Here is a 59,830-nt window from a genome sequence, read left to right as displayed (position 1 = left end):
TTGTCCTTTTTCTAATTAAACTTTCAGCAAAACGAGAGACTCACTTGAAATCCCACAGGCCACAATATGGAGTGTGGACTGGTAGCTGGAGAGGTGCCAGTTTCACCTCCTGTGCACTGCCAAGGTGCCCTTGAGCAAGGCAACCTTAACGTGGCCCGCCCACCCTCCACCATCTCTCCATGTTGCATGTCCACAAGTGCATTTCAGCCTGTGTGTGTAAGAATTAAAAAAAGAGTGAAAAAAAGAATTTCCCCAATAGGGGATTAATAGAGTATATTTCATCTTCTCTATCATCTGTATTACTGACCTGTATTTGACTGTTTAACCTGGTCTTTATTTTGCACTGCACATACCACTTAGCTAATTGTTTATACTGTACATTATATATACTGCTTTATTGTTGAGCATGGACGTTTTTTCTTTACCTTGGGATCAGCCTGTGTGATAAAATGGAAATGATTTATTGCTCATACATTTTTCAACTATTGCACCTTCCGTAAATTGGGCGTTTCTCGACCAGCCAAGGGCGTGCTCGTACTCTGCGAGTTTGTTCGATTCATACTGCAAAGGAAACGCGCGAGCGGGGTCAATGGTTTAAATTAACCGAATTTCACCCATATATGATTATATAACAAATTACATAGACTGAAATACATTTTAACTTTTTTCGTAATGACATGAGTTGTACTTAATATACACAATTTATAAAACAGTTTAAACTCCGTTAGTCCGGGCCACAGAATAATATACTACCATTAAACGACGCCGTGAATTGGCACGCTCTGTAGCCAATAGAAACTCGAGCCCTGTTTTGAGCGATGGTATTTCAACCAATAGCGTTGCTGTGACAGTTTGAGTGACACAAGCTGTAGCTGTAGTGGGGGAAGGGGTCGCTGAAGTTGACGGAACCGCCATCTTGAAAAGTGCCCTCCGATGATCTACCTTTTCGCGCCTGTCAGAATCAGTTTTAAACGCTTTATTTTCCTTACAGGAGTTTCGTGTTACCTCTGTTTTCGTTTTGTCAAGTCCTGGGACTAATGGCAAGATAAGCTACATGCTGGAGACTCGCCGTTTGCCGTTGTCTGTCGGTAGGTACACTTGCCATTTCATGCACTTGGTTGGTGCTGAAGAGACGATTAGCCAGCAGTCTTCAGATAGCCGGCTAACGTTAGCTGGCTAGCAAGAAGCATACTTGGCCATCTTAACACTATGCTGTCAGACACTCTTGGTGTACCTCTAGCTAGGACCGGGGTAACGTTAACATTGCATAGCAGTGTTCGTAGGAACCGTGAAGCCATAGCGATACTTAGTTGGCCAACTTACCTATTAACGCTAGTCTCATAGCTAACTGATGCCGGTTAACTTGACGTAAGTTAAGTTAGTTCCCAAAGCTAAGTTGATTTTAGGTGGCCAGTTTAGCTAACAATAGCTAACGATAGCTAGTGACGTTAGCCAGTTTGCCCGAGCCGGTGTGTTTCTGTTGCGTTAGTGGTGGTCTGTTTTGGGCCCTGGTATGTAAATGGACTGAGGTTACTGCAAACGTAGTGTTTCGACAGCAAATCGCAAATTACATTAGTCAGTGTTAGCTGATAATAGCTTGAATAATCAGGTGTTTGTCGGGCATTTTAACCGAATTGAACGTTAATGCTATTTCTGACGTTGCTCGGTGGTACTAACTGTATGTTACTGTACAGGGCCGTCATGGGTTTTTCATGATCGTTGACTTTGCGTGCGATTGGTGGGTAGCTGGAAAGTAGTGTAACCTATGATCACAATGTGCCATTACCAGTGCAGTCTCAGACAAACTGCGTCTTCTACAGGCTCAGTCTGTTGTAACGTTATAGGCTGCAGCAGCTCCGTTGATTTAAAGCTGCAGTCGGTAACTTTTATAAAAAATGTCCGAGAAAGATGATGGTGGAGTCACATTTCCAGGTCGTCAAATAGTGACGCTTTGGCTTGGTGGCTTTAAAATCATTGATGGATGAATGTAATACACAGGTTCCTGGGTATGAGACTGAGCAATAAACGATCTTTCTCGGCTCTATAGGATTGTTTTTATTTAAATGCGGTTGATTTATGCCAGAGGAACCTGATTTTGTTTTATATATTATCTGTCTCATGGATATAGTGAAAGTTTCAGCAAACATGACAAAAAGTTATCTACTGCATCTTTAAGTAAGAACAGTGCTTTTGTCTATTTACTTGGGCATGCACAAACTACATAGGTTGGGGACAAATGAATCTAAATTTGAAAGTTTCTAGTTAGTAGGGATGCACGATAGGGATATTTTATTCAGCCTATACAATAACCTATAATGACTTGCTTCTCATGGCCGACACCGATAAGATAACCGATAATTTTACATTTTTGTATTTTAACCTTCATAACCTGTAGTTTATGTACACCTGATGTTAAGAAAGGCGTGTGTTATTGGCTGATGGATGCATTCAGTCAGGCACTGTGAAGCTATAAAAGCTTTAAAAGTTTGTTTTCCTGAGGTCCTGCTGGTTTCCCTAATGTATTTTTTTGCTTTTGGCCTTTGGTATGTGTCTGACTGTCATGCTGTTTTATTCAAAGTCTAATTAAGCTTTTACCGTGATACAGGGATGAACTGTATTGCTTCACTTTGAGTCTGAAGACTTTGTGCAATTATGGATGTATTTTACAGTTGCAATAATTTGCCAGTGGTGGACAACCGTCGCTGTTAATGAAAATAAAAAGTAACACAACCTACAGCTTAAACAAGACAAATGTACTTGTACATTCTAGCATTCAAAGTGGCTTTGAGCTCTCAGTGGATAGACTAATCTGTTTATTGAACAGTCTCTTGGTACCATCTCACTCTTCTTCAATAAAAGTTGGAATGTGGTTTATGCCATGCATCGACCAGTATGGGTATTTTAGTGGCTGGTGTCGATATTTATGGTTATCTTATCCTGTAACATGTTATTATATAGATGCAATATTTATTGATTAATGAAATATAGCAAAATGCGTTATGTTGTGGATTTCAGAATGTCACTGAATGTGAGCAGGGTACAGTATGTCAGAAGAACAGGGGGTAATAAATATAAATAGGGATGTATGATATGGATATTCAGTCATTAACTATATTAATAATTACCTGATTCTCATGACCGATACCGATAAAATAACAGATAATTAATATTTTGTATTTAAAAAACAAAAAACAAAACCTGTAGTTTATGCACACTTTATGGCATTAAACAGCAGTTCTGACTCTTAAAATGTTCCCTTTCTTTTTTTTTAGTAAAGTTCATCAACAAACTTCACAAAATAGCTTTGGCTTTAATAAAACATAAAAGCAAGATTTTAGCAAGAGAAGATATTATTATTATTATTATTATTATTATTATTATTATCCAAACTAAGTGTTTCAAACTACTTCCCCAAAACTCACTAACATGCTGGGAGCGCTAACATCCACACTGACAGGGCCAACTGCAGATGTGTCTGCAGACATTTATCCACCTTGTGAACGCAGGTATATTCCACTTTCCCACTTATGTCCACAGCAGATTACAGATGTTTTCAGATGTATCTCAGTTTCAATTGTAGTCAGTTTGTATTGAGGAAATGGAAATTAGTTTTAAGCACTATTTTTTTTTTTTTTTTTAAGGTAAAGTTGGTGGGTTGTTTTGGTGTTTACTGATCATTGCCAGTAGAGGTTGTACATGATCATGATCCTTAAAGGGACACTTTATTTTACAATCAATATTTTTCACCATATCCATTTTTAAATGTGTTTTTTTTTATTGAGTTTTTAAAATATGAATAATATTAACAACAATGGCAATATAGGAAATTGCACAAATGTACATAGTTAAGATGAGCAAACGAACTAGATACATCTGTACATTCACCATATCCTTAAGTTAGCTGTGATGCAGCTGAGTCACTGAATGTATTTTAGGAGATGCTTAAAGCTGTCTCTCTCTTTCAGTCCCTCTCTATCACAGTGAGAAATATATGAGCTGAAAAAAATGTTATGTTGTTTTGAATTGTATTTGCTGATGTAAACATACGGTGCAGTCTCCATAGTATTAAGACAGTGGCACACATTTTGTTGTGTTTCCATTAAGTGAAGTTATGTTTTGAACATTATCTGGCCAGTAGGATCATGGTGTTTGATTGATAGATAGATAGATAGATAGATAGATACTTTATTCATCCCCAAGGGGAAATTCAGTTTCCAGCAGTATCCACAGACTGATAGCAATAATAACAACAACAGGAGGCAAAATGCAAAAGAACCAATAAAATAAATAGCAAAATAACGAGCATTGTGTAAGTGTCCATGTTCAAATCCAGTGCTTGAAAGGCTAAGGTGCATAAGTAGGTGGTCACAAAATGCAGGGTGGTTGTAGCTGTGGTTCTTGTTGCTGATAATACCTGCTACTTATTAGAACTAGGCTTGTTTCACATTGTTAACAGCCCTGTTTTAAAACAGCGCAGGGGTGCTCGGCTGCGCTGTTTAAGGTACCAGCGAAACAATGGAATTCGATCCAGGACGTTCAGTTTGAGTAACAGATTATGTGTTTTAAAGGCTTAACAGATGCTAGAACACTGCACAATTTGTAATACTTACAAACAGGCTTTTACAACTCTGGAAAGTTATCACAGCAGCAGCTATTCTATCTTTCATTGCATCGATCATCCGTGCTGCGTTGATTGATTTGGTTCATTTCAAATGAATGAAAGGGCTGTGTTTTTTCCCCCCACATTGCTCAAATTAGGTTTGTGCCAATTGGCAAATGGATCGTATATCGACAATTGAAAGGATGATCAACGATTTTTTCCACCCACTCTAATATTAAAGCGATTTTAACTAAGGTGCTAAGATGTTACAAAATAATCTGTAGAATCTGCGCCCCAGAAATGTTTCTGGCCCATTAATCAGCACAAGTGATAAGGAAATTGTTTTATCCTTCATTACAAACTAGTTTCCATCTCCTTAAGGGCAGTTAACATTAGGGATATCATTTATATTGTGATATTAAAGGACCAGTGTGGATTTAGGAGGATCTATTGTCAGAAATGGAAAATAATATTCATAGGTATGTTTTCATTAGTGTATAATCAGCTGAAAATAACAATATTTGTGTTTTCATTACCTTTTAGAATGAGCCATTTTATAACTGATAAGTCTAGTTGGAGCCTACGGAGCCTGGCATGTTAAACCGCCATGTTTCTAGGTTGGCCCAGAACGGACAAACCAAACACTGGTTCTAGATAGGGATTTTCACAGCCACTCTAGTTTCTCTTTTGTGCTTGGATGAGTCAGGGGGTTTGGTTGGTTACAATCTCAGTGCTAGATGCCACTCAATAACACACGGGTCCTTTATAGATGAGGAATAAGAACAGAATGATGTGATGTTGTCGCACCAAGTACAGACACATAGACATTTAAAATGGAGCCTTTTAGCAGAGACATTGCTAATAAATAGATTTTTTTTTTTTTATTTGTGAAAATACAGTGTTTCTTCTAGGATTTTTTTTTTAGCAGTGGCGGTAGGGCCGTCCGAACCCCGCGTCTCGTCCCGCCCCCCCGTCCCATCACGCCGGCAAACGTTTTACGTATGAAACAGAAGTGACACTTCGCTGCGATACAAACAAATGTATTTACCGTTTTAATGTTTCCAGATGTTTGATATCAGGACGTTGAGACAAGTTGAACGTTGTCCAATTAAAACGGACCCACCGCGGTGACGTGTTTGGTGGAGCTGTTAGTTTAATAGTCGACTTGGAAGAAAGCGAACGTTTTGACAATAAGCTACATCAACACAACAGTATGTGGAGTTAAACTGGACAGCCCCAATAACCTCTGAATAGTTCTACTTGTTGTTAAATTGCAATGTGAGCGGCAACCAACGGGGGTGCATTATGTCGGCAGGATCATTTAAAAGGCAACCGTGACTACATTGTGCGCGTGCCCCATTTCTGATAACATGGCGGCAGAAATTTAACAGCGGCGGGCCGCCGCTCCAAAATCAACACAGAGGAAACACTGAAATAAACTAGTGGTCTGGATGTCCTTCACTGGCACATATATTTTACATAGCTTGCAAATAGGCTGTGTAATATCCGTAGGCTCACCTTTGGTATCTGTGTAAAATCCATAATATCCCCAAAGACAAGATGTTGTGTATTTCTTTATTTACCATAATTTGGTTGCTGTATCTTGTAACAATACTAGAATACTAGATTCATGATGTGAATGAGCTTCATCTCTGAATGTGGTGTTTATGATAAGTACTGGGTATTTGCAGGACAGACAGATAGAAACCGCTAGTACTGTACACATGTATGTGATTTATGCCTTTTTGCAATTACAACTAATAATCAAAGTTGCTATAATATTCACATGAAAAGCAGTGGAATATTCCTTTTAACAACATGTGTCCATCTGCCTCACAGGTGTATGCTGTTGAACTGCTGTATGTGTGCCGTTTGTGAGTCTGTCCATCACCGCTGTCTGCCTGCCTGTCTGTCCGTCCGGCTAGCCTGGAATGGGCCACAACTCCCAAAGACTAGAACACACTTCTTTATAACCTGAGCTCCGCCGTCTGGACTCCAACATACTCACAAGTAGGAAGAAGATAGATCACCTCTGAAATGATCCCTCAGTTACTCATAGTCCCCTATTAATGATCTCTAATGACACGTTGTTTGTATGTGAAATTTTTTTAGAGCCAACATGTTTTGGAAATTTGACCTCCACACCACATCCCACATTGACACGTTGTTAGAGAAGGAGGATGTGACGCTGACGGAGGTGATGGATGAGGACGACGTCCTACAGGAGTGCAAGGCCCAGAACCACAAACTGGTTGACTTCCTGCTGAGACCGCAATGCATGGAGGACCTGGTCACCTTCATCACACAGGAACCCAGTACTGATGTTGAGGAGAAGGTTAAATACAAGTAAGAGAAAATTGTGCAAAGGATAAGGGGGATCAGAATGAAGGGGCTGCTTTGTTTTCTTTCAAGAGAGATTTGCTGTTTGGCAAACCCATTTAGACACCTCTTTAACTCCCTACTCTCTCTGTGTTGGATTATTTGCATGTATTGCACATATTAATGTAGCCATTATGGGTGCATATGCTGTAAATGGTTGTGCAAGCTTGCACAAAACTGAGTAAAACTGAGGGCATTTGCCTGGAGGACAGGATTTCTTGCACTTAAATGATACAGTATGAAGCCTTTCATTTATGGACTTCTCATGGATCACTGCAGTGCACAATAAAACCATTTTGTCAATCACAGAATGTTTAAAAGCATTATGTTGGAAATAGTGGCCATTTTAGCCTGTGCCACAAAAGCCCCTGTTGTCTTTTGTTATTTTTTTGACCAAATAGTTCCAGGAACTAAATAGGAAAGTAAAAGCCCATCTGGCACATTCCTGTTTGCATTTCCACCACATCTGAAGACCACAATGCATTTTGTATAACTCCCAGTTTTTGCAAAAAGGCAAAACTGTGTCTAAAGACAGTGTGGGCAAATTTCACTAATAACAGATTAAAAAGACATTGCAATCTGAACACACAAGGAAACAATAACACAAGTCATTGTGTTGTCCACCTCGTTTAAATATTTACATTAATGAAATTCACTTAATGTAAGGGTAATGGTAATTTTACCTTGCATATCATCATAACTTCATTCAAAGTGGACAGAAACAAAATAAAATCTTTGTGGGCTGCACAATTAAACACAAATCTTAGAAGAAATATGCAAATCGCAAGAGCTGCAATGTTTTGATAAAGGTAAAATATGAGACAAACAGCATTATAATGAAGTACTGTAGTGCTGCAGTGATCCCTTGGCCTATGGATTTAAGGAAAAATCTGTTTGGTACAGACCCCCCTCCCAAATTTCACATCATGATTTTAATAGTTGTTTTTTGTTTATGTAACAATTAAATTTGTGATGCAAAAATGATCATTCCCTAAGTAATTGTGAATCCAAATGCACTGTCTCAAAATAATCGCAATATGATCTTTTTACTATATTGTGCAGCACTAATATTATCTAATATACATAACTTTTAATATTGATCCTAGTGTTTGTGTGAAGACAAAGTCAGAAACAAATGAAATGCATCATTAAAAATTAGTTTGAAGTCATTTGCCAATAAAGACAGGCATTTATATAAATTCACAAGAAAATCTCACGCTTCAGAGACCCGAGCTGCTCCAGTAAAAATAGACCCGGTGTTTAAAGAAAGTGGAGTGAGCAGTGTATGAGACACGGCAGCTGAAATAGCAGCAGATTGTTTTTCCCCAGGCTGCAGGTTTTCAGATAGACCCAGTGATCTGTGATTGTTAATCGGCTAATACTGCTTTCGTTGATCGGCCCAAAAAGCCCTGATTGGAGCACCCTTACAGTGTTGTAACTAACGTATTGAAAAAAAATCTAAGGAACCACCTTTGTTCTTTCAGGTATCCCAACATATCATGTGAGCTGCTTACATCAGATGTGAGCCAGATCAACGACAGACTGGGAGAAGATGAAAAACTGCTTATGAAACTGTATGGCTTCCTCCAGAATGAGCCGCCTCTCAACCCGCTCCTGGCCAGCTTCTTCTCCAAGGTCCTGTCCATTCTTATAGGACGCAAGCCTGAACAGGTAAGTCAGTGACAAGACGGTGTTCAATCTGATAACAGGATACAAGTTGTCATCTGATAACGATATAATAATCACTAGTAATCAGATCACATCTGAATGTTTTCTTTTCTGACACACTACAGTTTGTCTTTGCTGATTTTTAAGACGTGTCTCTGTGTGTTTGTAGATAGTGGATTTTCTGCGGAAGCGGGAGGACTTTGTAGACTTGATGATCAAACACATCGGGACATCTGCCATCATGGACCTGCTTCTCAGAATGCTCACCTGCATTGAACCACAGCAGCTACGACAGGATGTTCTCAATGTGGGTAGCAGGACAACACTTTCCTAACACAAAATCATCTGTCCCATCTATTTACTAACACCCAGTTTAAATTGGACCATCACCACCCACAAGAACTGACTAACAAATTCAGTCTTGTCACTGTGAGCTGATTTTCAAACTGGAAAAACAATAGCAACTATTCAGAGTTGAAGACGTTTTCAAAAATGTTGAGAACTAGACGTTTGCGTTACAGAATCATGCTTCACTTTGTATCTACAGTAGTGTAGATATTTTCGATAAATAAAATATTTAAAATATGATGGTGATAAATTTGTCATAACAGAGGACCTAAATAGTTTATGTGTGATGGTAACAATAACTTGTGACTAACTTAGCATCTCTATATGCAGTGGTTATAGTGATAACTGCTAACATGTACTTAACCATAACATTACCATAATTAATAATAGGAAATAGTGAGTTAACCTAATGTTATTTAAGCTGTGATATATGGATTAATATAGGCTAATGTTTCCTGTACTTCAACGTCTGATTTCTTTGATGGTTAACTTTATATTTGAGTCCATAACGTCTTACAAGGCGTTTCACAAATACACCTCCTTTGCGTAGGTCTGCGCTCTTTAAATGCTGTAATAACCTCCTATATAAATAAATCACTGACAAACATGCACATGCTCTGATTATAATCATATAGCCTGTAGATCTTTTTAGCTGATATTTTGTATGCTTTATTTTAGCAGCTTGCAAATTATTAACGTTATCTGTGAAAGTTGCATGAATGAAATCTCATAGCAAAAGCTGAGATTGCATTATTTAGGCTAGCAGCACTATGTGAGCCAGAAAATTAAAAACAAGTTATTTTATACACAGACTCTTCCCACTTGCTACATGAAGGTGATTATGAATTGGTAAATGTGTCTCTTACTTCAAATTGAAGGTCTTGTTCTCTTGGTTTTTTCTTCTGATATTTTGAGCTGTCCTGACTCTCTGCTCTTTGTCCTCTTCCAGTGGCTGAATGAGGAGAAGGTGATTCAGAGACTGGTGGACATGGTACAACCTTCTCAAGATGAGGATGTGAGTTTCACACACAGTTTCTTCCATCACAAGCATTTGAAATTACTCTGTGGGCTCTTGATGAACCAGGGATTGTTCTGTTTGATTTTCATATCATTTTTTAAAACATTAATATGTATTCAATTAGTTGTTAGAGATCAATAATACATTTAAAGTCCAGTTCACCCAAATTTCGAAAAATCAGAAAGCCACTGTGCCCTGTAGATGGATCCCATTTTATTTTATTAACAATTTGAATTACTAGTTTATTATTGTATAATAAATATGTTCAGGAATATTAGGACTTTGGTTGAATACACAAAGTTTCAAGTGAGTCAGACCACAGATTAATAATTTTCTTATTTGTCCTTTCCTAACACAGAGACACTCCAATGCTTCCCAGTCGCTGTGTGAGATCATCAGACTGAGCAGAGACCAGATGTTCCAGGTCCAGGGCTGCTCAGAGCCCGACCCACTTTTGGCCACACTTGAAAAGTATGCATGTGTTCATCTACAAGAACTCTTATAGTCAGTACTGTACTGGGCGGCTGTGGTGGTGCAGAGGCAGAGCGGGTCGTCCTCTAATCTGTTGGTTCGATCCTCGGCTCCTCCTGCCACATGTCGAAATATCGCTGAGCAAAAATCCCAAATTGCTCCAGATGCTGTGAATGTGTGTGAATGAGTTAGTTTCTGTTTGATGAGCTTTGCCATCACTGAGTGAATGTGTGTGAAAGGGTGAATGTGGCATGTAGTGTAAAAGCGCTTTGAGTGGTTGGAAGACAAGTACAGGTCCATTACCAGTCTTAAACAATGTTAAGACTGGTAAAATAAATATATAATATAAATAATAAATATAAATAATATAATTATATAAATATAATAAAAAGGCTACATGATATACTGAAGGCTTCAAGCAGACCCAGTGATCGGTACCTGTAGATACTGCTCCCAGCGATAGGAGCACACATTTTTTCTTTTGTTTGTTTTTTTTATTTATCTAACAGTGGTTATTGTCATTCATTAGTAGGCTACTGAAAATGATCTCTGCCCTGCACATCTGGCAAATGTCTTTAAAGCCTGCTTTCCCTTCATCTTCATGTCTGTCCTCCTCAGGCAGGAGACGGTGGAGCAGCTGCTGTCTAACATCTTCGACAAAGAGAAGAATGAATCTGCAATCGTCAGTGTTATCCAGATCCTCCTCACATTGTTTGAGACAAGGAGACCAGCGTATGTCCTGCCACTCTTAATATTTTAATTTGACACTGGATACACAGTATGAGATTGTGGGAGAATGTGAAATGAGGACACGTTAGCGCACAGTTAGTAAGTCACAGATTTTACAGTAAATTGTTCATCCTTGTGGTTAAAAACAGTTAGTATCTTATTTTCATAGTTTCATTTTCATTGATAAGTATTCTACTAATTCTACTCATTTCTGAGAGCTGTGAAAAGAGCAACAATGCTAAAACAGTCTGACAGAAACACCATTCAATTCAATTTTATTTGTATAGCGCCATTTCATAACAGAAGTTATCTCAGGACACTTTTCAAATAGAGCAGGTCTAGACCGAACTCTTTATAACATTAATTACAGAGACCCAACAGTACCACCATGAGCAAGACCTTGGCAACAAGGGCAAGGAAAAACTGCCTGTTAAAAGGCAGAAACCTAGGACAGATCCTTCGGCTCTAGGTGGGTGGTCGTCTGTCTCGACCAGTTGGAGAGAGGGAGAGAGGGAGAGGGAGAGAGGGAGGGGAGAGAGGGAGGGAGAGAGAGAGGGAGGGAGAGAGAGGGAGGGAGAGAGAGAGGGAGAGAGAGAGGGAGAGAGAGAGGGAGAGAGACGATGACGATGAACATGAAGCAAACATAAGCAGTCAGATCAAATGGGTTGCCCAACAGTTTATCCAGATGGTGAGAACCCCTAAAATTACAATTACTAATGAGATTGATTGCTGAAACCATCCATCAAAAACAGACAATAATTTTTTTTTTTTACATAAAATAGTAGGGTGAAACAGGTGTTACCAATGCAGTGGGACCGTAACCCTTTAAGTGCCAAAGTCGCAAAATTGCGACAGGACGCGGTGCTGAATCAAACAGCTGTTTTCTCCTAATAGAGTGTTATATGTCGTTCATACTCCCCTCCACTAGTTGGCAGACATCCTGTACTTAGACCTTAGCTCAGAAAAACGTCATGTTTCAATGCAAAATGTTCGAGGAAGTCCCGTCCAAACTGTTGGGTGAGAAACCGGAAATAGTGTGCCAGGGCGCTATTTATGCTGATTTAGGAGTTATTGAGATGAAATAAACGAAAATGGCAAGCGAAAAGTTGACGCTTAGGGAAGTGATGGGTCTCCTATTTGCTGACTCTGATTCTGAAGGGAAAATCTACCTTTGGGAGATGACGGCTGGTCGATTAGTGAGCGTGCAAGTCACGGTGCGTCTTTGCACCGGCGCTGCCGGGCAGAGCGAGGAAGACACACAAGCACAAACACACGACCCTTTGCCCAACATAGGTGGGATTACTACACAAACTCGTAGTATCAGTAAGGGAGCTAATGGATGTGGTAGAAGTAGCGGGGATGGTGAGAATAGCGCTGCTTTAGTGTTCAATCTTTCTACCGCACCGGCCACAGTGCGTCCATGCGGGGCAGTGGCGCAGCCATCCGATGCGGCAGTGGTGTGCCTGTCCATTTGTTAGGCTATGTGGGGGGGTCTCAATATTGTTCATATTGTCTCAGTACTGTGCCTTGCAATGAGAGGTTCCACACTCTACAAATACTACAAGCTTTTATCTGGATAGATGGGCACATAATGATAATGAAGAAGAGAATAAAAAAAGAAAAGAAAGTGTCCTCCAATGGTGGTGGGTAAAAAAATCATAAAAAACGCCTACTGTTTACATGAGCTTTGTGATGTGGTAATAGTTCTAGTTTACGACTGTTGGCTTACAATTTACTTTTACCTGTTCATTTGATATGTGGACAGCATAACAAATGGATGGAGGGGGGTGAATCTGATGAAGTAAGTTCAACTCTCTTTCAAAATATCAGGTATTTCATGGAAATTATATAATCCAATATGGCCGTTGCCATATGATGTCATAATATGCCAATTAGTTGGGGAAATTTACTCCCTAGATAAACTTTAGGTCATTCTCAATATTTGTCTCATTTACACTTTGTCTCTATCTCAAACCACTTTCAAGCCAGAGCCTCCTGAAATCTAGATGTCAAAATCTAGTATTTTTAAAAATAAAACCTGGCGCCTAAAGGGTTAATTAGTATCACTTGTGTTTATGACTGTTTTATGTCAAAATGACTGCTGTGATGAAGGTATTTTCTGTGGCTCTGATTCTGTGCTTCAACGTTCATACTTTCAAGTCAGAATCAATATATACATCCAAATTCACATGTTTTTGAATAAAATGGCCCATTTTAACCATAAATGTTCCTACTGCTCTGGTGGCAGATTAGGGAAAACACTGTTTATTTATGCGTCAATATCAGATTCCTAACCCATAATTATTTTCCCTGTCTGTGACTTAAGGCACAGTACAAAAGACTTGGGTTGTCTTTCCATGTTGTAGGTTCGAGGGTCATATGGAGTGCCCCCCTGGGATGTCCCACCCTTCATTCTCAGTCAACCACAGCATCCTGGAAGCTGTGAGACCCAGACTCAAAGACTTTCACCAGCTGCTTTTGGAACCCCCAAAGGTAAAAGCCACTGATGGTCCAGTCACAGAATCAGTGCCTGACAAGGGTCACAACATACTATAATGCTATAATCACTCATTCATTCTTTCTCCACCAACAGAGGAATGTGATGAAGACGACGTGGGGGGTGCTAGACCCTCCTGTGGGCAACACCAGGCTCAATGTGGTCAGACTGGTAGCCAGCCTGTTGCAGAGCAACACACACAGCATCAACACAGAACTTATTAACCTCAATACACTGGGAGTCATACTAGTGAGTACTATCTGTATTTTGGGCTATTTTCACAGATGTTTTTCACTTTGCTTCCTTTTTTAGCCCAAGCTAGTACAGTAAAATCTAATTTCTCCAATAGAGGCTGACAGGTTAGAATTTAACTAATATTAAGTTACTTTAATGGACAGGAAGAACATACACAAACAGAGTCCCAAGAACCTTCCCATAATAACTGAATTATTCTTTAGCATCCTGTTAAAGCAAGAATCTGAATCATTTAATAATGTCTCTATTTGTTTTTCTTCACAGGATATGTATTTCAAATACATCTGGAACAACTTCCTCCACATTCAGGTGGAGATTTGCACAGCCATGATTCTGGCTATGCCCCCTGCCCCCACTGATACCCAGCCAGACACAGATCAAGAACATGCAAGGGAGAGCATCCTCATCAAACATGTAAGATTGCAATACTAGAGAAAAATTTATATTTACATCAGTTTGCTACATTTAGCAAACTAAAGTTGTCTGTTACATAGGTAAACAATGCCAACTGAACCAAATGTTCCATGTAAACACAATAATGTTGGTAATGCTGCTGAGTTGTATTTGTTTATAGTTGGACAAATGCAGTGATAGACAATAACCCTCATGTGAGTTATGTAAATACTGCAACACATTTCCACAAGTAGTCTGAATAACCTGGCATAATCTGTTTCCATGGCTTTTACTGGCAGTTATTGAAGGTTTATCAATAATATAGTATGCACTACATCGTAGGCACACTTAATTTGTTGTGTTTTAATTTCCTATTTTTCTCCACCAGCTGTTTCAAAAGTGCCAGTTTATACAGAGAATCATGGATGCCTGGAGCTCCAATGAGAAAGAACAGTGAGTATTCTGCTCTGCTGCTAAAGAGACAACAAGTAACTTTGTTTCTTATTGTGTTGCCATTTGCTGTAGAAGAGTAGAAAATAATACAGCAAAACCAAAAGTTCTTTGCACCATACAATAATAATAATAATCTTTACTGCTAGGCTTTAGTGGAAATGACTCATAATTTTAATGATTTATTGCTTTGGCTGTTTGTGTTTGTTTTAGGGTGGAAGGTGGTCGGCGACGAGGCTACATGGGTCACCTCACCAGAATAGCCAACTCTATAGTTCATAACTGTGACAAAGGCCCTAATGGACCACAAATACAACAGCTCATCTCTGGTAAGAGATTGCATCTTTCAGAGGGCTATATTTATCTCTGTATTCAATATTCTTTCAGCTTCAGACTATTGACTCTATACTGTGTTTTGTGTGAAGCTCTCATATTGGTGGCGGTGGTGGTAACTCAGTAGAAATCTTCTGTGGCATCACTTAACTCTGAGTTCCAAAGTAACTCATGACCTGATAGAGGTGTGGAAATGTCTTGCTGCACCGTGTTTCTTGAGAGAAACAGTTTTGTACATTGTACAGTATGTGGGGATAGAGGATGATGTGTGTGACTTGATAATCATGTGTAACACAGAGCTTCCAGCAGAGGACATAGAGAAATGGGAGGCCTTTATTTCTGGGCAGCTGGCTGACACAAACAAGAGAAATACTGTTGACCTGGTGAGTAACCACATGAACATTAACACTGATCTCGAGCTTAAATATTTATTTCACTATACATGTTAGGTGTACAGTGCAGTTATTTAGCTATTTTTTTTTAAAAATTGTGTTTGCTCTGTATTTCAGCACAATTTGATATTTGATCAAACTCATCACAGTCTTAATTAGTAAAATGAAAAAGTCTTAATTACTCATGGACTGCTCTGTACATTTTCAGCAAATATACAATTTAATATTTTTTTGTGTTCTGACATCTTTTTTTTTTTTTTTTTTTCGTTCAACATTATAACTCAGAAACAGAATTGAAGATTGTGATCATATTTCACAGTTGGTTACTGAATTGGTGACACTAATCTTGGGTGCCCACTGTAAAACTGTGGTGATTGTATAGTAGGGTTGCACGATAAATCGGCCCCGACATATATCGGTATATTACTCAGATTATCAAATTACAGCCACTTATGTATTTTGAATTCTTTTGTTTCATCGATCCTGCATCAACGCAACTGGTTTATTATCTCTCAGTCTGAACACAGTGTAGAGTACAGTTGTAGTAGTTTGAGTTTCTTCATGAATTAAGGCCACCCTATGGACCTTTTGTGCTCTCCACCATGACACTGTTTCCAGAAACACAGGCACACTAGTTTGACGTCATTGTTTTGCAGTGTGCAACTGGGAGAGAAAAATGCCAGCATCAACAATATAGATAATAGAATTGATAAGGTTGGAGGCATATGACTCTCAATATGGAACCGGTTCTCGCATTCCTATTGTATAGATCTTCTGTGCTTCTGGATTGAAGATATGTGTGAAGCATCTAAGTTTTAGCATTTTGACTGAGCGTCAGATGTTGTTACATCATGTGATGGAGCTCTCCATCATTCCTCTGTGAAGATAAGTCTATGAAGACAGCATGTTTTCCACTGGGAAATATTTAGTTGTAATCATACATACGAGTCCGGATAGACATAGTTGTAAACTGCTACTTGACTAGTTTGCACAGGCGCACAATGGTGAGGTGGTAGTGCTAGTTTCTCAAAGGCTGACCCTTTTTGCTAAAACAAATTTTCTTTAGGTGAATACACACCACATCCATTCTCCCAGTGACGATGAGGTGGATTTTAAAGACAGTGGCTTTCACCAGGACTCCTCTCTACAACAAGTAAGAACTAAACACACATACACAGACAAATGCATACATGATCACAAAGCAGGCCCATAGCCACACAGTTAGTAGCAGATCTACAAATGTTCATTGTGTTTTAAACAGAAGCTCTTTGGATATACATGGATATCTGTTGGAGGTAAATCCTCTAAGCAGTAAATGTAGACAATATTTATTTTATAGAGCCCCCAAAAATACCTCAATCATGATTACAAACAGATGCCTTGATCTACTATTGGAGCACACCTACCTTTGCCTAACTAACAATAAGTGCAAATGATTTGGAAACTGCAGCTCCAAAGAGCAATACAATAAAAGTCTTTCTGTGTAAATATGAAGTCTGCCAATGACGGATTTATACATGCTTCACGAGTTGATTGATACAAAACTTAAATTCTCTGGGTGATGATGCATTCAACATCTTTTGTCAATGAACAAAATCACCACTGGGAATACAGACGTGCTTTCCCGGAGCCCTTGTCATTGGTTGCTTGTTGTTAACAACCATATGCAACGCATATCCTCAAAAGCTGAACTATATTTCACCTTGTTGAGTTCAAAAGCTACATGTCTCTGTGAACAGGCTTTTAATCTTTACATTTGTTTGTGACTATGGGTCATGCACAGTAACAGTCAGCAACATCTCTCTACTATGGTTGAATTGATTTAATTAACTACTAATGTTACTCAGGAAACTTTTCAGTTCATTGAAAGAATTTAATGAACTTTAGAATTTTTAACTAATGTTAAAGCATTTTGGCATCTGACTGTAAAATGCATGTGCTTTTTTTTTTTTTTTTTTAGCTATTAACCTGTCTAGCCTACATGTTATACAGTTTTTGTTTTTACAAATCAGTATATGCATTTGCTATTTTCTGTACTGCAAGTAATTACCAGCTTTGTGTAGAGCCAAGACTATATCATTATCGTTGGTCCTGGGTTTTGCCAGGCCTTTTCTGATTATCAGATGCAACAAATGACGTCCAATTTTATTGAGCAGTTCGGCTTCAATGACGAAGAGTTTGCTGATCAGGACGATGTTGTGGAGTGAGTACTCATCCTGCATGACTGGATTTGCTGTCTAAATATTACTGTGTAACACTGAAGGGATCGGGCACCAAGGACATTACAAAGCTGGTTTTAAGTGCTTCAATCTCTGCCCCATTACTATGGCATGTCATATTTTGAGTCTTATTCCAAACTTTCATGTTGACATTAAAATCTGAATGCCACTAAATGTTGTAAAGCTTAATTTTTGATAAATCCAAACATTCTAATGATGATGAATAAATTTGTATCAATTGCTGTAATTATTAAATGGTTATTGCAAAAACCTTTTTGCTATAGCCTTAAAACTAATGCCATTTCTTCCAAAAAGCCTTATGTGCTTTTTGATATGGCTGCCATAATGAATACAAAATATGGTTTAAAGAGAAGAAACCATATCCAGCTTTTGTGTTGTTGTGTGCTGTCCCTTTGTACATTCCTTATGGAAAGCTGGTTTTGGGGTTATAATCTTCTGCAAAGGCTGTGGGGCTGGGGGGGAGAGCTTGTAGCTGACCAGTAATTTAAAATGTCTGCTTCACCCCACAAACTCTTTGCTTGTGGTTTAGTAGCGTTATCAGACTGTGCAAAATCCAAGATTTTTTGTGGGCTGGGTGAAATAACCAATACACCAATACAAACGTTCAGAATCCATTAACTCTTGCAAAATTTTATTAAAGAGCAATTCAAAAGAAAAAATAGTTATCTACATACAGTACATCTCCGATAGATTAAGATGCATGAAAACATTTATAAACATGGGAAGTCTGGAGGTCCTATTCTACTAAAAATACTTCCACTCAATACTGATTACTAGTAATAATGACTGGCAACAATAAACAACATAGGTAAAGATCCAAAAACAAACAGCATCTAGGCAGCACATACACAAGCTTTTCTTTAATCCGACAGAGGCAAAAAGTGTGTATGTTAATTGAACACACAGCAGCATTTCCTGCTGTCTGGAATTCTCTGTCTAATCTACATGATACTGTCTGATGCCAGCTTTGGGGGAAAATGAGGATGACAAATTCAATGACAAACTTCTTTGGAAAAATTTAACTGTAAGGTTAAAGTGAGTTATTTACAGAACTGTTGTATTGGTGGACCTGATAATTCTCCCATTCTAGTCAAGACTAAGGTCTGTCTGGTGGTCTTCCCATCTGTGCAGTCAAGATGCCTGGAACGTATCTGACTTAGTCTTTAGAAGGAGAGGACTTTAGTTCCCCAAAACCTGTACAAATCACACACCATCTGCACCCCTACAGAGCTTTAAAAATAATGCATTCTATACAAGTCAGATATTTGCCAGTTATCATGAATGCACACGTTGGAAGATAAAGTGGGATTAGGTGAAGAGTAATTTGGGATACATTTACTGTCTTTACTGAAAATATGTGCTGTGTTGTTTTTTTCCCCCCAAATTCTGATTAGTGGGGAGTAGGAATAGTGTCCTAAGCCCAGTGTTTGGGCTTTGTAGGCTGGTACGAGCTGATGTGATTTTTGGTACATGTGTAGCCTTAAAATGTACTCTTAATGTCGGTCTTGATTGCCTATTGTAGTGCTGTTTATTAGTTAATTGCAGCCTTGCTCACTAGTTTTCCACTGGAAAGACTGAGGCTGCTGTAGCTGTCTTGAATGACTAGTGCCAATCAAAATTGCTTAACTGTTTGCATTAAAAGGAAAACAGAAGTTGTTAACTAGTGTCAGATGACAAATTTAATAAAAGGGTTTCCAGTTCTGACGTATGCCCGGGATTGTTTTAGCCTACCTCAGAGCAAAAACTGGATGCAGAGAGAAACTGCTTGCGCAGACAACAAGTGCTGCCCCTTAACCTATAATGTCAAGTCTCAGGTTTTACCTGTAAGACTTGTTTAACTGCTTTGGTCATCATTTTTGATGTGAGCATCACATTTCCGCACAGTCAAAGGAATAAAACTTGCGTCTCCTCGTCATAATTCAGTTACTAAATCCTACAGCACCACAGAGCCTATAAGGCATGGCTGCTACCAGCTCTGTCAGCCGAAGAGTCGATCACCGATTACCAATAAGGTCTTAACTGTATTTCTGGGACATAATTCATGTAGTCCATATTTATTCTGCAAAAAGAATGTGTTTTTGTTTGAGCTGATATAATATTTCTTATATTACCGCCACTTGCACCCCCTGTCATTCAACCTAATTAGCAGATTGTTGTTTTCTGCAATATTATGGAAGTCAGTGTGCATGAACACGCTAAGAGATACAAAAACTGGAAGCATGGCACATTCTGTGGCTGTAGGCCATGTCAGTTTTACTTTCCAGCAGAACTGTTACATCGGCCCACTGCTGAATAGAGAGTAAAGTGGGCTCAGAGACGGTTCAGAAAGTTATTATATAGTCTAAAATTACACATCATCTTTGGTTAGCAGATTTAAGTTAAGTCAGAACACCTGGGCGTGAAGTCCCTGCACCCAAAACAAACTCAGCATTTTGTAAAGCGGCTCACTGAAGAAAACAAACTATAGGTACTCTGCTGGTTTATTTAATTCTTATCTATTTGAACTAAACTTTGAGTTACTTCCTGTGAAGTGTGTATTTGAAAAACAACGCTCTACCAGTCAGCATCGTATAGTCAAAAGTCATACCGTTGTACTTTCTATACCGTTCCTAACACTGGTGATTCAGATCATTGGTCAAGGATCCCCCCGTTTGAACCCCATCTTTTAAGTCAAAAGATCGTACTTTCCTTGTACACAAAACACACTATAACAGCATGGCAGGATATGAAGTTTTATAAACCAAAAATAAAATGACCAGGATGCACAAGTTTTTCTTTCTCTGACTGTGAAAGTTTTTCCTTTGCATATGATGAGTGTCTGATACTAGTAAACAGGGGGCCTATGTGTGATTCTTTACTTTTCTTTGACCAGTTTAAAACACAAAATATGCACGTAAAGAACGTATGCACTATCTTGTTATCTATGTTATCATCTGGCATGGGGAGAGAATAGGTTTTAGTTTTCCCTGCAGTGTTAAACATGTAGTGTCACAGCTGTGTGCTAGAGCCTGTCTGCCCGTGTGTTGCCATATATGTGGATGTCTAACGACCGTAACTAAACTAAACTCTGTTCTCTTTAACATTGCAGTATTCCCTTTGATAGAATATCAGACATCAATTTTTCACTGAATACAAATGAAAGTGTAAGTACTTTGATTATTAATCTCTAATTCATACATAGTCAATGAAGGAGGGGAAATATTCTCATGAAACAAATGAAAATGTATTATTAAAATGGCATGTATTATATTTCCTGATGTCACTGTTGACATTCATTTAGAAGCCAATACCACAATACTTCCTACAACAAATGTATGGCACTAACTACTATATGAGAATTCATCATGATGAAATAAAACCACAGGCTTGGAGCAAAGCACAAATGTCAAACCCCAAACCTGATTTTATATACATATATCCATATACACTGTATATCAAAACTGTCGTGCTATGATACTGGAGGTATACATCTTAATGTCTGCTTCACGGCTGAGTGGCTTTTGTTCTGCAGGATCCAACCCTAGTTTGTATGTATAGCATGTACTGTAGATGTAAACAGTGTTTTTGTAAGTGTGTGTGGTGCGTGTGTTTTCCCCAGGCAAATATAGCTTTGTTTGAGGCACGCTGTAAGGAGAAAATCCAGCAGTTTGAAGATGCTGGTTCAGATGAGGAGGACATCTGGGATGAAAAAGATGTCACCTTCGCACCAGAGGCACAGAGACGCCCCAGGTCTAGTAAACACACACAGATTTAGAGGTTTTTCATACTGAATAAAGTTCTATTGTGGTTTTTTTTTTTTTTTTTTTTTAATATTGAAGTCATCATCCTTCTCGTCTGAAAAATTTACCAGCCAAAAATGTTTTACTGACCATAAAACTGCATCCTGCATTTGACTAAAAATAATGACGTTTTAAGCCTTTCTGAGCCTTTTGAACAGGATCCCAGGGCTTCTGTGTCCTTCAGACCCCACCTCTCGCAAACACTACAGACCTCCGTGACTTTTCTCTTCCTGTTCTATTTTCGGTGGCCCAACAACACCCACGTCTCTAATAACATGTAACACAGATGTTTCTTATGGGAAAAACCTACAATGTATAGAAACCACCAAATAATAGTAAGCTGCTTTGATTGGATTGACTGACGTCATGATGGCTACGCTTGACAGTGAGGGTCACATAAAGGTGTGCATCAAGTGCCACCCCTAGTGCAGGTAGAAAGCATTGCGTTGCTGTGTGTCAATCGCACCCTCTCAGGCTTGTGGTAACAGCACATCTGCATTATTGACAAATTATCCTTTGCTATTACTGCCCAAGGTCTTCTCTGAAGAGCCACTCTGAAGAGCCAATCTCAAGAGCCATGGCTTCTTTTTTTGTCATTAAAATTTATAATTTCATGGCCAGTGATACTGGAAATAGTACAGCGGTGTGAAGTGACACGGGGCAGCGCATCTATGGGCGTCTGTGTGGGGGTTATATATAGAAAATATTAGGGGCAGCTGTCTTTATGTATGACGTAAACTTGTCCCTTTTTCAAATTGTGATTCCAAATTATTTACCGGTCACCTGGCCTGTGACCCCAGATTATTATTCCAACATCTGGTGCTTGGGTGTTTATTTTTGGCCCTATTGTTTTAATACATCGTTTTGATTTATCAGTTACAGATTTGTCTATAGAAAAAGTTAAACACTTCTCACATTTGTGAAACTTTAACTAGCATCATGACCTAAGCATTTCTTCTTTGCTCATTGCAAATTAAAACCAAACTTAATAAGTTAAATGAGTGATTGACATAGTCATTGTCTAACTTTCTGCTTGATGATCGATCAGCACAAGCTAAAATTGATTCGGGACAGCCACTGTATGAGTGTGGACTCTGTAGCTCCACATTTATTGCGTTTCTCAGTATAAAGAAAGGATGAACTCAGACACAGATTGGAAATAATTGTTGATCTGTATCCATCCCAGGAGCTCAGGCAGCACAGACAGTGAGGAAAGCACGGACTCAGAGGAAGAGGATGTGAAGAGAGATCCGTTTGAAGCTTCCAACCCCAGCACCGATGACAGAATGGAAGTCGACGCAGGTTGGTGTGCTCGAGCACTGCGTATCACACAAAGACAGAACAGTAACAAATGGACCCATTGCCTGTCTGACTTGGTTTAGGATTCAAAATAGAATAAGATTCAGCCAGCTGGGTTAGGGTTAGTGGATGTGGGTTTTGGACTCATCAGTCATGATTAGGTTTATTTAGTGTAGTTAAGGTTTGTAGGTCATGTAGTGCTTGATGGTGAGGGTTATGGAAGGAATAAGGATATGTCTTTCTGTCCACAAGTAGGAATGGCCAGTATTAGAAATCGTTCAGTGTTTTTTTGTGAAAGAGAACTTTCTGACTAATTTTGTGCATTTATTTTTTTAATCATTATTCTTTAGGGCCAGTATGGACGGCCAACTTTGATGACATCCCCATGGACACAGGTACATCCACAGCTCCGACCTCAAGCCCCAACAACCCTGTTGCCTCCTCTCCTTTGTCCTCCTCCTCCTCCTCCTCTTCCACAGAAGTTCTCCCTGAGGCAGGATGGAGTGCCTCTCCTGCTTCAGCCTCCAACTCTGAAACAGGCTGGGCTGATTTCTCCAACTTCACCCCTGTCAGGTAGGACATCCTGACAGACTCTGGCTCACTTTCTTTTTTCTCTTTCCTTGTCTTTGAGTCCGACAGAGTGCTTCATAAAAAGAATTGCTGTCTTTCAGCCCAAAAGACCCTCTGAGGTGCAACTCTCCTGTTGCTATGGAAACCAGCATAGAGACAATGGACCCTCTGGGGGTCAATGCACCCATGCAGCCTGAAGGTTAGATGCATGCGCACACACACACACACACACACACACACACACCCCTCTAACATTTGCACAGTCCAAAATCACATTGAATGAGTGAGTGAATATACATACAAGTGTTGAAACAGCTTAAATGATTGGTGGTCACATCTGACACTTTTGCCGCCTTTCTTAACACCCCCCCCCCCCAGATTGCGATGGCTGGCTGGGCACCAGTGTTGCTTCTCCCTCCACCACCTCACCTAAGGATTGTGGGAGATCTAAAGCAGAGGAGGAAAAGGCCTGTTGTGAGCAGCGCAGTATCACAGAGACAGTCATCAATGGCTCCATGAAAGAAACTGTCAGTCTCACTGTTGACGCCAAGACTGAGACTGCTGTCTTCAAGAGGTTCGCCAAACACACCCACAACTACACTACATAACTCTTAGTGCTAAACGACATTAGTAGCTGAATGCTAAAGGAGAAGCACTGGAATACTCTTACATTCCTGGTGTCTTTGGCAAAGAGGCAACTTGTCAGGATGTGTCTCATTAGTGTTGTCACATCTTTTTTCTTATGAGTGCCCTCATCACTCGCTCACTGTTCCTGTAGGTACTGTTAAATTTAACACCAAATCCAAGACAGGTCCCCGGCCATTCAAACACATCTACAAGTTGGAGTTTTAAATTTAAATTATTGCTGCACATTTGCTGCAAGTATTTATCCAAAGACCCAATTTCCACCAAGATACCAACAGCCCGCTTTGTCGTGCTCCATGTGAATGAACTTTTCACCTGTTTGTTCCTCTCCTGTTACCTGTGCACCGTGAGCTCAGGGCAACAAAATACCACACAGGCATGCAAAACCAGTTTCTACAGTAGGTCAGGATGAGTGCTTGTTTGCTGTGACATAAAAATATGGCCCTTAGATTGGTTCATTTGTCTGACATTTTGTGCTCATTCTTTCACTGTCTAATAACTTTTGGTGGTTACCAGAAACATGAATTCAAGCTGACTGTAGCCTCCACGCTACTACTTGTTAAATCCGTGTACCATTAGTTATTTTTTTCAATATAGAATCCAAAATCGGAAAATTCAAGAATTGGTGAATTTGTTATTCATTTATGAATACAACACAAAAAACAAATAACTGCTTATATTTTGTAATCCATAAATTCATTAATTGAACGAATGATACACGGATTCCCTTACAGCCACCTTTTAGTCTTCAAAAGGAGTGATTGTTTCATACATTTCTCCTAAATTCGCAGGTTTTTAAAGTTGGTTGTCCTTTGTCCTTCTGTCCCCCTGTTGATGCTGCATTATATTGTCTGTCTGAGTAATTAACAACTGTCTGATGAACTGAGCGACACTTACAACCTGAGCTTCCCCTCCTCTCTCTCTTGCTGTGCGTTGTGGGTGTGGTCTTCTTCAGAGTGTTGAAATCTTATCGGTATGTACAGCCAATCAGAGATCAGCTTGCAGCCGTGATGTAGTCTTGTTGTCACGTCAACCACCAACTTTTCTTTCCCAATTTTGATCTTCTTCTTTGGTTTCAGCTCCTTTGTTTGTTTATTTCATTACCTCCATTCTGCATGTGTTTCTACCAAAGGTGTTGTCTAAGTACAGTTTTTTTAGTTTATTAAATTATCTAATGGCTTTAGACCATTATTTGAAATGACACAAATGGCACAATGAAAGGTGTAACTGCCTAATAAATTCTAATATGCAAGCAGTCACCATACCTGATGCGTGTTGGTGTCTTGATAGTACAAGCACAATTGATGTAAATCATGCATTTACACATTAGTCAGCCCTGCCTGAATGGAGGCATGTGGTTCTGACTGAACACACTTGTGATCGCATAATGAAATCAAATGATAATGCTACAATATGCTATGACCTCCAGTTTGCATAGTAGTTAATATAATTGATGACGGATATCTTTCATCATTTAACAGTCCATTCATTACAGTTCTGCGCAGCAGCAGTAGAACAGCTAATGCTTGGCCTCTTCTGTACACTTACATAAAACCACAATCTAATCACACTTATCTCCAAACAGAAAGATGGATACATTATTACTTGTAGATTGCTATAAATATGAATCAAATCACAAAACATTTAATATTGAGTACAAAGAAAATGCTTTGCCATAAATTCAACTTCTGTATTTTGAATGAGACACAAATTTCTCATATTATGACAGGAAAAACAAAGCTTTTATTTAATTGTAAAAATTGCATCATATCAATATTACTTTATTAAAGATTTACTTTACCTTGACCTTTTTGTTAAATAAAGTGCACAAACTGTGATGGAGACACTTTTTCTTCAAACAATTTTGGCTTTTATGTTCTGTTACGACAGAAACTGGCTCTAGCTAAAATTAAAGATCCCCGCCAGACATGTATTAATGTGTCTGATATGTTTTGGGTTTTTTTCCCACAAAAAGATTTTTACACTAAAATCCTTAAAAGGTAATCTCCTCCTCCTACCTCATTAAGAATTCCAGAATCTCTGAAAATGCAAACATTGTTGATTTCTAAAGTTTTTTGCTGCTGGACACAAGATGTCTCTTACTTCACTGTAAAGTCCATTCTCAGTGGATGTGCACTGGTGGCTTCAAGTTTCTACATCACACTGTACAAGTTGCATACTGGACCAGGACTGACTTCCAAACTATTTGTTGTCAGATTTTCAATGAGCACAGAGAAACTTTCCACTTTCAGCTGATGAATGTGAAAACATCCTTCTATTGTCAAACTGACAGACAGCATTCAAACAGCACACTGTAGGGACAAGAAGAAACACTGATTTCTGACGGGAGGGGAGCTTTAATATTTTTTTTCTTGGGGACCAGGGTGTTAAAACTGACCTAATGTCAGAGAAAACATAAAATCTTTGTAACAGAAATGTATAACATTCAAAGTCTTAAGGTCAAAGGAGTAGCAACCAGGCATATTCTAGCATTGAACGTTTTCATAATACAGTAGCAATGACCTTCTACTACCATGAAGTTTCACTTTTCATTTGAAAGAGTTGCTGTGATTGTTTTTGTACATTAAGAGGCATTACAGATTTTTAAAAAGAGAGGAAAAATGACTACTTTTAAGCAAGCATGAAGATACCTGTATGAATGCTATTGCGTTTGAAATGAAAATCTTGCAACAACAATCCCCAGAGATTATTCGGCTTGTGCTAAATAATTGTCACGTAGCACTTCAAATGTTGGATTACATTTGGATGTTTGTGGGTGTTTTGCTTTGATTGAGGCCTCATCAAGATTATTGGTGGTTCTCTGAGACGAAGCAAGACTGACGGCTGACACAATCAATTTTGGTCCAATCAGTGTCTGAATCAGTTTGTAGGCCTGCCTGCTGTTTGCTGGCTCTGTAGCTACAAAGTAAATGGAGTATTGTAGCTAAACAACTAAAACAGTTGACTTTCTCCATTTGCTGTACATTTTGATGCTTTTCCTACATACTGTTTGACAGTTCGCCATTTCAACACCTCCATCCTTTGTTTTACTGTGTGCTCTGTCAGTCAGTTCAGCATGCATCACTGTTCACATCTCACTGTTCTGTGTATTTCTGTGGGGAAAGTGGTTGGTATGATCACCTCATACGGTATTAATGTATATTTATGTGTGTACCTGTGTGTTCCAGTGACGAAGAGAAGAGTTCCTCAGAGAAATACTCAGTAGTGGAGTGTGTGGATTCGGAGAGAACGGGCTACAACAGCTCAGCCGCAGCCTGCTGTCCCAAAACAGGGTCAGACACAGCATACACACACCACTTACCTGAGAAAAAAACATGTGCACACACAGTCTCTGCACCATTCAGCACTACTCATGGAAATGTTCAGTTATGATATTTTTGACCCTGAAATGTGTGGAATTTTATAGCTGTAGTAAAATGCTGTTCCAAAATCAGATATAGTTATGAAGGAACATAGATGTCCATTTAGAGCAAATAGCTCTAGCATCATATCACCATATCATTATACTCTGCCATTAGTATGGAGTTTGAAACACGCCACCGAAATAACTATAGCCTTAAAATAGAATATTTATTTATTTATTTATTTATTATCAATTGATAAGTTTAGTATGTGATTAGAAATTGGTTATTATATTTTTTACTTAAAAATCTAATTAAAATCCAACCATCTGATTGGCTAGATTTTTGCACACATGCCAGCTGGCCAATTATAACTCTTGACACTTAATAGCCTTTTTTTTATGACGTTCAGTATTAAAAAACCCAACTATTAACAAGTTTTATAATATTTATAATGCATTATTTAAATTAATAATAATGAATATATAATATAGATTAATTATAATTGAACACATAAGTCTTTTTATTCCAGGCTCCTCATATAAGCATAGGCTTAGTCCACAAAAACACATGCAGCACCTACAGCCGAGCTGTCGACATGGCAGTATGTACTGTTCTGTTCTGTAATTGGTCCAGGTATTGGGTCTGTAGACGAAGTAGGTTTCTCTTTTCATGAGACAAATATGCGCTCTGAAGGGGTTGATGAGGCAGGGATGCAATGCAAAGCAAGTGTTTCTCTAGCATTTACTCTCAAACTACGGGTCACCTTGCTTTCTCTCTCCCCCATCCACACACGCACACCAGCAACTCTGCTCCGCACACACTGGCTCGCCCCGCCTCTTTCTGTTTCTCTGTCTCTCCAGCAGTTTGTTTTATAAAGTAGCCCCAAAAAAACGTTTTGGATTTTTCACCCAACATTCTGTTGTCACACAATCAGGTGAGCCTCGTATGGAGGACGCTTGTTGTTAATGAGTCTGTGGAAACCAAATGTGAAACCAGCGTGGTACCAAATGCTTCACCTGGTCCATGCTTATATAAATATCCACTGTCTCCGAGTACCAGAGAACGCTTTTCTTTGCTATGCGTTTCTCTGCAAAATGCTTAAATGGGTTACTGGATGTTAAAATACCTGGGTGACCTGTGCAACTAAAGTCTTATGTGGGAGACACTGAGATAATAATATATTTGGTGCATGCTTAATTGAAAATTTGCACAAAGGTTCTAAATAAAAGAGAAAAATAATCAAATATGAGTAAGTACCTTTCTTATTTGTTGAGTATATAATTCAAAATATAATGTGAATTCCATTTGACTATTTTATATAAACTATTTGTAGAATTTACAGAACTTGTGCTATATCGTGGTATATATCGTCATCAGGATATGAAATTTTGGTCATATTGTACGGCGATATCCGACTGTATCTTACATTGTACCATCAGTGGTTTCCATTAGATCATGATCAATAGTCATGTTCATATGGTTCTAGGCTAGTTATTCACAGGATGTCTAAATGTGTTTTTGGGAAATTCAATCATGCTGTTAACGACGACAAAACGAAACAGACATGGAACCCATTTTCCTTCATATTCTTCATACTTGTCCTCGCCAGTATGGACATAAAATAGTTCTTAAATTGCATTTGTAATGGTCTTAGCTGCAGAAATCCTGTATTCAGTGAACTTTCTCTCTCCTCTCCTCTCCTCCCGTGTGTCTTCTAAGCAGTGAGAAATGTCGGTCCACTGTGGAGCTTCCCAATGGTCCTCTAGAGGAGATGTCAGCCGTTGAGGAGGCCAAGTAAGTCTTTGCGAGAGTTGAATCTTGAGGTTAAGACGTGTTTTATTTTTGTCTGTCTTGAAACTGACCCTCATCTCTACTTTTCTTCCCAGACCGGACCAGAGTGCTGCGTCCTCAGAGCCAGCTGTAAACGGGCCGGCGTGAGGGTCTCCTTATGCCAGCCAATGGCCAGCCTGTTCTGCCACGCAGGGCCTACCTCCTGGCCAGCCGGCGGAGGCCACTGCTCAGAGCTGTACCAATCACACGCCCCCCCACCAGGACCAGCAATACACCCATCAGCTCATCACTGACAGACAGACAGACAGACAGGTGTACAGACACAGGATGAACTGAAAAGCAAAATGAGAGACATACTCAAATGGATACAGAATAATTTTTTTCAGCATTTGTTTATATACTATTGTTCTTATGAGGTGATGTGCGACTGATATCTTGCCACTCAAAATTAAATAGTAATGTTGCTATAGTTAAAGAAATGATTGTATGAATAAAATATTTTATAAAAAGAAAAATGTATACAGAAACATAAGATGAATTACCACCGGAATAGCTGATTGGTGACCCAACCAACCACTGAGCTGTTGTTATTGCTGGATCTGTAATCCTGCAGTCTGACACTTAATACAACAGTTGCTATATTTAAAATTCTCTCCCATTGGTCTGTGTGTCTGAGCAAAGCTGCTCCCACGAATTGAAACACATTTTTAAAAACCACACTTTATTTTGCTGCAGGTATTATTTGTAAATGTTTTTCTCTTGTATTCTGCATTAAGTAAGATTTGAGCAGGTTTTTTTTTTTAAATTTTTTTTATTTATTATGAAAGGAAGATGATGGTTATGTTTTGTTACTAAAGAGCCATGCCAACACACTCTCCCCTTCTAGCAGGCTGCATTCATGCTAACTGGGTTCCTACCTCGCAGCTAGAAGGCTAAACAGGAGAGATACAGTATGTCGTTAGCACAGCCTGAACTGAGGGCTGTAATACTATTCTGACCTCTACTAAACTTCAACTGTGATTTTAAGGGTTCTGTATGTAACTTTCAGAAAGCCGTTGTTAGTAGTGATACCATAGGCCGTCAGTGAACTGCAGTGAGCGTCCTGTTGCTCTGGCTGTGTACAAAGACAGTAGAAAGCAACCATTAGCTTTTAACCTTTACATCATTTGTTGTTGACTAAAATCAACACTGTTTGTCATCATACTTATGTTAGTATCATGGAACATGTTAGCTGGGGAAGTCATTTTTCACCAGCTAGCCAGATTAGCCCCGGGAGTCTGGATGACGCAAGTTGACAGTATCTTGCTACCTTAGCTAGCCGTTCGTCTGCGTTAGCAAGCTAGCTACCATTAGCCAGCTAAAAGTACAATATCACAATATATTCCACAAGCTTTACAGTAATGTTACATCTGACTTTGGACTTTGTGTTGGACTCTCTTGTGGGGGACGTTAGCGGACTCCATTTATAAGCTAATGTTAGCTAGTGTTGCACACGGATGACACTGTAGGGAAGGGGAGAGAGAAGGCACCGGGAGCATCTATAAATGTCACTACAAATCCAACCCGCATCCCTACACAGAAACACACAGAAATACGTCCACAGGCAACAGGGAAGTCAGTCCTTTGTTTAAATTTCAAATGTAAAATGCTTCTGAATCTTGCATATGGAACCTTTAAGTAGCTACAGCATTGTGGAGAACTTAAATGGGGAGTGAAAGGACTGTTAAAGACAAACTACATGCAGGAACATGAAATTAAATTGCAAGAAAAACATTTTGCAAATGAGAACTTCAGCCATCCTCGTGGCGCCAGGTGTGATTCAGTCACATTCTGATAAGAATTTCTAGCTGAAGGGAGCTAGTTAAAATGGTCAAGATATTAGCTGCTGAGCTAGTTCCCAACACAGGTTTTTGTTGGACTGCGTTCAGACTGACAGCAGCACTGTGTGAAGAAGCACAGCACATTTCCTTTCGAGGTGTTGTTGGCAGATTGGGGGCAGACACTGGGCTCAGGCGGAGAAGTCCATGTTTACTGTAATGCAAAGTGACACCTGACAGCGCACTGTGTTGACCAATCAAATCAGTGAAAGTTATGGCTTCATGATATGGTAAAAAAATCATTGTTTATTTTGACAAACATTGCGAATAGTAGGAATGGTCAATTTTGCATCTCAATTTTCATTTTCACAGGAAAAGCTATTAAAATCACGATGTGACATTTGTTGGAGTCTGTAGCAAGCACACGTTTTCTTACATCTGGAGAGGATTTGTAGACTAGGACACCTCTGCAGCACTACAGTACTTCATTATAATTCTGTCTGTCACCTTTTCCCTTTGTCAAACATATTGCAGCTTCTGTGATTTCGATAATATTTTGATTAATTGTGCAGCCCTGGTGAAAGTGCACATTCCTGCTAGATTGTTTTCTAAGGTGTGAACAGTGAAAATCTACAGTTCACCTGTTAATCTCAGACGTATAAATCAAACTTGCCGCCTTCTTCCAAGGAGTATCCAAAGCAACACAAACCCTTGTGTTCTGCAGCGGTTTAATCCAAGTGTTTTTAGTGCTATTGTTAGTCTGATTGCACCCTTGTTCTTTGAATCTGCCTTCATGAGGTGTTGGGTGGATTTAAATGTCCAGTGTGTAGACTTTAGTGGTATCCAGCGGTGTAGTTGCAGATTGCAACTCCCTCTATTCACCCTCCCCTTCTAAGTGCGAAGGAGAAACTACAGTGGCCGCTGAACGCATGATAAACGCCCCACCCCTATCTACAGGCAGTGTTTAGTTGGTCCTTTCTGGGCTACTGTAGAAACATGGTGGCCTCCATGAAAGGCGACCCGCTCCCTCTGCAGGAAAATGTCTGGCCCTCGGGCTGCCTGGTGCTTCATTTTCTTTTCTTTACATTATAAAGGAACAACTGTTGCCATGGGCCAATTGTTAGTCTACTTTTAATACCGTCCACACTAAGTTAACTTTGGCACTCAATCTGAGTGCAGCTCTTCTGCAGCCTCCCTTCTTTCCATGGAACCCCTCCCTGTCCCCTCACCAAATGTGACTTTTTTTTTATTTTTCCATCTGGTTGGGGTTTGGTTCCAAAGAAAATGGTTTTGTGACTCAAAGTTTTCTGTACCAGCACTGGAGAGGGATAGTACAACGTAACCCCACTTTTTTGTCAGATCATTAATTAAATTTCATCTTTATTTCTGAAGCTGTTTCTTGAATACTCTCATTATAGGACTTTGAAACTCATTCCAGATGGTTAAAATCAGACACTCATTACATCTGCACACATTTATGGGTCATTTCTTTCAGCCGATGAAATAATTTCACCAGGATCTGAATTTACATTTGATGTGACTTTGCATTAGATGTTAGCAGTGGCTTTAAAGGCTTTCCTGCATTGAAAACCAGTGTAAACGTTAATGCAGAAGGTGGACTATAGAGAAGTTCTGGATTTCAATGCCAGCCATAATTGAAGAGCAGTGACGTCAGCACCGCTGACAGTTCCTACACTCTCAGAAAACCTGGAAAAGGTCAGTCATTTCTTTTTGTATTTCCATTTGAACATAAATAATGGAAGTTCAGCCCAAACAAAACTTGGAGCATAAATTAAACTTACATTGAATGTTTAAAAAACAGGTTTCTAAAACTATTTATCAAGGCAAAGCTTCATTAATAAAAGTTAGATTATTTCTTTTTTAGAATCATGTTTAAAAACCTTTTCTGACAGACTTTCAGTACTACTTACCTCTTCCTATTCGTAGTAAGTGGTACTAAAGAATGTACAAGAAGTTGGAATTGATGTTAAATATTTTACTTTATACTGTACTTCCTGGTCCAAACCTAAAAAGAGCAGATCAGTGTTGATTTAACCAAAGTAAGAAGTTTACAGCATAGACCTGAGTAGTTATATTAGTACTATAATTGTGCAATGTTCATTTTCAATTCAGCTTGTTTTCCAATTTTTTGTTTTGTATGTACATAATATTGCTTCAGTATTTGTTTTTTAAATTCAAATTTTAATTTTACTGTCAGTTAACTAGAATGTTATTTCACACCTAATTTTATTTTATTTTTAACTAACCATAATTACCCTGATACAGTCCCAAAACATTTCTTATGACAAGCTGCAAATGAAGTTTAATTAGGTACTTAATGTTTGTGTTTAACAATTGGTTAATGTCTGTGTAGATAGTATGCAAAAGAAGGTTGAAGAACAAGCAGTTGTGAACCAGCAGTGGATGTTAAGTTGAATGTTAAGACAAAGTTGGAAAATAACGCCCAGGGAATGTTTATTGTTCAGGCAAGGTTCAAAGAACATTCCCTGGAATGGAAATGAAACAACAGGAAAATGATGTATGGCAGTAGGAACAGGAACGTGTGATGGCGCTCACTACAGACGGTGGGTGGGAGCAACCTCCAGGTAGACACCCAGCAAACCTTCACTTCAACTTTCAGGACAGTTTTGTAAAGGTTCTCTGAAGGTTGCTTTGTTTTTCTAACCTTCTCATAATATTCTCTAAATGTTCTGTAAAGGCTATCCAAGAAACCTTTTAAAGAACTGTTCTGGGAACGTTGCCTGAGGGTTATTTTGTAAAGTTTTCAAACATTCCAGCAACGTTTGTTCAACACACTGTTTTTGTAATGTCCCACTAACGTTCAGCAAAAACCAACGTCCCTGCACTGGAAATAGTTTGCTGGGTTGTCCATCTGGAAATCAGAATTGAGTATTCACCCTGACCCTGGTATTGTGTTATACAGATAGATTTTATACATACATATGCATGTAATGTTCTGAGGGCGGAAAAGACAACAATATGGCAGAATGGCCCAAAACACATTGTGAAATGTGCAGCAGGTGCAGAGGTGGATCTAGCTGCCATCCTAAAAAATGTCTTGCCAAACAGTTTGATGTCAAATGTAACTAATTAATTTAGAAAATAATGTGTTATGGGTGACAAATAAATAAACAGGTACAATTTAATGATTTGTTATGGCTACATTTTAGACTTAGTGTCAGGCTTATCAAATAGTGTGTGTGTGTGTACCTGTGTGTGTGTGTGTGTGTCTGTGTGTGTGTGTCTGCCACCCCATAAAGTCTCAGTGCCACCCTCTGGACACCCCAGGAGTATTTCTCTAGATCCGCCCCTGCACAAGTGGTCTACCTTTGAGATGTCGAATGCATGATCTAAATGATGATATTTCTGGTTAGTGTCTGCGCATATACAACCCTTGTAAGCAACCACAGATAGAAACAGAGTACATTATATTTGCTTATTTAATGACCTTTCTTGCTCTCGTGTGTCCCACTCGCTGTGCTTTGTGTTCACGAACTAATCCCTGGGTAGAGCATCTCAGGCAGCCTGCTTCATAGCGGGATACAACCCAGTTCTCCATAGTTTTCTTAATTGCGGGGAGACTTTCACAGAAGCGCTAGTATGCATATCTCTCCATAGCCTATTGTAGTAAGTCATGATTTATTTTTCTTCCGGTGAGGGGTCGTTGGTAGACAGCCGGAAACACTGCTGCCTGAGAGACCACTCACCGGGCGGAGCACCGGGCGGAGAGCTCTAAACAAGTTGTGTTGACAGCTAGCACAGTTAGCCTGCTGCTAACTAGTCTTGCGTCAGGATCGAGCCTTCGCAAATCCCTCTCATGGTTGTACACGTCTGCTGGCCATCTTTCACTCATGCAGTGTCCAGTATCGGCTTGAGACATGCAGGACAGGTATAGCGAGATAGGCTTCGTCCAGCAAATACTCGGTTTGAATCTAGTGCCGAGAAAAAATGCCACACTCCACGGCAATGACACGTCTCTCAGCGACTTCTCAGGTGGGCTAATGTTTGGTAGCTTGTTAGCTTCTGTGTGCTAGTGGTGAAATGCTGTATAGGGGGTGAATTATCACAAGCTGCATATACTGTTGTCCTTATAATGACCAAGGGAGAGGTGAACAATGTGCTCACCTGTGAGAACGGGTTTCTTAAGGTTGGCTGTTGGACGCGAGTTTGTACGCGTTAGCATTGTTTAGGTAAGCTAGCTTAACTTCCTGCTTCCTCTCGGACTTACCGACCAATGTGTACACAATGTTTATCTGTTAACTATCCGAACCGTGGTTACATTAGATCATTATTATTTAACGTTGGCATAGCTTGGTGCTAAGCTATTGCCTGCTGTGGGTAAACTGAAGGAATGTGTGGATGTTCATTGCTTGTGTTCGGGTAATGGGCAACAAGCTAACTGACTATATACTGTGTAACATGGTCTTTTATGTAGCTCAGGAATGTGTAGTGTCAGAGGAAGACAGTTGAGTACACACACAGAGGGGTTTTATAAGATACAGCCATTGTACAGTCACTACAGTACATACTGTAGCACTTCCTGTAATTCAACTCTCAACTGAGACTGGATTCTGGTTAATGTAGTGCTATATTTAGGGGGTGAGAAAATATTGAAATATATTGTATCATGATATTTTCTTTTGTGATATTGTATTTATTGTCAAACACATGCTCAGTTTTTGTGTTTAAGCCTACCTAGAGTGTAAATGTAAAGTGAGGCTGTGAAGCCACTGTAATACATTTCAATGTAGATCCCACTGTTCTGGCTGTATGAAACAGTGAGTAGAAGTACACATTTCATGCATATGGTGGTGTGTTCATTATACTTTGACACTTTTCCTTAAATTTAAATCTATCTATCCATTCTTACAGTATAGCAATATATATGAAAATGTAACCCCTGTATTGTGATATGTATTGTATTGCCAGATTCTTGCCAATACACACACACACACACACACACACACACACACACACACACACACACACACACATATATATAATCTGCAACAATTAGTCCATTAATAGATTAGTCCAGTGTTTCTCAAATAAATAGGGTTACACGTATTCCCAGGGGTACTTTGGAGTACTGCACAGGGTTGATGTGATATTTAAAAAAGGTTAATTTAAAGGACCAGTATGTAGGATTTAGTGGCATGTGGTGGTGTTAGTTGCAGGTCGCAACACTCTTGTTTCACTCTCCCCTTCCAAGTGCAAAGGAGAGACTACAGTGGCTGTGAAGTGTTCCAAAGCGCCCCTATCTAGTGGCAGTGTTTGGTTTGTCCTTTATGGTCTACTGTAAAACATGGCAGTTCAACATGATGGACTCCATACAAGGCGACCCGCATTGTCTATAGATATAAAAATCAGTTCAATAAACAAAATGTGAAATCACAGCGCAGTTTTAATTTGTACCAAAAATGTTTTTTGCTGATCATGAGATTCTTCATGTACTGCCTTCTTCTTCATATATGACAGTACATCTTTGGGTTTTGCATTGTAGGTTGAACAGAAGAAGCTATCTTTTAGATGTAGCCTTGGGCTCTGGGAAATTGTGATGGGCATTATACACAATCGTTTGACATTTTATAGACTAAACAATTCATTGTGAAAATGATTGGCCGATTAATCAATAATCAAAAATAATCTGTGCCTTGCTCTGTCTTAAAGGATGCATTACACTTCAATGATAGTTTTCAGTATTTGCAATCACTATTGCAGCTTGAACACAGAATGTTTCTGAACTTCTGAGCAAATCAGTCCATATATCAAATAGCAAAAACTATGACAAACAGAGGTCCAACCCAGACCCAGAATGGTCTACTGAATTATCTTAGTCAAGACTATTCATGTTCTACCACAGGCTAAGTATTGGAAAATAATAAAAGCAAATATTAAAAAGCATTCATGATTGAATTAATCTAGTGTTCTAACTGCTGCTGTGTTTGGTGTGTTGTGTGATGAGCATGAGATTAAATATTATGACTTGTTCTGGAATGCTTTGGGACTGTCCTTTCTTAACCTGGGACTTTAGTTTCTGTCTTGGTTGTCTAAGCATTGCATTGTTTTTAGCTATTTTAAGTGTGGAACTCTACCGTTCTTCCAAAAGATATTGTCTCATTTGGTGTTTAGATGACGGTAGTGGAGACCATTCTCATAGGTGTTGAGTTGGGCTGAGATCTGATGATAGTTATCATACAGTGAGCCCTCATCACTCATATGGAAGCATCTGTACTCTTTGTCTGTAATACTTTATTCATAGTTGGTAATTTTCCTTTCATTTGTCACTTGCACATTTGCAAAACTTCTGTGCTCCATAGAGGAGATAAATGGCGTGGGGCCAGAGAGCTAGGATCTCATTAATAAACCACTGAATGGTCTTATTAAATAGCTTTAATGTGGTTGGAACTGTACACCATTTGTACTTTAATTGATTGGCATGAAGTGATGTGGGACTGTGTGTGTGTGTGTCCAGAGATGTGGTATGGAGTGTTTCTGTGGGCAGCGGTCTCCTCTCTGGTGTTCCACCTGCCTGCGGCTCTGCTCGCCCTCGCCACGCTGCGCCAGCACAAGATGGCCCGGTTTATGCCCATTGCCATCCTCCTCATGGGCATCGTGGGACCAGTTTGTGGGGGAGTCCTCACCAGTAAGTTGTTTTTTCTTTTCTTCTTGTATTTTTTGGCCCTTGTCCTACCCAATACTTACATTTAGTCTAAATGACATGGTAAAATGAGGCAAATCAGAACCTAATTCATCCCCAAAGACCTTTTTGTGCACATCATGCTCACTTTGCAATAAATATAAGATTGTAGCAGACTAATATGTTGATTAAATGCACAAGGGGGGCACCTGAAGAGCTCACCTGGTGGAGCTGGTGCCCCATGTGCCAGGTCTGAGTCCTTGCTGCTGCAGCAGCCCAGCGTTCGGGTCTAACCGGTGGCCCTTTGCTGCATATTATTTGACCTGTAAAAAAACAAAAAACAAATTTGAGTTGGTGTTACTTAAAAGTTTTGATTTAATCTGTATAAACAGTTTTTTTAGTTAAAATATCTTATTGCATTACAATGAATATTAGGTGTAACTGTTTTTGAACTACAGAAGGTTCTAAACTATTAAAGAGCCTCTTGCAGTTTGGAGACCCCAGTGAGGACAAAGATTAGAACATTTTCTGAGGACGAATACAGAGAATTAGTTGGTTGAACAGTTGAACATATGAAAGTGTACTCGCTCATCCCTGTGGAAAACATTCTTTCTTTTTTCAAGGTGCAGCCATAGCGGGTGTGTACAAGGCCGCCGGAAAGAAGATGATCTCTTTGGAGGCTCTTGTTTTTGGTGTCGGACAGTCGTTCTGCGTCCTCCTTATCTCCTTCCTCAGGGTACTTGCTACCCTTTAGCAGTGCTGTGACCCACCCGGCTGACCCTCGCACTGCCTGCCTGACACCAGTCGCACCTTCTAGAGATGGGACCTGAGCTCACGGTACAACACTAGATTCTTGGCAAATCCTGTGCCATGTGTAAACCAGTCAGGCCCGGGACATGATGTCATTTCCTACTGATGGACCAGGACCGGAGCAAATTTTGTTCAGCTGTCAAAGAATGAGTAGTGTGTAAAGTGGTGGTGTGTGTTACAGAGCACTAAGCCTTCTAGGACAGCACAATGCTGCATTCACATCACACACTATACCCAGTGTAAGCTGTTTATTTAAAAGTACCACTGACTAAAACCCACCAATCAGTAGAAAATAATAATAATAACTTATAAATAATTATTGTTCTTGTATGATGTGAAGGCAGCAGGATGCTGTTCTCCCCTGTTGCCCCGGCAGGGTTACAGGTTAGCAGCAGGATGACACTAACCTTTCTCAGGGTGTGTGTCTGTCGGTGTGTGTCTGTCGGTGTGTGTGTGTCTGTGTGTGCGTGTCTGTGTGTGTGTGTGTGTGTGTGACTGCAGAGAGACAGACAGGCTGATGCACTGTTGAGACAGGGACATGATGGTTATATGCAAGATTCTGGCTTTTTCCCTCGAGGCCTTAATTTCTATTTTCTAACTTCCAAAGTGGTGTTTATCTTCAGGGCTGTCTTTCTTTAACACTCTGTCTCTTGCTGCTCCTTTCGTTCTTCCTCTTATTTGTTTGTTCCAGTTAATTCAAGTCTGACTGCCTGTGTGTTATTAATTCCAAATGAGTTAGAAGCACCAACAACATGTTCCCCTCTAGCTTTCTCAGCTCATTTATTTTTTTAAGTATACGAGTGAGGAGGGTTTTAAAGATAAATGATATAGTCCTGATCACAGCTAGAGAATGTCTCCACAGTGTCTATGTTTGAACACGGGGCACCAGGATGGTCAGATTACTAAGCAAACCCAAAAATGAGAAGAGCTTTGGATCTTTTCTCTTCTCTCTTTGGATGGTAAGTTGTTTTCCAGGTGTTTTATTGTGTGACAGTGAACTGATTTGTATATATTTTAAATTATTTTCAGGTCTTTGTAGCTTTCCAATCTTTTTGACCAAATATACATTGCTGTTTTATTTTCTGCACTAAATGTGTGTACAACGTTTCAACAGAAGTGTGCTCCCCTGTAGTTTTTATGTCAAATTCCCAGTCTTTAATGACTGCTTTTAGTTGCTTTTGGTAGCTGACAGGTGCTTTTAAATTGGTATGTGCAGTTTGCATATACTGTCATAGGTAAACTCTACATGTAATACTTTTATTTATAAAAAAAAAAAGATGGAGCTTGCAATTGACGCTGTTGGCCGTTTCTGTATTAGCAACTTCTTAGTAATGATTTAAAACTAGCTGCTGACGTCACTACCAGAATTGTATTTATTGTTGGCCAGCTGTGACAGGAGACGCCTCATAATGATGAGTTTTGATTTGATTCTAAGCTGCATCTGTCAACATTGTACTGAGTCATTTCCACAAACATGAAGAGATTATTTTGGCATCAGCCACATGTTTTGGTTCCATTTAATTCAGAGAAAATGTCTCTTAACTCTAAGGGTCCCAGGGCAACACAGCTGTGGGCTCCTCAGTTAGTCTTATATTAATATCCCCACTGTCACCATAATATCAAGTGAAATATTAAAAGTCGACACAGGGTTCCTCTACAAGAAATAATTAGGTTAAATGTACCCTTCTTAAATCCCGCCCCTTTTTGCTCTGTGCTCCAAAAACAGTTGAGCAAGCCTCAGTCAGAACCTCAATCAACTTTCTACTTTCCTGTACTTAGATATGCTATGTGCTAGGCTAATCTATGTTGAAAAGACAACCTCATCTTGAAGAAAAAGTTAAAAGTACAGGAAAGGAGAAAGTTGCTTGTTCAACTCTTACTAGTGCACACAGCAAAAAGGGGCGGGGCTTAGGAAGGGTCTGGTTCAATTCTGGAGCCAATTTAAAGACCATACCGTTTGAGTTGAGATTGTGTATTAATCTTGCATATTATCAAATCAGTACGCAAATAGTCAGATAAGCAAACCGGAATTGCCACTCAGTGAACCTGGTGCTTCTGAGGGTCTGGGGCCCCCGGGGCAGCTGCCAGCCTCGCCCAGTTAAGAATCTACTACTACTACTTTACTATAAATCTCTTTTCTGCAGGATCCAAAACTTTTCTACCTTCGAGATTTATTTTAATTCTGGTGCAGATTGTTTTGCACATGACATTCCAATTGGAAATATTGTTTTCCTGCTTACGCCATAATGATCCCACCCTGTAATAGTGCTCAGACCCCTCTACTCCCCCCTACCCCACCGCAGCTACACTGAATGCACTGAAACAGAAGCTATATCTCTCAGTGCAACCATTTTTATTTGAACTGTAGTCAGATACACAGCACACACAGACTTTAAAGGAGGATTTGGAGCCCTTAAACCCATGCAGTAGTAACGACAGAGCAAACAGCTGATTTTCTTATAATCCCCTCAAAGAATTTCTTTAACCCCTAAACCAAAGATGGCTTGAATTCTTCATGTTCCCCCTGTACTTCACTAGCTACATTTCAGCTGTTATATCTGAAATAATATTCTCTAAAGTGCATGTAAGTATGCAACGAATAAAACCGAAGCTAGATTATAGAATTTGTGGGTTTAAATTAGTTCCTGGAATGAAAGTCTATAATTCCAGGAAAGGCCACGATCAGAAGATAATGAGTTCACTTTGACAATATGCTGAGCACTTAGGACAAGACTACACAAATTCATCACCCATGGGACCAACAATGGGGACAGGAAATATTTCTGGACATAGACCAACAGCAGAGGGTGTCTTTAATGGGTCTGAAGCTCAGTGAGATTGTCTGCTGCACCGAATCACTAACTTCAACTAATTTGAGTTTAATTTTCCTGTCAACTGTGAAAAGCTCAGCGTATGGCATCGCACTGTACATTTGAGGGGAGATGAATGAAAGTGTACATTTTTGTTCCTACAAAGAGTCAGTGATGCAGCAAAAATCAAAGCAGCTCATTTAAAAGTCTGGCTGATGCAGAACAAATGAGCCTTGTTTGTAATGAAGTCATGTCCACCCCTTGGCCTTGCTTTTATGCTGTACATTTTGGAGAATGTTTATTTTTTTATGGTTGTGAAATGTAGCTCTTTGAGCGTGTGTGTGCTCTCTGGTTCTGTTACAGCAGCAACATATCAGGGGTTAAAACCTTGACATTGATTACTCAAGTCTTGTTGTTTTCCTCAGCTCCTCCTCAACATTTTTAATATGTCCTATTTGAAACTAATTGTGCTAATTGACCCTTCCTAAGTCCCACCCCTTTTTGGAATCTTGGTCAACTTCCTCCTTCACGGTACTGAGATGTGCTAGGCTAGCCTTTGTTGAAAAGACAACCACAATTTGAAGGTGGTTCAAAACTAATCGCAAGACATATATATAGTCACATCTTAAGTTAGCTAATGTTAGCAGCTGAGGAAATGATTGACAGATCGATTGATAATGAAAATAATTGTGAGTTGTAGCACTATTCTCATCTGACCCTGGTTAAGACAGTAAATGGGTATTGCCCATGTTGTAGTCTTTGTTGTATTGAGAGGAAAAGCTCAGAGGTAAACAAATGCAGGACTGTCTCAGGACAAAGCTGAACTAATGTTAAAATCCATGTATCCGTGTTCTTGGAGCCAAACTCTAAAAGAAGATTAAGAAACACTAATGAAAAGAGCTGCACAGAGCTCCCTTCTTAGTTGGTACATGTATCAGGCCTACTTCCACTGGGAGAGGAAAATAGTTAAGTCAATCTTATGGGCTACCAAGTCACAATCTCGATTTACTAAAACAGAATTGTGAGATCTGCCATTTCTGTCACACTGCACTTAGCTGCTAGTTTATTAGCTAGCTAGCTAGCTAAAACTAATACCGTACCATAATCCCACAGTCCTGCAATAAATAACCCCCTCACAAAGGTTATAATCTTCACTTTTTGCTTGATTTTAGAATTATTTTGCTGCTGTTAAACTGTATTTCATTATAGTGCAAGGTATTTATAATATTTATAAAGGGACCTCATGAAGGTAGGATTTATTTGCATGACTTCAGCTAGGTGTGCCTACTAAAAAATCTCCAAATTTAGACAATCCTAATATTAAATAAAGTCTCATATCTGGTATTCTAATTTTGACTTTCTATGTCATAATTTGGATTCATCATGAAAATGTTAATTTTTTTGTCTTTCCTGACATTTTTACATTTCAGTTTTATTTTTCTGGCATAAATGCGCTTCAGTACAAGCCAGCTGTCCAGTACAAGCCGTTTTGAAAAGATGGAATTGGAAATGGATGTATTAATGTTCTCTCTGACTGAAGAAGCTCCAGAACGTAAATGTGGAGGTGATGTGAGTGTCTGCTGTAACAGGACCATTTCTTTCCACATGGTTGGGTCCACATTCCTGGGCTGCTTTTGTTCCATTTTTACCTGATTGAAAAACGTTTTCAAAGTTGATTTTATTAGAGTAAATGAAGTGCCAATGGTTGATATTTTCATGGAATAAAAATGTTTCAACTATAATGTTGGGGTATATCTTCGTGTCCTTTATCCACCTCTATATGTGAGCAGTGGGGGCAGCTGCAACAACACTGACAGCATTTAAACACATCTATACTATTGTTTAGAAATGTAAATTATTGATAAATCCCCCACAACAAACCACTGATAATGTATGTTGATGATAAGTTCCATGTGCATTAAGGTAGAACTGAATATGGCACAATATAGCTGATACACATAAATGGGAGAACATATAGAGAGCTGCCCATAGTGGTGATAAGAATCAGAATCAGAATTATGTTTATTGCCAAGTAGGTTTTTACGCCTATGAGGAATGTGTCCTGGTAAAGAGTCAGAGAATTTAACAGCAGATGCATCCAGTAAACAAATTTGTTCTTTTGTTGAATATAAACAAAAAAGGTAGAATTTTGGGGAAATACTGAGCAAGTGTGCAAAAATAGTTCACTACAACACAACAGAAATATAAATAATCTAATGATGCTTAATCAGCAAACATGGAAAATATAATGCAAATTAAAAAATAATCAAATGCACTGCTATAAATACAGGAAGACAAAATATTTGTGGGAATTATGTTTTGCCAGCAAATATTGTTTCGAGACAAAACTAAAAATAATTAATTATCATCTTTGCAAAATGTTCAAATATTAGACTCAGTCTTACATTTGAAGCTGCAGTAGGTAACTTTTATAAAATAACTTTTGTCATATTTGCTGAAACTTTCACTATATCCTGACAGTCGTATAGTTCTCACTGCACAGTAGTCATTGGTTGTCTTTGTTCAGGCCCACTGGATTCACTGTCACTATCCATTAAAGGCAATAAAAGTAAAATTAATATTAAAATATTTTTTATCAAAGTTACCTACTGCAGCTTTAAAGGAATTTGTTATATTGTTATATTTTGGTCATTTCCTGAAACACTGATGTTTAAAAAGAAAAAAAAAAAGGAGTCTCCTCCATCATGGCCATGGGCGGCTTCCTGCTGTCAGTTAAAGCAGATTCATCACTGGACAATACTTACCATAAATCCCATGATGCTCCAGTGATCTTCCATGTCTGTTCAAATGTTGTGCCACCCCCATCAGCAGGAACACTGCAGAGCGTGGTCTAGTCTAGCTACACTGGTGCGCCCTCCTGTGGTCACACAGTGCTACTGATGCTTTGGTTAATAAACTAATTACCTACTAACTACCAGGCAGGGGAACAACATCTCAGTTCATATGATTATTTACTACATTTATATTTTCTACAATGTTAATGTTAATATTCTAAAGAAAATATTCTATTGAATTCTGTTCTGTGCAGATCCACTAATTCTACAGATGTAACAAAACAGTTTTGAAGGAGGGAGGGATGTAGTGGGAGCACTGGGGTGTCAGGTATGATTCTGTGCTAAATAGTTTACAAGGTGTACAGGTCAGGTAGAAAGGCCCTCAAGCAGAATCTTACTTAGGGCCCCAGGGAGGTCAGGACCGGCTCTGCATTATAATGAGAAACTTTCCCAAAATAATGACTTCATATCTCAAAGTATTGACTAGGTATCTCTAAATAATGAGAAGTTTATTATACCTCACAGAATCTTTTATTATTTTTTCATAGAGAGCAGTCCATCCAGGTACTTTGTCCTTGTGTCAAGACCCTGTCCCCTTTTGGGTGAAAGCAGCCCTAATTTGACTGGTGGTAAATGTAAATTCCGAGGTCTTTGCCAATTTGATAACATAAAATAAGAATACCGTATTGGTTTTTAGCTGTTAGGAACCAGAATCCTATGGCCAGCCAGGCAAACAGTTATGTTATGTCATTGGTGATCAACAATGATGTCGTTCAATAAAATTAACTAAAGAAAAGGGAGCTGATGAGTATTCTTCCAGTCTGCCTTCATCACAGTGGACCAACCTGACATACCAAAGATCTTATTAAATCTTAATTCACATCCCCGTAAAATAATGACATTGCTGTGTCGAAGTTGCGGAAGTAGAAAACGTGGGTTTTATCCCCAAGAAAGATAGTTATTTGTTGAGTCTCATTCCCAGGACGTCAAATACCGACACTTTGGGATTCTGGGAATGAGACTCAACAAATAACTATCTTCAAGCCTCCAACCCAAGGAACCAGATGTTTTCATACATGATCTACCATATCAAATGTTCTACTGCCATGATATAGTGAAAGCTTCAGCAAATATTCTCCTCTTTTACTGTCTTTTGTTTTCTGGGAAAGTGTTTTGTTATTTATTGTTTGATGCGCAAAATGTGACAGTCAATTGTAGGCATGGTGCCAGTAGGAACTTTTACAGTGCAGTTCCCTGAACAAATAAAATATTGGTAAAAATGTTATTCTTTGTGTTATTGTGGCCCGCCCTCTGTTCCTGAAGTGTTTGACAAATGTAAATAGACATCATCATAAAGCGGATGCGGAAGGCAGGGTGGACAGGATCTCTGACAGGTTTTCCAGTTTTGAGTTTGATTTTCAATTATTATATTGTATTATTATAAGTTAAAATCCAATCAGTGACAGTGGAAAAAAATGTGTAGGGATATGAAAAATGTGTACATAATCTTTCCAGTAATAATATAAACCGAGTTCACACTGCCAGAAGTATACATTGTAGGTTATGACATCAAAAACTAAAAACAACATTTTAAGGTTGAAGTTAAAATGTACCTCTCTAAATGAGAAAAATCCTAATGAGCCCTAATATATCTTACTGATTATTGACTTGTGTCTGTGGGACGTTTGGGAAGATGAAGATTACTTTATCCTGAAAAAGACCAGACAGTGGACTTTCTAATTAATCATCAGTTTTCCTGCACATGTTGTAGGCTGTGTAGGTGTTTTAAACCTGCACAACACACACACACAACCCCTGTGGCTACCCATAGAACCAGGGTTCAGGGGTCAGGGGATCCCTTTGAAAATGGCCAAGCTGGTTAACGAACAGCGGGACAGCTTTAGTGGATGTATGACCAGAGGGAGCAACCTAACTTGAACAGTAACTGTGTAATTGTTGTCATGTACTAATACACACTACATTATTGGAACTAAATATCTGCTTTTCATGTCACTGTCTGTGGTTTTTACTGCCTGTTTTTGTTTTCTTTTGCTGCTGGATCTTCTTTTTATAAAATGCAATAACATTTCTAATTATATAATAGGGTGGCACTCAGGGTGGCCAGTCAGATTTCAGGAGTGGCCAGTACCCCAGCCCCCCCTTTGGACACGGCCCTGAAAATGTTATGCCAGGAAACACAACAAGAGACAGGAAAAGTGAAAAGGACAATGAAGAGAAAAACCAGGTGAGAATATAAAGAGGTGATGAGTGGATTACACTATAAATCTGTGTTGTGTCTGGCCGGTGTGAACTGCCCGGATTAGCAGTGTGACCTGCCGGTGAACCACTGAAAGCCAAGTGCACATCAGAATAATGTGATTGGATGGCTGTGTTTACCTGAGCCGCTAGCAGTCCTCCTCATACATGCTTCATCACTGTAACTCTCTCTACACGTCTGAGTCAACAGAGTTCATATAAATTACAGCTTGTCCCAAATGCAGCAGCCAGACTCCTCTCAAAAGCTTAAAGAGAGCATGTTGCTCTATCTATCTCACTGGCTGCAGCTACATTTTACAACTGATTTTAAGATTTTACTGACAACTTTTATGAGCCACTCTGGACTCCCAGGTACATTTCAGATGTTCTGACCATACGAGCCCAGAGGTCCTCAGCCGAGGCTCTGCTAGCCGTCCACAATCCAGGCTGGGGACTGAGGGTGACTGGGTCATTTCTGTTAGGACCACCACTCTCTGGAACAACGTGTTTGAGGAGGTCAGACTCTCTTAAAAACATCTTTGTATAAGCTTATTTCACAGGGTTTGAAGTCTTTTATCCGTGGAGTCACTTCCTAAAACCTAAGACATTCTCTGAACTCTTATCTTGATTCAATTAATTGATTATTGCAATTCACATACGAGAGTGTGTGACGGTTGCGTTGAGACCATTCATGGATGACTTGAATAAAACCTTACAGAAAGACATCATACTTTGTTTGCTTTATTAAACAAATTGCCAACACAGTTTAATGACTGAACTCAAGTGATTAGTGTTTGACAGTGTCTGTATCTGTGTGAGGGAAATAAGATATTCATAAATCACCTTCTGTATGTATTTATTGGTGATTATCTAAAGCAGAGGATGAGATCTACATCAGCACTGTGAACTGTATTTCACTGGTGTCCAAGTATTGAATTGTTTACATGTGTGGAATCTGTATGAAATGGCCCCCATCAAAGCAGGGACTTCCTTTTTGTTGTTTTTATAAAACCCTGATGTGATGAGACACACAGCAGCACTTTACTGTGAATCAGGACCAGGGGGACCAGGTGTCCCACTTTATGCAGGGCTGCACACTATTTTTATCCATTGTCTCTAGTTTCCAAAAGCAAAGCCACTGCAGGATGAACGCTTTTCTAAAATCTGGTCCAGTCCAGTGTCTGTGAACAAAGCAAGACTGTCATCACAGGGTTGTGTCTGATGTCAAACTGTGCACATGTGGCTCAAGTGCAGGTTAGCCTTTCACTGTCTTTACTGGTACTGGTCACCACAGTCACACACTATCACATAAGAACTGTAAAACTTTAGCTTCCGTTAATGCTGACTGTATTTACTGATAAAATATATGGCGACACTTTATATTATGGTACACACATTGCCCATTAATTAGTTGCTTATTAGCAGCATATTCACTCTTTATTAGTTATTATAAAGCATTTATTAATGCCTAATTCTATAGTAGCAGCTCTATCTGTCTGATCAGTGCCACTTCAGCTTTTATCTGAATCAAACACACACTGAGGCCTGCGTTGTATACAGTGAATTTATTCGTAGAGGCCCACAGGTGCACAGGTGCACAATAGAAACATCTCATCAGCTGCAGCGAGATGGAGCGGAGTGAGGGACCTGGAGGGAGAACAGCATGACTTCTGGTCTGCATCTTCATCTGGGCCGGAATGATACTCTGCTCTCCCTCTTCTTCTTCTACTCCTTCTTCTTGTAGTCCTCCAGGTGAGCCAGTATCCAGCCGGAGGGACCAAGGATGGCCACAAACATGGCTGTCATAGCTACTGCCTGCTCCTGAGGGACACACAGAGACAAACAGATGGTTCAGTTCCATTTACTTAACAGCATATGATAATACCTTATTATATATATATATATATATATATATATATATATATATATATATATATATCATTCCGCTATTGTCATTTGCACAGAGAAGTGGGTAAAGATGGTGAATACAGTGTACACACAGCATTTTCACATTGTCAGACTTACTGAACACCAAAACATAGCATTTCTCCGTGATGCTTTATTGTGGCATTCAGTATAAAAGTAGTTGTTTACTCGTCTTGAGTCCATATTTGGCCACATAAAGAAGAGGTTGCTGCTGTCTTTGGCGGGAACACACACATTCTGTAGTTTGCAGGGAATGAATCCAAAACCAACAAGCAACAACTCAAGCCTGCTGCTTTTCTAATAGAACGAATCACCAATGACTTATTAGTGGTGTTTCAGTAGAGTGCACATGTCCTGATTTTGTCTGGGCGTTCTTACAGTTCTGTCCTGAGAATGAGACTAAATATACACTATAAAGATATATCAAGCTCAGTTGGCTATTGTTCTAAACAGAAACTAAACCCTATAAAATACTCTGTAAAGCAGCGCCCCTCAAACTGTTTACACTGCGTAGCACCTCAGAAAATATCAGGCTCTCCAAGTACCACCGTTATGATGGAGGTTAAAATACAGCACTGTAGGCAGTGTTAATACAAAATCATCTCATATTGGAGTCTGTGGTCTAATGTGCATCTACTGTGGGGGTACTTGCTATGAAAAGGTTTGGGAACCCTGCTCAGTGACAGTAAACTGAATATCTTTGGGTTGTGGCTAAAATGAGACATTTGGGGACATCACCTTGGGCTTAGGGAACCACTGATCAACATTCTCTGACACTGCATGCAGGGCCGGATCTAGAGGGGTGGCTTTTGATATTTCTGGTCAGTGCTTTACTAATGTACCACAATAATGAGTTCAAATTTTCCAAGCAAGTATTGATATATATGATGTTTTTGCAAGTACTGCAGTTCTAAAGGGAACATGTTTGTTTGGTACAGACTCTCACACCATCATGATTGTATTTCTTTTTTCAGTGACAATATATATATATATATAGTATACAAACATATTTTGGGGCTTTTATTGGCTTTAATGGTTAACTTGGGGAAAGGGGGGGGGGGGGGAAAGGGGGGTTTTTTTGAAATTTTTTTAAAAATACTCAAAATTTTTTTAACTTTTTTGTCCTTGCCCCTACAACATTATTACACAGCTAACATTCTTTATGGCTGCCAAACAATGAATCAGATCAAAAAAACACAAAACAAACCACAATTAATCAATCCCAATACAGCCAAGTGCAATATGCATATCCCACTATAATTTATTGATTAAAGTGTTGATGTTTGTTTGGTTTCACATCATCATGATTTTAATCATTTAAAAATAATAAGAATTTGTGATGAAGAAATGATCACTCCACACTAATTGTGAATCATTTTGCAATAACTTTAAAAACAATTGCAATATGAAGTTTTCCCTGTATGTGCAGCCCTAGGGGGAAATGTTAGCTTTATCAATGTGTGGTATTAAGGTTTTATTTTGCTCTCTGGCCAGGGTATTTCCAGGCCTGGGCAGCTTAATGTAAGCTCACACTTAATGCAACTTAGTCAATGTTGTTGTTAAATAGTCCCTATGACTGCTGATGTGTTACAGTGAGCAAAAACATACTTTTGGTCCCTTAATACGCTCCTTTCATGTAACCCAAATAATGAACTGGGTTCGGGCCTACCGTGTGACCGTGTTCAACATGAAGGTCGGTCACTTGGCACCTGCTCAACAGTCTCCACAGACACACTATCACACTGATACTGCCATATTAAACGTCTGCAGTGCTGTATCAAATATTGTGGAAAATAACAATAAGTGTACCTACTGGGCTGTAGGTAGTGTGAACATTTCGGGGTACCGTCTATAGCTTGCTATTCCTATCTGAGCTGACAGAGATGTGTACGTGTTGGAATTAGGCGCAATAATGGCGAGATACTGACGCACTTACCGAAAGTGTTAAAAATAAGTTGATAAGTTATCGTTTCAACATGGCGCACGGACAAATATTCGACATTACACACACACACACACACACACACATATATATATATATATATATGGATATAAGTACGAGAGAGGTGCGACAATATAAAGTTTGACGCAGTTAGTGGAACCTGCAGGAAGCATTATGCTTTGTCATAACACATCAGCACGCGGAACAATTGCTAGATGACACTACCGCCAATAGCGGTAATGTCCGCTGTTCCCTGCTGGAGGGGAGTAGCTACCTGCTGCGCTCCCATTAATGAAGTCAGTGGACTTGAACTCACCCCGGCACTGATATTGTGTTTGGCAGGTTTGGACGACACATTAGCCGCAGGGACCAGCTGAGTCCTCAGAGCGCTCCTCAATAACCGGGAGACGGTGTACAGAGACATATCGACGGGTTCGGTGCTGCTGGAGGACGGGGACTGCAGTTACACTGTTACTGTCACCTTTACTTTCTGTTCCTCACGGGTCAGGCGGGATGTGTGTGCGCGCGTGTCTGAGAGAGTGGAGCGGAGGGTTAGGGGGGGAGTGTTGGCCGGGCCTCAGGGAGCGTCGGAATTTAATTGGCCGTCTCACCGCCCGGTATCACCGTGACCGTTGAGCGCGGGACGCGTCCTCTTTTCACCCCTCTGTCACTGCAGCACCGCTCTCTGGCGCTGCAGACAGCGTCCACTGCAGCTGTTAGCAAACGCATGTCATCTGTAAAGGGAAAAATAATATATGAGGAAGAGACAGTAGGTACAATGGTGTTTTGAATTTAAAACTAATTATTTTTCCCTTTTACAGATTGAGTGTGACAGCTGTTGCAGGTGGTTCCACATACAGACCTACAAATGGACACAGCAGAGCTGCAAAATAAGAAGAATGTGGACTGGAATTGCATTTTGTGAGAAAAGTAAACAAATGAGAATTGTGTAGGATTTTGTGTTTACTGTTTTGTCTTTATATTATAAAGATGTTATTAAACATTTGTGTGAAATTTTGTCATGATTACTGCAGCATTATTGAAGTATAATGAAAATGCTTCACCCATAGCCAGGAAATATTGAGCAATATGTTTTTACAGTAGCTCAAATATAAGAAAATATGCAATCTCTGGAGGTATAAATATGAGGCTTTTATTTTGGCATTTCTCCACACTGGTGCAGTAAAGATACTTGATATAAAGTGTTTTTTATTCATCAGGGGCGCATGAAACACTTTAATGTAACATATTTTATTTTAAATGTAGGTTCGAATTATAGCTTACTGTTCTTAATACCTTTATTTTGAAAACCGCATTTACCATAATGCTAAGAATACTTGTACACTCGAAATTTAAGTGCGGCTGATTTGACCACGGAGATCGGACTCACGGCTGGATTGACCGCAGTCTACTAGCCTACTGTTTCTTCTACACAGCACCGTCCTGTAAATGACAACATCCGGTCTCAGAATATGAAAACAACTTTTTTCCGTTTCTTTTTTCGAGTGATTTTATTTTTTTTATATGAAATAGAAAATGAAAATCGAATAATTTTTTAAATTTCGCTCATCCCTTTTTCACCATGGGCTTTTATTGCCTTTATTATAATGACAGCTGAAGACAGACAGTAAAGGGGGGCAGAGAGAGAGGGGATGACACGCAGCAAAGGGCCGCAGGTCGGATTCGAATTCGAATTCTTGTACTTGTCCCCAAAAACCTTAGAGACTCACTGTCTAAAGATATAGTCACTCTAGATGGCATTAACTTGGCCTCTAGCACCACTGTCAGGAATCTTGGAGTTATCTTTGATCAGGATTTGTCATTTAACTCCCACATAAAGCAGACCTCTAGGACTGCCTTCTTTCATTTACGTAATATTACTAAAATTAGACACATCCTATCACAGACAGATGCAGAAAAACTAATCCATGCATTTGTTACTTCAAGGCTGGATTACTGCAACTCTTTATTATCAGGTTGCCCCAATAAGTCCATTAAAACGCTCCAATTAATTCAGAACGCTGCAGCACGAGTACTGACAGGAACTAGAAAAAGAGATCACATCTCTCCTGTACTAGCTTCTCTGCACTGGCTCCCTGTAAAATGTAGAATAGAATTTAAAATCCTCCTCCTCACCTATAAAGCTCTTCATGGTCAGGCCCCTTCATATCTTAAAGAGCTCATAGTACCCTATTACCCCTCTAGAACACTACGTTCTCTGAATGCTGGGCTACTTGTGGTTCCTATAGTCTCTAAAAGTAGAACAGGAGCCAGAGCCTTCAGTTACCAAGCTCCTCTCCTGTGGAACCAGCTTCCAGTTGTGGTTCGGGAGGCAGACACCCTCACCACATTCAAGAGTAGGCTTAAGACATTCCTCTTTGATAAAGCTTATAGTTAGGGCTGGATCAGGTGAGTCCTGAACCATCCCTTAGTTATGCTGCTATAGGCCTAGACTATCGGGGGATTTCCCATGGTGCACTGAGCTCCTCTCTTCCTCTCTCTTTCTGCACTCATTCATGTTCCATTAATGCATGTTACTAACTTCACTTCCTCCCCGAAGTTCTCATCGTTGTTGTCGTCATCATCATCTTCCTTATGTTCATCATCATCAGTCACTACTATTAGTGTAGTTGTTGCTATGCGTGGTCGTCTGCCCACCCCCCCCAACTGGTCGAGACAGACGACCACCCACCTAGAGCCGGAGGATCTGTCCTAGGTTTCTGCCTTTTAACAGGCAGTTTTTCCTTGCCCTTGTCGCCAAGGTCTTGCTCATGGTGGTACTGTTGGGTCTCTGTAAATAATGTTATAAAGAGTTCGGTCTAGACCTGCTCTATTTGAAAAGTGTCCTGAGATAACTTCTGTTATTAATTGGCGCTATACAAATAAAATTGAATTGAATTGAATTGAACCCCAAATTACTCCTGATATTGTGCATCAGTGTTTGAATGTGATTGAATGAGTATTAGTTTCTGTTTTTGATGAGCCTTTGCCATCACTGTTTGAAAGGGTGAATGTGACATGTAGTGTAAAAGCGCTTTGAGTGGTTGGAAGACTAGAAAGGTGCTATACAAGTACAGGTCCATTTTGCATTTACCATCATGTTAGAGCCTGATATTTATTACTGAATCAAAACTAAGTAACCCCGCTGGAGTTGAGAATCCTTACTGGTGGAAGCCTTCAGGAAATGAAAATGAAAAATGAAATGTTTTATTAAATGTATTCATGATTAGGCACAATCCCACAAAAGCTCCAGCGAAAAGAATAAAAACTTACAGTCCGCTGCTCATAAAAAGTCTCCGGAGATAACTTCTGTTATGATTTGGCACTATAGAAATAAAATTTAATTGAATTTGGTGAATGTTCACTCCTGCTCCACAAAATGGATCAACTGCAGCTTGTCAACAGAGCAAACAAGGACTTTTCCAAATCTGATGCCCAGGGGTGTCGGACTAGGGAAGGAAAGGAGACCCACAAAGACTAGAATGAACAGCTGTGGACATGAGGAGCAGCCCAAGGAGAATATCTATGTACAGGGTCCAGAAATTTGTGCTACACCCTTCTGCTCGGCTTCCAACTCCTTTGACCATGTAAAGGATCTGTGACCCACCAGATTCTGTGACCTGCTCTAATATTCTCGTAGATGGGAAGTAACAAAGTACAAATACTTTGTTACTGTACTCAAGCACTTTTTTCTTTACTTGAGTATTTATTTACTTTTTACTTTTACTCCCTACATTATTACACAAATATCTGCAACTTTCAACTTCTTCAAAACAGGCTTGTTACTTTAGTTGGAATATATTTGAGGGGAATTATTGGCTATTACTATATCTTGCATCATTGCACATCTTCCCATCATCAAGACTGGTCCGGACTTTTCTTTTTTTTTTTTTTTTTTTACAGAAGTAGAGTAAGAATTAAGTGAGCAAGTAAGACGTTTTAACCCTTAAACAGGCAGGAGTGGAAAATAAGTTCCAAAAAAATAATTTAATGTTATCACTCATCTCTTGAGGTGGTATCTGTGTCATCCTCAAGCTCGGGTCCTCTACCAGAGGCCTGGGAGTTTGGGGGTTCTGTGCAGTATCTTAGCTGTTCCTAGGACTGCACTCTTCTGGACTGAGGCTTCTGATGTTGTTCCTGGGATCTGTTGGAGCCACTCCCCAAGTTTGGGGGTCACTGCCCCGAGTGCTCCTACTACCACGGGGACCACGCTCGCCTTGACCTTCCACATCTGCTCCAGCTGTTCTTTCAACCCTTGGTTCTTTTCAACCTTTTCGTGTTCCTTCTTTCTGATGTTGGCGTCTGCTGGTATGGCCACATCTATCACCACCGCCTTCTTCTGCTCCTTGTCTACCACCACTATGTCTGGTTGGTTAGCCAGGACCTGTTTGTCAGTCTGGAAGCTGAAGTCCCACAGCACCTTGGCCCTGTTGTTCTCAGCCATCTTCTGTGGTGCGGCCCATTGGGATTTGGGTACTTCTATTCCATACTGGGTACAGATGTTCCTGTACACTATTCCAGCCACTTGGTTGTGTCTCTCCATGTACGCTGACCCGGCTAGCATCTTACACCCTGCTACTATGTGCTGGACTGTCTCAGGGGCATCTTTGCATAGTCTGCACCTTGGGTCAGATCTACTCTTGTAGATCTTGGCCTCTATGGCTCTTGAACCTAGGGCCTGTTCTTGTGCTGCCATGATCAGTGCCTCTGTGCTGTCTCTGAGTCCAGCCTTTTCCAGCCATTGGTAGGTCTTCTCGATATCAGCCACTTCTTCAATTTGGCGGTGGTACGTGCCATGTAGGGGCTTGTCCCTCCAGGTTGTCTGCTCCTCTTCCTCTGCACTCTTATCGTGTTTCTGTTGCCTGAGACATTCACTTAGCAGTTCATCCTTTGTGGCCATTTTTCTGATGTACTCTTGGATTTTTGATGTTTCATCCTGGATAATGGCCTTGATGCTCACTAGTCCTCGGCCTATATATTCAATATTTTGGATTTTATGAGTTGTATCTCCCAGGATACGTTGCCCTATTAAGGTATAAGCAGAGCCCCAATGATAAACATATTAATGTTCAATTTGATGAAGAAAAATTATACATTGTTGTATTCCTTGGTCATTTACATTACACACAGCACTTTTAAAGTTGATTTTATTCATTTTTACCAATCCATTTTAGTAATCTCATAACAAAGCAATCTCATAAAAAAGTGACATAAAAACGGAACATTTCATGATGAACATATTCAACTTTTTGTGCACTGAAGATTACATAAAAACAAAACACAGCAATTTCATTTTCATCAAAAAATTGGGAAAGTAGCTAGGTGGAGAAGACAGCTCATCAGGTGCGCTGAATTAACTGGCAGCTGCTGTTGATATATTCAATTCAATTCAATTCAATTTATATTTGTATAGCGCCAATTCATAACAGAAGTTATCTCAGGACACTTTTCAAATAGAGCAGGTCAGACCGAACTCTTAACATTAATTACAGAGACCCAACAGTACCACCAGAGCAAGCACGGCGACAAGGGCAAGGAAAAACTGCCTGTTAAAGCAGAAACCTAGGACAGATCCTCCGGCTCTAGGTGGGTGGTCGTCTGTCCGACCAGTTGGGGTGAGAGAGAGAGAGGGGGAGGGGGACAGACAGACAGGTGCACAGCAACAACAGTATTGGCAATGGCAGTCAAGCAGGACCATGGCAGGAGGCTCCACCAGGATCCATGAGAACCTGCGCAGAAACACAAATATATATATATATATATATATATATATATAAATTATTATTATTTGTACAAAGTGGTATTATTAGTAAGTATGGACTGAATTTAGCTGGTTAGTGGCATGCTACTTTCAGTAAATATCACAACCATTCAGAAGGTTTGTGTTTTTTCACCATACATACATACATACACACACACATACACACATACATACATACAGATTGCACATATAAACTTTATTATTATTATTTCTCTGTGGTAACAATGCTTTTTGGCAATAAATCTTATACCGTTGGAAAGCCTGTCTAGTTCCCTTTCAAATGGTGCCCCATTTGTAAGGAACATGCATTTGTGGCATGAGCAGCAGCGCTGAGTATGTGGGTTGTGCCCATGAAAAATTTGCCAAATCTTTTCTGCCAGTGCCAAACAGCTTATTTTGCTGTTGCTATTGACACTTGTTTTGAGCTTCTGGTACCCCCAGGTGCTCCCAATCAGGTGCCTGCGAGCAAGGGCCCTACTACTGTAAGTACAGCTACAGTCAGTAAGTGTCTGCTCCAAGAATCGGCATGCCACGTTTGACTGATCTGGATAGGGCCCTTGCGATAGGGCAACTTCAAGCTGGTGTTCCGCAAAACCAAGTTGCGGTATTATTTGGAGTGAGCCCTAGAGCCATCTCCAAACTGAGGGCCCAGTTCCATATAACGCTGGATGTCAAAGACAGGCCGTGAAGTGGGTGTCCCAAGAAGATGACACCCCAAGAAGACCATTTCCTCACCCTGTCAGCACTTAGGTGCCGTAGGCTGTTTTCTACAGATTTGCAGTCAAGGTTTGCAGGACAATATGGCCGACGGTTCTCTGCCCAGACAATCTGGAACAGACTACACGCAGCCAAACTCCGGTCTCATAGGGCTGCCAGGAGTCCTGCCATGACTGCCCTTCATCGTCAGGCCCGTTTGCGCTGATGTCAGCAACACGTGCACTGGAACCTGAACATGTGGAGGAACGTTATGTTCAGTGATGAGTCCAGATTCTGCCTACGGCAGTTGGATCATGGGTCAAAGTGTGGAGAAGACGCGGAGAACGCTATGCTGATTGCTGCACCGATAGAATAACATCTTTTGGTGGAGGCCGTGTGATGGGTTAGGGTCTCAATGCAGAGGGCTATAGAGATGAGATTCTGCAACCAGTGGCAATCCCATATCTCCACAGTCTGGGACTGAACGCTATCCTCCAAGATGACAACGCTCGCCCCCACAGGGCGGGGTTTATCAGAGACTACCTCCAGAATGTGGGAGTGGAGAGGATGGAATGGCCTGCCAGCAGTCCTGACCTCAACCCCATTGAACACTTGTGGGATCAGCTTGGGCGTGCTGTTCGTGCCAGAGTGACCAACACAACCACGTTGGCTGACTTGCGACAGATACTGGTTGAAGAATGGGATGCCATCCCACAGCAGTGTGTGACCAGGCTGGTGACCAGCATGAGGAGGAGGTGCCAGGCCGTTGTGGCTGTGTATGGTTCTTCCACACGCTACTGAGGCTCCTGTTTGTGAAATGAATACATTGTTAAATTGCCAATATGTCTTGTTTCTTCAACCTTCAATCATCCAATCCACCAAACACCAAACCCACATACTCAGTTTTGCTGCTCATCCCACAAGTGCATGTTCCTTACAAATGATGCACCATTTGAAAGGGAACTAAACAGGCTTTTGAACGGTATAAGATTTATTGAACAGCATTGTCACCACAGAGAAATAATCAACCGAACACAAATTTGGTAAACTGCGATCCATCTCTTCATCCTCCCCATCAGAACTGCCTTCACTCACTGCCTCTATCTCATGCTGGCTGAAAATTACTTCCTGATTTTCATCCCATAAAAGGACCTAGCTGAGATGCCCTGCTTGAAAATAAATAGATTTTTTAAAAAGTAAAATACAGTTATACTGTTGTAATGGGCACAGCTGTGCATGATAATATCTGGTACTGCAGTAATTATTAACATGCCTTCCAGTTTGAAACTAAATTTTAAATAATGCACATTAACCAAATTTGTACCCCTAATCTGGCAACGTATCTCCGGGGATACATACATTTCAAAAGCTGCTAAGTAACACCACAAACATAGTTGGAACATTTTTTCTTCATCAAAATGTTTAGACAAATGTCCTAATTCATTTTAGGAATTTATACTGTTAATTTATATGTTATACTGTATACATTACTTACCCCCAAGGAAGCAGGTTCTCCACCACTGGCGGCCATGATATTTTCTGATCAGGCTGACAAAACGATGAAAGATAGCCTGAACCAAATCATGTGATCTAGATGCTAATACCAGACAAGACTTTTGATAAATGCTAAGTTGATTAGTGAAAACCTCCCAGCACTCCCCCACAGGATGTTAAAGAGTGTGTATCTCCTGGTGCACAGTGCCTGTTTGAGCCTTCTTGTTTGTTAATATTTTAGAGAAATTGTAGTTCAACACAGAATAGATGAAGATCAGGTGTAGAGAATGGAACAATATTTGTATTATTATTTTAATGTTTGTCTACTCCTTCTTCTTCTTTGTATAGTGGATGGCAGTATTAGAAAAGAAGAAGCTGCCGGAATTAAAGCTGAAGAAGAAGAAGCTTACCTCCTGCCTACAGGAAGTGTTGAGTTCAGCCTGGATAGTTGCTGTGTGCGCTCGTTGTGTCCAATACCTGAACCGCAAAACACCGCTGGTAAGTCTCCCAAAATGACACTTGTAGTTAGCATGTTCGAGGTTAACGTTACATTACATTATCCAGATAACCCACCCACGGCGTGTTAGCCTTAGCTAGGCTAACGTTACAGTTTGGATGTTAACTGCCTTCTCTGGTATCTTTTCATCATTGAACGTAACTCATTTTAAACCCCAACCTCATTTTATATTGACATTATAAACACTGTTCCCTCGCCAGTAACACAGCGGTCAGTGCGTTATCATAGCGGCTTTAACACGTTTGTTCGTGTTGCAGTGTTAGCAATAGTCGAATGTAGGCTGAACTGAAGTTAGCGCTGGCGACTTCTATTATTACAAGCTTTTACTTGACTGGCCCAGTGTTAGTCACTATAATTCAGCCCTTTCTGATAAAAAAATCAGCCATGTTGACGGGAAATAGCAGGGTAAACACATGTGTTACCAATGAGCCTAATTAAGGTTCCGTTCCGTTTAGTGTAGCAGAGCCTTTCCAGTGAGCCAACGTGTACAACAGCAGCACACTGACTCTGTTTGACCTGAATGGAACAAGCCTTAATTAGTATCACTGGTAACACCTGTGTTTACTCTACTATTTAATATCAAAATGGCTGCTGTGAAATGGGTCTTTTTGTTGTTCCTTAGCTCACTGACCCAGCAGACAGGCACTCGGTGCCTCAATGAGAGCTGGGTGCTCAGTGTAACGTTAACTCGCCCCACACCCGACAACACATTAACGTCAGCTAACTAACGTTATTTACCTAGATACATTATGTAAATGCTTCGGGTTACAGTGTACTGAAAGTATGTAATATATTATAAAGTTGTTTTTGTTGAAATAACGTTATGCGTAAATGAATTCCTGTAAGTTTTGTGAAGTGGCGGAGGAAACGTTAAACGGGCAGGTTTTTGAATGGACTCTGGTCCTGAGGCGTTGTCATTTCAGTTGGTGCTGACTAGAGACAAAGCAACTTCTCTCCACGTATGCAGCAGTGGCGACCTTTGACTAAGTTCTGTTTACATTCAGGGCAGGTCGCCATACAAAGCTCTGCGCTGAAGCTAAATGGAACCAGTCCTTTAATGCCATGTGCAGTTTGGAGACCCCAGTGACTTTAACGACAGGGGCTGTCATATTACAGAATGGGC

General features: G+C 39.8%; 4 protein-coding genes across 11 annotated transcripts; 2 read left to right on the top strand and 2 right to left on the bottom strand.

The window, feature by feature from the left end:
* Positions 1 to 884: 884 nt before the first annotated feature.
* On the top strand, positions 885 to 32,430 carry ppp6r3 (protein phosphatase 6, regulatory subunit 3). 7 transcript variants are annotated; one of them, XM_051383169.1, is made up of 26 exons: positions 885 to 1,088; positions 6,440 to 6,610; positions 6,713 to 6,946; positions 8,464 to 8,650; positions 8,817 to 8,954; positions 9,945 to 10,010; positions 10,372 to 10,484; positions 11,103 to 11,216; positions 13,580 to 13,706; positions 13,807 to 13,959; positions 14,230 to 14,379; positions 14,747 to 14,811; positions 15,022 to 15,137; positions 15,439 to 15,524; positions 16,600 to 16,686; positions 17,690 to 17,736; positions 20,862 to 20,916; positions 21,372 to 21,502; positions 22,739 to 22,854; positions 23,202 to 23,424; positions 23,523 to 23,620; positions 23,800 to 23,995; positions 25,022 to 25,039; positions 27,255 to 27,359; positions 29,151 to 29,225; positions 29,318 to 32,430. In XM_051383169.1, the coding sequence occupies exons 3-26, from the start codon at positions 6,720 to 6,722 to the stop codon at positions 29,367 to 29,369; spliced, it is 2,745 nt and encodes a 914-aa protein (XP_051239129.1). In that variant the 5' UTR covers positions 885 to 1,088; positions 6,440 to 6,610; positions 6,713 to 6,719; the 3' UTR covers positions 29,370 to 32,430. The 7 variants fall into 7 exon arrangements, with proteins under 7 accessions (XP_051239129.1, XP_051239126.1, XP_051239125.1 ...); XM_051383166.1 differs by having other exon boundaries at positions 17,657 to 17,736; XM_051383165.1 differs by having other exon boundaries at positions 17,639 to 17,736; positions 29,154 to 29,225.
* A 2,401-nt stretch (positions 32,431 to 34,831) lies between these two features.
* tmem170a (transmembrane protein 170A) lies at positions 34,832 to 43,062 on the top strand. Its single transcript, XM_051383361.1, has 3 exons — positions 34,832 to 35,053; positions 37,536 to 37,706; positions 38,324 to 43,062. The coding sequence occupies exons 1-3, from the start codon at positions 34,939 to 34,941 to the stop codon at positions 38,452 to 38,454; spliced, it is 417 nt and encodes a 138-aa protein (XP_051239321.1). The 5' UTR covers positions 34,832 to 34,938; the 3' UTR covers positions 38,455 to 43,062.
* Positions 43,063 to 47,921: 4,859 nt separating this feature from the next.
* Positions 47,922 to 50,786, bottom strand: LOC127353803 (cytochrome c oxidase subunit 8B, mitochondrial). The gene is made up of 2 exons (XM_051383373.1): positions 50,556 to 50,786; positions 47,922 to 48,192 (listed from the first exon to the last, which is right to left on the bottom strand). Exons 1-2 carry the CDS (start codon positions 50,661 to 50,663, stop codon positions 48,097 to 48,099), a joined length of 204 nt encoding a protein of 67 aa, XP_051239333.1. The 5' UTR covers positions 50,664 to 50,786; the 3' UTR covers positions 47,922 to 48,096.
* Positions 50,787 to 55,875: 5,089 nt separating this feature from the next.
* Positions 55,876 to 59,184, bottom strand: LOC127353784 (uncharacterized). 2 transcript variants are annotated; one of them, XM_051383345.1, is made up of 3 exons: positions 58,601 to 59,184; positions 58,192 to 58,244; positions 56,245 to 57,502 (listed from the first exon to the last, which is right to left on the bottom strand). In XM_051383345.1, exons 1-3 carry the CDS (start codon positions 58,720 to 58,722, stop codon positions 57,009 to 57,011), a joined length of 669 nt encoding a protein of 222 aa, XP_051239305.1. In that variant the 5' UTR covers positions 58,723 to 59,184; the 3' UTR covers positions 56,245 to 57,008. The 2 variants fall into 2 exon arrangements, 1 of the variants encoding a protein (XP_051239305.1); XR_007881348.1 differs by lacking the exons at positions 56,245 to 57,502; positions 58,601 to 59,184 and adding an exon at positions 55,876 to 55,968 and having other exon boundaries at positions 58,192 to 58,247.
* Between the last annotated feature and the right edge of the window lie 646 nt (positions 59,185 to 59,830).

This window comes from Dicentrarchus labrax, unplaced genomic scaffold, assembly GCF_905237075.1.
Source record: "Dicentrarchus labrax unplaced genomic scaffold, dlabrax2021, whole genome shotgun sequence".
Classification (NCBI taxonomy): domain Eukaryota; kingdom Metazoa; phylum Chordata; class Actinopteri; family Moronidae; genus Dicentrarchus; species Dicentrarchus labrax.
The sequence above is the reverse complement of the archived record's forward strand: the minus strand, read 5'-3'. Positions and strand labels throughout refer to the sequence as shown.

Excerpts from the sequence above, each read along its gene's own strand:
- ppp6r3 (XM_051383164.1), top strand. The coding sequence starts at position 6,720 with ATGTTTTGGAAATTTGACCTCCACACCACATCCCACATTGACACGTTG. Across the intron at positions 20,917-21,371 it reads CACTGAATACAAATGAAAGT|GCAAATATAGCTTTGTTTGA; the intron begins GTAAGTACTTTG and ends TGTTTTCCCCAG. Across the intron at positions 21,503-22,738 it reads GAGGCACAGAGACGCCCCAG|GAGCTCAGGCAGCACAGACA; the intron begins GTCTAGTAAACA and ends TATCCATCCCAG.
- tmem170a (XM_051383361.1), top strand. The coding sequence starts at position 34,939 with ATGCAGGACAGGTATAGCGAGATAGGCTTCGTCCAGCAAATACTCGGT. Across the intron at positions 35,054-37,535 it reads GTCTCTCAGCGACTTCTCAG|AGATGTGGTATGGAGTGTTT; the intron begins GTGGGCTAATGT and ends GTGTGTGTCCAG. Across the intron at positions 37,707-38,323 it reads TTGTGGGGGAGTCCTCACCA|GTGCAGCCATAGCGGGTGTG; the intron begins GTAAGTTGTTTT and ends TCTTTTTTCAAG.
- LOC127353803 (XM_051383373.1), bottom strand. The coding sequence starts at position 50,663 with ATGTCTCTGTACACCGTCTCCCGGTTATTGAGGAGCGCTCTGAGGACT. Across the intron at positions 48,193-50,555 it reads AACACAATATCAGTGCCGGG|GAGCAGGCAGTAGCTATGAC; the intron begins GTGAGTTCAAGT and ends TGTGTCCCTCAG.
- LOC127353784 (XM_051383345.1), bottom strand. The coding sequence starts at position 58,722 with ATGCTAACTACAAGTGTCATTTTGGGAGACTTACCAGCGGTGTTTTGC. Across the intron at positions 58,245-58,600 it reads ACACTTCCTGTAGGCAGGAG|CCTGATCAGAAAATATCATG; the intron begins GTAAGCTTCTTC and ends TCGTTTTGTCAG. Across the intron at positions 57,503-58,191 it reads GAGAACCTGCTTCCTTGGGG|GAGCCTCAGTAGCGTGTGGA; the intron begins GTAAGTAATGTA and ends TTTCACAAACAG.